This window comes from Pristiophorus japonicus, chromosome 4 (assembly GCF_044704955.1).
Source record: "Pristiophorus japonicus isolate sPriJap1 chromosome 4, sPriJap1.hap1, whole genome shotgun sequence".
In the NCBI taxonomy this organism is placed as follows: Eukaryota; Metazoa; Chordata; class Chondrichthyes; family Pristiophoridae; genus Pristiophorus; species Pristiophorus japonicus.
In genome coordinates, this window is record NC_091980.1 from 83,961,246 (window position 1) to 84,033,334 (window position 72,089).

At 44.3% G+C, this 72,089-nt stretch overlaps 1 long non-coding RNA gene across 2 annotated transcripts; it reads left to right on the plus strand.

The window, feature by feature from the left end:
• The first annotated feature begins 10,510 nt into the window (after positions 1-10,510).
• Positions 10,511-47,063, plus strand: LOC139262105 (uncharacterized). Of its 2 annotated transcripts, none has more exons than XR_011592898.1 (4): positions 10,511-10,964; positions 40,533-40,677; positions 41,651-41,874; positions 45,216-47,063. It is a non-coding gene; the product is annotated as an uncharacterized lncRNA (long non-coding RNA). The 2 variants fall into 2 exon arrangements; XR_011592899.1 differs by lacking the exon at positions 10,511-10,964 and adding an exon at positions 12,350-12,394.
• Positions 47,064-72,089: the final 25,026 nt, after the last annotated feature.

The window sequence follows — 72,089 nt, forward strand, 5'->3', positions numbered from 1 at the left end:
AATATAATAATAATTGAATTTTGAAAGATAACACTGCCTCTGAGAGAAAAAGATAACTAAGAAGGGTAGGACAGGAACAGAGGAATAAAACTGGTCGATGGTGAGAGGGACTCTGGCCTCTTGTTACACACCCTTGGAGGGGGAGAGTAAGAGTAGATAGAGGTTTAAGTGTGTGGGTTAGGTTTATGGTTAGTTTACACCAGTGGAATACAGAGCAGGGGTTGAAAGGGTAATTCAAAAGAAAAGAGGTAGGTATTTCCAAATTGGAGACAAATATGAGCAGTTTTGTGCTGTGAATCGGCATCAGGAATTGGGTGATGGCGATCCATTCTCATTGTACTTGGACCCTTCAGCAGAGAAGACATTTTTGTTTCATAACATTGGGATAGATATTAACTCAGCTTCCAAAAGCTGAACGGACACTCAGTCAGCCTATGCCCCACCCAGCTGCATGCTTCTGTTTTTATTACAAACATCTTACAATAAAGACGTGTCCTTTTTAGACGCTACCAGATGTCTTTTTCTGGGCTTATATCTTTGAAAGTAGCAATAATCCTAGTTTTATTTTTAAAAGAAAGAATCTGACCTGGCTTGTATAAACAGAAATTCCAGTTTTGCAAAGGTCAAACAAAATAACTATTTTGCTTAAAAAACATATTTTGCTTTGATTAAATGCTCCATGTCATAGTACTGCCTTAGAAAAATAAGGTGAATTTCTAGGCTGGAGTTTAAATGATGTTCAAACCTGCTAAGTATTTGTCAGAGTCACCATAATAAGCTGTCTGTCCCCTTTAAACATGCCTGCTTTTTTCTTCAGGAGATATGAAAGTATATTTTGATGCAGAATCATTTACAGTTTTTCCACAGAAGCTTCAAGGGATATTATTCCAGTTGCAGTTCTCTACAAAGCATCCTAACATTCTCACTGGATAAATTGGTTCAGATGCCAGTTTTATTTTGCTTTCAATGCTTAGGATGCAGATACAAAACACGTAGATCAATTATGCCCATTCCAGCTGACATTCCTTGCACCAGATAATCAGATACTAGAACTGAATGAATTGTCAAAGTGAATAATGGGCAGAATCGACTTATCTAACAGGACCATCTCATTCACTGTTCTATGAAATTCAGCAACAGCCCCAGCATGAGGAGTCACATCAAAATAAGTGGAACTTTTGATGGGAATACAGTAGTAAATGTATTTACAAAATTCAGAGATCTAGAGCAATATTCAGGAAAATCTATAAAGATTACGCAACAAAAACATGGTGCTTCATACATAATTTAACTATAATTTTGCAGTACAATTTCTGCTTCATGGAGCAAGGAGACACTGTGAATTTTATTCATTATATTAATAGGGTGCTAAATCAGTTTCAGATCCACATGGAAAGAAATACAAATTTGCATTTACATAGTGCCTTTCTTGTCCTGCTGGTATCTCAAAGTGTTTCAGAACCAATCAATTGTAGTCACTGCCATTTTCTAGGCAAACAGAAATATATATAAACTTAGTATATTGATTAAACTCAAATGGCGATTTTATTGCAAGTTCTATTCCACTTGACCTGATATTTAACATTTCTAACAGTGCGAGTTGAATCCTTGCACAGAGGTATAGAGCCCCACGCATTAGATACATCATCTTCTGTTACTGGCTTGCATTTAACCGACTGGTGTCACTAATAAGCATACTTGTACTTGTGTGAATCAGCAACCCCTCTCCAAATCTCTCTATCCACATCAGTTTTGTTGAAGTGAGAATGTGTATCAGTGACTTCAATTTAATTACCAATCAACTTATGGAATGTAAATAGTAATAGTCCAATGCAGCTCCAAGCTAGAAAATTGTAGCGTTAATCAGTGACAATAACATGAAAAATAACATACAATATGCTACCCAAGAGAGTCAGATGGAAACAATTGGTGACAGTTTGCAGGTGACTGAAGACAAGTGCAAGGTTATATCAATAAACAATTATTTTATTAAAATACATGGTTTAAGAAGATTGCTTAAATATCCCTTTCCCTCCAAGCCAAGCGTAAAAGCCTATTCGATTTTGAGAAATAAGATGGCTTATCCAGCGTTCAGAATGTTGGAAAAGGAAACATAAACAGCTGAAAAACACTGAGCAGGTCGAGCAGTATCTGTGGAGAAACCAATATTCAATTCTGAGTATCGGTAAGGATGATGGTGTCTCTGGGGAGTGCAGCCAGAGCCAATTCCAAGGCACCACGGGTGGCTCAGCTGCACAGGGGGGAGGGACAAAGAACAAAAAAGCCCTAGTGATAGGGGATTCTATAGTTAGGGAAACAGACAGACGTTTCTGCGGCCGTAGACGTGACTCCCGAATGGTTTTGTGCCTCCCTGGTGCCAGGGTCAAGGATGTCACAGAGTGAACGCAGGGCATCCTGGGGGGGAAGGGTAAACAGCTCGAGGTCGTGGTCCATATCGGAACCAATGACATAGGTAAAATGAGGGATGAGGTCCTACAGGAAGAATTTAGGGAGCCTGGAAGAAAATTAAAGGATAGGACCTCAAAGGTAGTAATCTCCGGGTTACTACTGGTGCCAAGTGCTAATGAGTAGAAGGATAGAGAGGATGAACACGTGGCTGGAAAATTGGTGTAGGAGGGAGGGCTTGAGGCATTGGGACCGCTTCTGGGGGAGATGGGACCTGTACAAATGGGATAGGTTGCACCTCAACAGCGCCGGGACCAATATCCTCGCGGGGAGTTTTGCTAGTGCTGTTGGGGAGAGTTTAAACTAACTTGGCAGGGGGATGGGAACCTGAGAACAAATTCAAAAGGGAAGGAAGTAAAGCAGAAGTTGTTTAGCAAGAATCTAGAAAGTGAATCTGTAAGACAGAAGAAAAAGGGCTTAGTATGTAGTAAGTAAGGAGGTCTTCCTGTGCTGAATGGTATATACTTTAATGCAAGGAGTATAGCGAATAAGGCGGATGAGCTAAGAGCACAGGTAGACTCTTTGGAGTATGACATTATAGCCATTACAGAAACATGGCTGAAAGAGGGGCAGGTTTGGCAGATCAATATTCCTGGTTATAGGATTTTTAGACAAGATAGAAAGGGGGGTAAAAAAGGGGAGGGGGGTTGTCGCAGTACTGATTAAAGAAACTATTACAGCGGTGAGGAGGAATGATATGTTAGAGGGATCATCAACTGAGGCCAAGTGGGTCGAATTGAAAAATAAAAAAGGGGCGATCACACTGCTGGGAGTGTATTATAGACCCCCAAACAGTGGGAGGGAGATAGAGGAGCAAATATGTAGGCAAACTGCTGTGAAGTCTAAAAAACATAGGGTAGTAATAGTAGGGGATTTTAACTCTCCAAATATTGATTGGGACAAATTTAGTGTGAAGCGTATAGAGGGTGCGGAATTCTTGAAATGCATTCAAGACAACTTTTTTAGTCAATATGTAGCAAGCCCAACATGAGAAGGGGCGGTCTTGGACTTAGATTTGGGGAATGAAGCTGGGCAGGTTAAAGGGGTATTAGTGGGGGAGCATTTGGGTGCCAATGACCATAATTCAGTCAGATTCAAGTTGGTTATCGATAAGGACAAGAATAAGCCTGGAATAAAAGTTCCAATTTGGAAAAAAGCTAATTTTGCTAAGTTAAGGAATAATTTGGCCATAGTGGACTGGAAACATCTACTTGTGGGTAAATCAGTGTTGGAACAGTGAGAGGCATTCAAGGAGGAGAACCGAAAGGTTCAGGCCAACCATGTACCCTTAAAGAAAAAGGCTGGGAAAAATAATTCTCGAACCCCCTGGATATCTAGGGACTTACAGGGGAGGATTAAGAAAAAAAGGGACGCTTATGTCACATATCAACGGTTAAATACTTTAGAATCTTTAGAGGAATATAGAAAGTTAAGTGGCAAAATTAAAAAGGATATTAGGAAGGCTAAGAGAGAGCACAAGAAATTCTTGGCCAGTAAAATTAAGGAAACCCTAAGATGTTCTGTAAATATATTAAGAGTAAGCGGGTAACTAAGGAACGGGTAGGGCCTATTAGAGACCATGAGGATAATCTTTGTGTGGAGGCGGAAGATGTTGGTAGGGTTCTTAACGAATACTTTGCATCTGTTTTCACAAAGGAAAGAGGTAATGCAGATACTGCTATAGAGGAGGAGTGTGATATTCTGGATGAAATAAATATAGTGAGAGAGGAAGTATTAAGGGGTTTAGCACCTTTGAAAGTAGATAAGTCCCCAAGCCCGGATGGAATGCAAATGAAATGAGCAAAGTAAAAGAGGAATTATCAGAAGCCTTGACCATCATTTTCCAGTCCTCTTTGGATCTGGGCATGGTGCCGGAGGATTGGAGGACTGCTAATGTAGTACCCTTGTTTAAGAAGGGTAAAAGGGATAGGCCGAGTAAGTACAGGCCTGTCAGCCTAACCTCAGTGGTGGAAAATTATTGGAAATGATCCTGAAAGACAGGATAAATCTGCATTTGGATAGGCAAGGATTAATAATGGACAGTCAGTATGGATTTGTTAAGGGAAGATCGTGTTTGACAAATCTGATTGAATTTTTTGAGGAGGTAACCAAGAGGGTTGATGAGGGTAGTGCATACGATGTAGTATATATGGACTTTAGCAAGACTTTTAATAAAGTCCCGCATGGTAGACTGGTCATGAAGGTTAAACTCCATGGGATCCAGGGCAAAGTGGCAAGTTGGATCCAAAATTGGCTTGGAGGTAGGAAGCAAAGGGTAATGATTGATGGATGTTTTTGTGACAGGAAGGATGTTTCCAGTGGGGTTCTGCAGGGCTCAGTACTGGGTCCCTTGCTTATTGTGGTATATATCAACGATTTAGATTTGAATATACGGAGTATGATTAAGAAGTTTGCAGATGACACTAAAATTGGCTGTGTGGTTGATAATGAAGAGGAAAGTCATGGGCTGCAGGAGGATATCAATCTACTGGTCAGGTGGGCAGAGCAGTGGCAAATGGAATTTAATTCAGAGAAGTGTGAGATGAGGCACTTTGGGAGGGCTAATAAGGAAAAGATATACAGTAGTATATTAAGCAGTAGGCCATTAATAGTGTAGATGAACAAAGGGACCTTGGAGTGCTTGTCCACAGATCCCTGAAAGTAGCAGGCCAGGTGGATAAGGTGGTTAAGAAGGCATAGAGAATACTTGCCTTTATTGGCCAATGCATAGAATATAAAAGCAGGGATGTTATGCTTAAATTGTATAATGCTTTGGTTAGGCCACAGCTGGTCGCCATATTATAGGAAGGACGTGATTGCACTAGACAGGAGATTTACTAGGATGCTGCCTGGAATGGAGAATCTTAGTTATGAGGGCAGATTGATGGGTTTGTTCTCATTGGAACAGAGGAGGTTGAGAGGAGACCTCTTCAAGATGTACAAAATATTGAGGGGCCTGGACATAATGAATAGTAAGGGTCTATTTCCATTGGTGAAGGGGGGTATTACGAGGGAGCATATTTTAAGGTGGTTGGTGGAAGGTTTAGAGGGGATTTGAGGGGGGGATTCTTTATGCAGAGGGTTGTGGGGATCTGGAACTCGTTGCCTGGAAGTGTGGTGGATGCAGAAACCCTCACCACTTTTAAGAGATGGTTGGATGGGCACTTAAAGTGCCGTAACCTGCAGGGTTATGGACCTAGAGCTGGTAAATGGGATTAGACTAGATGACCTTTTGTTGGTCGGCGCAGATACAATGGTAAGTACGGCAGGGAATACAATACGGCCAGGGTGATCTCCTGGACTAGTTTCGATCGCCTGGATGGGTCGGAGAGGAATTTTCCCAGATTTTTTCTCCCTAATTTGGCCTGTGTTTTTACCTCTCCCAGAAGATCACATGGCTCCGGTTGGGGTGGAGTGTAGATGTTTTTAGTATAAGGGGTGTTGTAGTGGTGTAGGGCGGACTGGTTGGGCTGGGTGCTCTTTGATTTTCCGTCATTGTTCATGGGCTTGTATGTCAACTTTAGGGCTGCTGACAAAGGGTCGTCCAGCTCTTTGTCAGCCGGCGCAGACATGATGGGCCGAAATGGCCTCCTTCTGCACTGGAAATTTCTACGGGCTAGACTTTCCACTAGGGGGCCCCAAAAAATGGGCGATGTTCCAGCGATGTGGGACGTTTTGGCCTTGATAATTGCCGGCACATTGCCCTTTTTTTTTTGAGATTTTCCACTCGGCCTTACCCTGGTGATGTCAAATGGACGAAGTGTTTTTTCAGTGATCCCACAATCGCCCACCGAAAACAGAAGTCAAAGAAGAAAAAAAGCTTCCCTAGCAACGCTATTCTGCGCATGTGTGGGATTTTTTTTTGTGGTTGATTTTCTTTGCCAGGTTTTGCGAGGTCAGGGGTCATCACACATGCTCAGAAGCACAGGGAGGGTCAGAGAGTGAGAGAGAGGGAGAGAGGAAGGAAGAGAGGAGGTTTTTGTGGTTGGTTATAGTGCATTGAGAATTTGGATTGAAAATAATTAATCTTAAATAACGTAGCCTTTTTTTTTACTGAAAATACTTATAATTATTTTTGTTGTTACAATATTGAAATATATTTTTATTGTTGCAATATTAAAATATTGAAATATATACCTAAAATCAAAATAGAGGGAGATAGCGAGAGGAAAAGTGCTAAACCCTTTAGCGAGGAGGCCAACGAGGCCCTCATCAATATTGTCAGTGGCAGGTGGGAGGACTTGACACGGGGTGGGCATGGGAAACCTCCACCCCGTGCATATAGGAGAATCTGGGCCGAGATTGCCGATGTGGTCACATCGGCATCCAATGAAGTGTGCACACTAGACCACTGCCGTAAAAGATGGAACAGCCTGCTGGCAGCAGCCAGAGTAAATTACATTTTATATTTTAAATTATACATATGTAATATTCAAATGATGTATGGAAATTTTAATTTGAATCTTCAATGTCATTTCGTTATGGTATAAATTAATTAAATTATGAATTAATTTATGCATCCTAACACTAAGTTGAATCTTATATTATGAAATATTATTCATATGCAATACAATACTAATTTTTAATCGAATATTTAAATCTGTCAGTCTTAAATGTTTATTACCAAGTCCATTAGCTTATGTCATGCCATGTTATCTTATAATTTACAGAAAAAGATATCTATCGACTGCTCCGAGCAGAGGAGGACGGGCGGCGGCTCTGCTACGGTGCAGACTCTAACTGAATACAAGGAGCTTGCAGTCGCCTTGGTGGGGCCTGACAGCCATTCAGTCACGACCCGTAGTGTGGCCGAACCCACCCTTGAATCTCATGAGTAATGAGAACTCTGCAATGTGTCAAACATTACTAAATACATACTAAAAATATCTTAGTTATGCATGTAATGTTATGCAATTACAATGCAATATGATATATAATTTTGATGTACTCTTGATTTACGAATGAGGTCATGTTAGCCCTAGTGAACCCTTGTGCATGTGGGGTATTGAAAAGTATTCTTATATTCTGGATTATTGAAAAATTGTTTACTAATAATGATTGTTTACGTTAATGTCCTTATAAGGATGAAGAGGAGGAATTGCTGCCAACTGTGGAGCAAGAGGAGGAGGAGGACAAATTTGTTTTTGTCGGGTGGGAACAACCTGCGGCCATCTCTATTGAGATGGATGATGCACCGGGACCAAGCAATGTGCAGGTGGTGACCCCAAGGCACAGAACATTGCAAACACCGACCCCACGGAGGTCCGGTCAGCGGGATGAGCAATCGCCTACAATGGAGGGCCAGACGGAGAACTTGATATCCCTGTGCAGGGAGATGGTTGCAATCGGTCGCGACCTTATCCAGGGTTTCGCGGGTTTCTCTGCAAACTGGAGCCAGTTCTCTGCGAACTGGAGCCAGTTTCCAGCAACCTGGATTGAGTTCAGCACAAACTTCTCCAACTGGTCTGTGCAAGCACAGACAGCACGGGAGACGTTGAGACATTCATCAGCAGACCGCCGCAACCAATGCCCTTCTGCATGCGTTGCTGGCTGGACACGGTGCTGCACCTCAAGGTGTCATGTCAGCTCGCAGCGAGACCCTGAGCACGTAAGTGAGTACGGAGGACACAGTTAAACATAGAAACATAGAAAATAGGTGCAGGAGTAGGCCATTCGGCCCTTCTAGCCTGCAACGCCATTCAATGAGTTCATGGCTGAACATGCAACTTCAGTACCTCATTCCTGCTTTCTCGCCATACCCCTTGATCCCCCTAGTAGTAAGGAGTTCATCTAACTCATTTTTGAATATATTTAGTGAATTGGCCTCAACAACTTTCTGTGGTAGAGAATTCCACAGGTTCACCACTCTCTGGGTGAAGAAGTTTCTCCTCATCTCGGTCCTAAATGGCTTACCCCTTATCCTTAGACTATGACCCCTGGTTCTGGACTCCCCAACATTGGGAACATTCTTCCTGCATCTAACCTGTCTAAACCCACCAGAATTTTAAACGTTTCTATGAGGTCCCCTCTCATTCTTCTGAACTCCAATGAATACAAGCCCAGTTGATCCAGTCTTTCTTGATAGGTCAGTCCTGCCATCCCGGGAATCAGTCTGGTGAACCTTCGCTGCACTCCCTCAATAGCAAGAATGTCCTTCCTCAAGTTAGGAGACCAATACTGTACACAATACTCCAGGTGTGGCCTCACCAAGGCCCTGTACAACTGTAGCAACACCTCCCTGCCCCTGTACTCAAATCCCCTCGCTATGAAGGCCAACATGCCATTTGCTTTCTTAACCGCCTGCTGTACCTGCATGCCAACCTTTAATGACTGATGTACCATGACACCCAGGTCTCGTTGCACCTCCCCTTTTCCTAATCTGTCACCATTCAGATAATAATCTGTCTCTCTGTTTTTACCACCAAAGTGGATAACCTCACATTTATCCACATTATACTTCATCTGCCATGCATTTGCCTACTCACCTAACCTATCCAAGTCGCTCTGCAGCCTTATAGCATCCTCCTCGCAGCTCACACTGCCACCTAACTTAGTGTCATCCGCAAATTTGGAGATACTACATTTAATCCCCTCGTCTAAATCATTAATGTACAGTGTAAACAGCTGGGGCCCCAGCACAGAACCTTGCGGTACCCCACTAGTCACCGCCTGCCATTCTGAAAAGTACCCGTTTACTCCTACTCTTTGCTTCCTGTCTGACAACCAGTTCTCAATTCATGTCAGCACACTACCCCCAATCCCATGTGCTTTAACTTTGCACATTAATCTCTTGTGTGGGACCTTGTCGAAAGTCTTCTGAAAGTCCAAATATACCACATCAACTGGTTCTCCCTTGTCCACTCTACTGGAAACATCCTCAAAAAATTCCAGATTTGTCAAGCATGATTTCCCTTTCACAAATCCATGCTGACTTGGACCTATCATGTCACCTCTTTCCAAATGCGCTGCTATGACATCTTTAATAATTGATTCCATCATCTTACCCACTACTGATGTCAGGCTGACCGGTCTATAATTCCCTGTTTTCTCTCTCCCTCCTTTTTAAAAAAGTGGGGTTACATTGGCTACCCTCCACTCGATAGGAACTGATCCAGAGTCAATGGAATGTTGGAAAATGACTGTCAATGCATCCGCTATTTCCAAGGCCACCTCCTTAAGTACTCTGGGATGCAGTCCATCAGGCCCTGGAGATTTATCGGCCTTCAATCCCATCAATTTCCCCAACACAATTTCCCGACTAATAAGGATTTCCCTCAGTTACTCCTCCTTACTAGACCCTCTGACCCCTCTTATATCCGAAAGGTTGTTTGTGTCCTCCTTAGTGAATACCGAACCAAAGTACTTGTTCCTCCTGACTCGGAAGTGGAGCCTCAGGCTTCTGCTTCCACTCCGTCACCTCCACCATGGCAGGAAATCTTGCCGTCCCACACAGCACAACGCCTTCGTGTCGGTCTGCATAGACCAAAACGGGTGGGTGGGGTAAGAACACAGGGTGGGACAGGACCTGGAGGGAAAAGTAGCCGCAGGTAGAAAGGGGGGAGTGTTTTTCATAGTTGAACTGTTTTTTTTTAAATTGTTAACGTTTTGGGGATTTGAGGGAAGGGTTGGTAGGGGCGGGAGGCAGGGGGTTGGCGTTGGGGGTGGAGGGAGGGTGTTGTTAAATAGTATATTAAAAATTCATCTGTTGTCTTTGTTAACAAAAAAAAAATTTAATTCAACAAATTTTGTGCCTTCTCTCTTAGTTACATTAGTTAACACATTTACAGCTGTTCATCCTTATTTGTTTATTTTTTTATTAAAGCAGTACTTTACTTAAACTTTACTTAAAGTAAGCATTAATTCCGATGATAGGCCCATGCAGGCAAGACAACAAGGAAACCCCACACAAATGAAACTTTTGATTAACCCAAAATGTAAATGAATATTTGAATATCCACAATGATAGTTCATGCAAAGCGTTCATTAATGAGCTGCTGACGCAACAGTTTAGCGGCCGTGTAACTGCCACTGGCTGCTGGTCTTCGGGAGGGGGGTGGTGGTTCCGATGCCAGATCGGCAGGCTGATTGCGCTCCCCTATGTCCTCGCCTGCATCCTTTTCCGCCTCTTCCTCCTCTTCATCCTCGCCGGCTGGGTCTTCTATCTCCTCTCCTTCTGGAGGTGGACCTGCAGCATGATCTGGCATTACTTGTCCTCTCCTTATAGCTAGGTTACGCAGCATGCAACACACCACAATAAACTTTGCGACCTGGTCAGGGTGGTACTGCAGGCTGCCTCCAGAATGATCCAGGCATCTGAAGCGCTGCTTTAGGACTCCAATTGTCTTTTCAACGATGTTGCGAGTCGATATGTGACTTTTATTATACCGTTTCTTTGCTTCAGTGATGGGATTACGCAGAGGAGTCATCAGCCAACTGGCAAGGCCATATCCCTTATCCCCCAGCATCCAACCATGATCTTCTGGCTGATTGACAAACAGGTCAGGGATAGCACTTTCACGTAAGATGTGCACATCATGGATACTGCCAGGAAATGTAGCATTCACCGTCATAATTGTTTGATTGTGGTCGACAACAAGCTGCACATTTAGTTTTCTGTTACGAAAGACCTCTGCGTTCTTTAAGGGTGCTTTCAGGGCAATACGCGTGCAGTCTATTGTTTTCTGCACCTTGGGGAAGTCTGCTTGTCTTGAGAAACCCAAAGCCCTCTCAGTCTGTGCCTCCCTGGTCATTGGGAAGCTTATGAAGACCATCCTGCGAGCATAAAGGGCTTCAGTCACCTGTCAAATGCAGCAGTGTGTAGTGTGCTGAGAGATATGGCAGATGTCGCCAACTGAAGTCTGAAAAGATCCCGATGCGTAGAAGGCTAGCACAGCAGTAACCTTCACCTCAACGGACAGTGCAGTTCTGAAGGTGCTGGAAGGCTGCAAATCACCCTTGGCGAGTTGACATATCTCATTGATGACCTCCTTCTGGATTCGCAGCCTTCTAAGACAAGCATTTTCAGACAAGTTCAGGTAAGATTGCTTTTCCAATACCTTCGTTGGCTATACGGTCTCCTCCTCTGTCTTCGTCTCCGTCTACGCATTTCTCTGCCACCTCTTTGTTTGATCCTTTCAGTAACCAGTGTGTGAGCAGTTGCAATCATAGGCAGGGAAAGCATCATATCATTATCAATAATTACTTTCACTAATTTCAATAATCTCTCGACTCTATACTCTCTAATCACTGTACTCTGCACTCTCTGTACTCTCTACGCTGTATAACAGTCAGTTTGATAGGCCCCAACAATATCAGTAAATAATTTCACTATCTAAAAGCTATTTACAAAATAATTTCAATATATAAAACCTATTTACCAAAAATAACTTGATAATACCTCTTTATATTCCCTGTCCCAATATTCTGAGTACAATTATCTTTAAATTAACTCTCTAAATAACTTACAACTAATCCTCAACCCTTCCTCCGAACTTCAAAATGGTGTCCGTAGTGCCCATTTCCTTCTCTTAAGCCCAGTAAAAGTAACTATTTCTCAGCACTGTTTTGGGCCTTCCATCGGCCCAGCGAAGTGCATGCTAGGTGCCAAAACTTGTGTGGGCTATCATTTGGGCGATCATCTCGGCAATCAAAGTGGAAACTTAGGCACCTGTTTTTCCGGCGACGTTTTGGGCCTAGTTTCCACTTTTTAGTCAAAATGGGCGATAGAGGTCCATTTTGGGCGATAGATGGACCATAGATGGGCGATGTGATTTGGAAAGTCTAGCCCTATGTTTCTATGGTCATTGACCTGAAATGTTAACTCTGTTTCTCTCTCCACAGATGCTGCCTGACCTATCAAGTATTTCCAGCATTTTCTGTTTTTATTTCAGATTTCCAGCATTTGTAGTATTTTGCTTTTATTCAGCGGGTAGGTTTTTCTAAGTTTATTTTATTCCATCATCATCAGCATCATATCGATCCACTGTTTTACCAGAGGTTGTATAACTTCCACTCCATTCTGAAAAGCTTTTTATTTTTATAATAGCCTTTGAGCACAGTCTACTCAATAGCCATTCAGTATAAAAATATGTAGCAATCAGGTATGATTAATTATTGGGGCTCAGGTTTAATATCTGCTGTCTAATGCATCTTTAAGTTCTTTTGCTGCAAATCAAGATGTGGTACTTCCTTGCACACTTCAGGTTATGAGTCCTGCAGCCAGTTAACTAGACAACAACAAAAACAACTTGTATTTCTTTAGCACATTTAACATAGTGAAACGTTCCAAGGCACTTCACAGGAGTATTACGCAGTAAAAATTTGACACCGAGCCGCATAAGTAGAAATTAGTGCAGCTTGGTCATAGAGGTATGTTTTAAGGAGCGTCTTGAAGGAGGAAGGAGGCTAGAGAGGCGGAGAGGTTTCGGCAGGGAGTTCCAGAGCTTGGGGCCTAGGCAACAGAAGGCACGGCCACCAATGGTTGAGCGATTATAATCAAGGATGCTCAGTAGAGCAGAACTAGGAGTGCAGACAGCTCTGGGGATTGTGGGGCTGGAGATTACAGAGATAGGGAGGGGCAAGGCCATGGAGGAATTTGAAAATAAGGATGAGAATTTTGAAATCAAGGCGTTGTTTAAACGGAAGCCAATGTAGGTCAGCGAGCACAGGGGTGATGGGTGAGTGGGACTTGGTGCTAGTTGCGACATGGACAGTCGAGTTTTGGATCACTTCGAGTTTATGTAGGGTAGAATGTGGGAGGCCAGCCAGGAGTGCATTGGAATAGTCAAGTCTACAGGTAACAAAGGCATGGATGAGGGCTTCAGCAGCGGATGAGCTGAGGCAAGGGTGGAGACGGGTGATGTTACAGAGGTGTAAATAGGTGGTCTTAGTTATGCTGCGAATATAAGAACAGAAGAACATAAGAAATAAGAACATAAGAACATAGGCCATACGGCTCCTTGAGCCTGCTCTGCCATTTAATGCGATCATGGCTGATCTGATCATGGATTCAAGACCACTTCCCTGCCCGCTCTCCATAACCCCTTATTCCCTTATCATTTACGAAACTGTCTATTTCTGTCTTAAATTTATTCTATGTCCCAGCTTCCACAGCTCTCTGAGGCAACAAATTCCACAGATCCACAACCCTCTGAGAGAAGAAATTTCTCCTCATCTCAGGTTTAAATGGGCAACCCCTTATTCTAAGAGTATGCCCTCTAGTTCTAGTCTCACCTATCGGTGGAATCATCCTCTCTGCATCCACCTTGTCAAGCCCCCTCATAATCTTATACGTTTCGATAAGATCACCTCTCATTATTCTAAATTCCAATGAATAGAGGCCCAACCTACTCAACCTTTCCTCATAAGTCAAACCCCTCATCTCTGGAATCAACCTTGTGATCCTTCTCTATACTACCTCCAAAGCAAGTATATCCTTTCGTAAATATGGAAATCAAAACTTCACACAGTATTCCAGATGTGACCTCACCAATACCCTGTACAACTGTAGCAAGACTTCCCTGCTTTTATACTCTGTCCCCTTTGCAATAAAGGCCAAGATTCCATTGGCCTTCCTGATCACTTGCTGTACCTGCATACTAACCTTTTGTGTTTCATGCACAAGTACCCCCAGGTCCCGCTGTACTGCAGCCCTTTGCAATCTTTCTCCATTTAAATAATAACTTGCTCTTTGATTATTTTCTGACAAAGTGCATGACCTCACACTTTCCAACATTATACTTCATCTGCCAAATTTTTGCCCACTCACTTAGCCTGTCTATGTCCTTTTGCAGATTTTTTATGTCCTCCTCACACATTGCTTTTCCTCCCATCTTTGTATTGTCAGCAAACTCGGCTACACTACACTTGGTCCCTTCCTCCAAGTTGTTAATATAGATTGTAAATAGTTGGGGTCCCAGCACTGATCCCTGCAGCATTTATCCCGACTCTGTCTTCTGTTCATTAACTGAAGCTCATTTATCCTGATTCTGTTTTCTGTTAGTTAGCCAATCCTCTACCTATGCTAATATATTACCCCCAACCCCGTGAACTTTTATCTTGTGCAGTGACCTTTTATGTGGCACCTTGTCAAATGCCTTCTGGAAGTCCAAATACACCACATCCACTGGTTCATCTTTATCTACCCTGTTCATTATATCCTCAAAGAATTCTAGCAAATTTGTCAAACATGACTTCCCCTTCATAAATCCATGCTGACTCTGCCTGATCGAATTTTACTTTTCCAAATGTCCTGCTACTGCTTTTTTAATAATGGATTCCAACATCTTCCCAACCACAGATGTTAGGCTAACTGGTCTATAGTTTCCTGCTTTTAGTCTGTCTCCTTTGTTAAATAGGGGTATTACATTTGCAGTTTTTCAATCTGTTGGGACCTCCCCAGAATCCAGGGAATTTTGGTAAATTACAACCAATGCATCCATAATCGCTGCCGCTACTTCTCTTAAGACCCTAGGATGCAAGCCATCAGGTCATGGGGATTTATCTGCCTGTAGTCCCATTATCTTATTTAGTACCACCTCCTTAGTGATTGTGACTGTGTTAAGTTTCTCTCCCCCTATAGCCCCTAGACTATCCACTGTTGGAATATTGTTCGTGTCCTCTACCGTAAAGACTGATAAAAAATATTTGTTCAGAGTTTCTACCATCTCCATGTTCCCTATTACTAATTCCCTGGTCTCGTCCTCTAAGTTACCAATATTTACTCTTGCCACTCTTTTCCTATAGAAACTCTTGCTATGTGGTCGAAAGCTCATTTCAGGGTCAAATATGACACCAAGGTTGCGAACAGTCTGGTTCAGCTTCAGACAAGAATTGGCGAGAGGGATGGAGTCAGTGGCTAGAGAACTGAGTTTGTGGCAGGGACCAAAAACAATGGCTTCGGTCTTCCCAATATTCAATTGGAGAAAATTTCAGCTCATCCAGGACTGGATGTCGGACAATTTAGAGACCGTGAAGGGGTCGAGTGAAGTGGTAGTGAGGTAGAGCTGTAATCAGCATACATGTGGAAACTGACACTTTGTTTCCAGATGATGTCATCAAGGGGCAACATGTAGATGAGAAATAGTAGGGGGCCAAGGATAGATCGTTGGGGGACACCAGAGGTAACGATGCGGGAGTGGGAAGAGAAGCCATTGCAGGTGATTCTCTGGCTACGATTCAATCGATAAGAATGGAACCAGGTGGGTGCAGTCCCACCCAGCTGGACGACGGTGGAGAGGCATTGGAGAAGGATAGAGTGGTCAACCGTGTCAAAGGCTGCTGACAAGTCAAGAAGGACAGGGAGGGATAGTATGCCTTTGGCACAGTCACAAAAGATGTCATTTGTGACTTTGATCAGAGCCGTTTAGGGACTGTGGCCGGCAGTGAAGCCAGATTGGATGGATTCAAACATGGAATTGCGGGAAAGATGGACACAGATTTGGGAAGCGACAACACTAATATATAGCTCCATTTAGTGGACCACTAGATGACAGGTCACCTGAAAAGTTCCTGTGTTAAGAGCCATCTTGTAAAACTGTGTGTTGTGCTGTCGTAAAGAACATACCACATTTGGCGATGAAGGATAGGATTCCTGGATTCCATAGCTGAAATTTTTGTTGGTGGATCATTACAGAGAGGCTAGAGAGGTCCTTTATGTTGCAGAACAACTAAGAATCCAAGGTAAATTACAAGAACATTTGGCTGAACTGCCAGAGTCCAAATGGCCATGCCTATGGGAATAATAGGGTGCTTGGGTGCATTTCAACGTGACCGAGAGACTTTCGGAGCGTATATGGAGCGGCTAGAATTATTTTTCACCGCAAATAGTATCATCGAAGTCCCTGATGATAAAAACAGTAATTGGGTGGTATTAGAAAGAAAACGGGCTATTTTCCTGATTGAAGCAGGCCCTGACGTGTGATACGTTCATAATAAAGGATGAAACTGATTACTGTGTACAATAAGCAAGTGTGACCTTAGCTCCTTTAATAAGACTCCAGAATGCAGGTAATTCGTGGGTGGCCTGCTTATATACCGTGCTCCCAAGGGATGCTGGGATCCCTTGGGACTCCAACAGGTAAGCCCTCTGGTGGTACTGTAATACAGGTTACAAGGGGTTAAATAAAAAACATCACTCCCCCATGAAGTCAATGGTGCACTTATTTACAAGGTGAGACGATCTGGGGCTTTTCGTTCCTTTGTCAATCGTTTCGGCACAAATGCAGGTGTGGGTGAGTTGTTTAGTTCTTCACTGGGCTGCTGGGCAGCAGGCCCTGCCAGGCTGCTGGGGATGGTGAGTTCGGCTTCGTGGTCAACCATGATGTTGGTTGCCACTTGTGTGTGTGTTGGAGGGTCAAAGTTGGTGGTGCCTTCTTCGGGTTGCTCGTAGCTGTTGGTGAACTGCAATTTGATTTGGTCCAAATGTTTTCTGCATGTTAGTCCATTGGCCAATTTGACCTGAAACACTCTACTGCCCTCTTTAGCTATGACCGTGCCAGCGAGTCATTTGGGACCATGTCCATAATTGAGTACAAACACAGGATCATTGACCTCAATATCACATGACAAATTTGCGCGGTCATGGTACACACTTTGTTGATGCCGCTTGCCCTCCACGTGATCATGGAGATCAGGGTGGACAAGAGAGAGCCTTGTTTTGAGCACCCTTTTCATGAGCAGCTCGGCTGGGGGAACCCCGGTGAGCGAGTGGGGTCTGGTCCGGTAGCTAAGCAGCACTTGGGATAGTCAGGTCTGCAGGGAGCCTTCCGACATGCGTTTCAAGCTTTGCTTGATGGTCTGAACTGCCCGTTCTGCCTGGCCATTGGATGCGTGTTTGTACGGGGCAGATCTGACGTGCTTGATCCCATTGTGGGTCATGAATTCCTTGAATTCAGCACTGGTGAAACACGGCCCATTGTCACTGACTAGGACATCAGGCAGGCCATGCATGGCAAACATGGTTTGTAGGCTTTCAATAGTGGCCGTGGACGTGCTTACAGACATTATTGCACATTCAATCCATTTTGAGTAAGCGTCCACGACAACCAAAAACATTTTGCCTAGAAATGGGCCCGCATAATCCACGTGGATCCTCGACCACGGTTTGGAGGGCCACAGCCACAAATTTAGTGGTGCCTCTCTGGGTGCATTGCTCAGCTGACGCACGCATGACTCTAAATCTGAACCGATGCCGGGCCACCACACATGGGATCTGGCAATGGCTTTCATCATTACAATGTCTGAGTGGGTGCTGTGCAGTTCACAAATGAACATATCTCTGCCTTTCTTGGGCAAGACCACGTGATTGCCCCACAACAGACAGCCCGCCTGCAAGGACATTTTGTCTTTGCGCTTGTGGAATGGCTTAATTGCCTCCCCCATCTCCGCTGGGACACTGGACTAGCTCCCATGGAGGACACAGTTTTTTACCAAGGACAGTAAAGGATCCTGGCTGGTCCAGGTTCTGATCTGGCGGACCATAACGGGGGACTTTTCATTTTCGAATGCATCCATTACCATGAGCAAGTCCGCTGGCTGTGCCATTACCACCCCGGTGGTGGGCAATGGCAGCCGACTGAGAGCATCTGCGCAGTTCTCTGTGCCCGGTCTGTGGCGGATTACATAGTTGTATGCCAACAGCGTGAGCGCCCATCTTTGGATGCGGGCAGAGGCATTGGTGTTAATCCCTTTGCTCTCAGAGAACAGCGATATGAGCGGCTTGTGGTTAGTTTCAAGCTCAAATTTGAGGCAAAATAAGTACTGGTGCATTTTGTTTACCTCATAAATGCACGCTAGAGCCTCTTTTTCAATCATGCTGTAGGCCCTTTCGGCCTTGGACAAACTCCTGGACGCATAAGCGACCGGTTGCAAAATCCCCGATTCGTTAGCCTGTTGTAACACACACCTGACCCCATATGACGACGCATCGCAAGCCAGCACTAATCGTTTACAAGGGTTATACAGGATAAGCAGTTTGTTTGAACACAACAGATTTCTGGCTTTCTTAAAGGCAGCCTCTTGTGAATTCCCCCATACCCAGTCGTCTCCCTTGTGCAGTAGCGCATATAGAGGTTCTAGCAGGGTGCTTAACCCAGGTAGGAATGACCACAGCTCCGTCACATTCTGTGGTCTCGGCGCATTCTTGATGGCCTCCGTCTTGGCGTTGGTGGGTCTGATGCCGCCTGCTGTGATTCTTCTTCCCAAGAACTCGACCTCCTGCACCAGGAAAACACACTTCGAGCGTTTCAACCTGAGCCCCACGTGATCCAACCGACTAAGAACGTCTTCCAGATTCTTCAAGTGCTCAATGATATCCCGACCTGTAACCAGTATGCTGTCCTGGAAAATCACGGTGCGAGGAACCAACTTTAGCAGGCTCTCCATATTCCGTTGGAAGATTGCCGCAGCCGACCGAATCCCGAACGGTCATCTGTAAAAGATGAACAGACCTTTGTGCGTGTTGATGCAGGTGAGGCCTTTCGAAGACTCCTCCAGCTCTTGCGTCATGTAGGCCGAGGTCAGGTCCAGCTTGGTGAACACCTTCCCTCCAGCCAGGGTCGCAAATAGGTTGAGGTTGTCTGCCTTGGATAGCGGGTACTGGTCCTGTCGCGAAAAACGGTTAATCGTTATTTTATAGTTCCCACAAATTCTGACCATGCCGTCCTGTTTAAGTATCGGGACAATCAGACTAGCCAACTCGTTGAATTCCACCAGTGCGATGATGCCTTCTCGCTGGAGCCTGTTCAGCTCAATTTCCACTTTCTCACGCATCATATACGGTACTGCCCGTGCCTTGTGGTGGATGGGTTGCGTACCGGGAACCAAATGGATCTGCACTTTCGCCCCCAAGAAGCTTCCAATGCCTGGCTCGAACAACGATGGAAACCTGCTCAGAACCTGGGCACATGAGGCGTCGTCGACGGACGAAAGCGCTCAGATGTCGTCCCAGTTCCAGGGAATTTTTTCCAGCTAGCTTCTGTCAAAAAATGTAGGGCCATCCCCTGGCACAATCCATAGCGGGAGTTCGTGTACTGCTCCATCATAGGAGACTTTGACTTCTGCACTGCCAATTGCAGAGATTAGTTCCTTGGTGTAAGTCCTTAGTTTGGTGTGAATGGGGATGAGCTTGGGCCTGTGTGCCTTTTTGCCCCACAGCCTGTCGAAGGCCTTTTTACTCATTATGGACTGACTTGCCCCCGTGTCCAGTTCCATAGATACTGGAATTCCGTTCAGTTCAACTTTCAACATTATTGGTGGACATTTCGTGGTGAATGTGTGTACCCTGTACACTTCTGCCTCCTCGGTACGAGACTCCAATTCATTCTGATCCACAGTGAATCGATCTTCGTCTGCAACATGCTGGATTGCATGTTTTGCAGTGTTTGCAGCTCGCCTGCACATTCGCTGGAGGCGTCCCATTGTTCTGCAACCATTGCACGCATAGTGCTTGAAGTGGCATTGATGGGGCCAATGATCACCTCCACAGCGCCAACAAGGCGTTAACTGCCTCACATTAATAGCGGACTCTGGGTCATCTGAGGTCGGGTAGCAGCAGCCAACGTGTACGTTCTGTCATGTATATTCCTGCTCGAAAACAACGTTACTTTGTGCACAGTACTGGCCGAAACTTCTTTACTCTGCGAAATCTGTTTGGTGTTGTTGCTGGTGGACATAACTACCTGGGCTATCGTTATGGCTTTACTTAGATTTCGAGTTTCAACAGTCAACAATTTGCGAAGGATTACCTCATGGCCAATGCCCAGTACAAAAAAGTCTCTAAGCAATTGTTTTAGGAATCCCTTAAATTTGCAATGTCCTGCGAAGCGCCTTAGTTTGGTGACATAGCTCGCCACTTCCTGGCCCTCCAACCGTTGACACATGTAGAACTGATATTTCACCATCAAAACACTTTCCTTAGGATTTAGGTGCTCCCGGACCAGCCTACACAATTCTTCATAGGATTTAGCTGTCGGTTTTGCCGGAACTAAGAGATTCTTCATGAGGCCATAGGTTGTTGCTCCACAGACAGTTCGGAGGATCGCCCTTCGTTTGGCAGCGATCTCATCCCCTTCCAGCTCATTGGCCACAAAGTATTGGTCGAGTCTCTCCATGAAGGCCTCCCAATTGTCCCCTTCTGAGAACTTCTCCAGAATACTAACTCTTCTTTGCATTTTCACGCGGTTGTTCGTTACCTCGTCGCCAATTGATACGTTCATAAAAAAGGATGAAACTGAGTACTGTGTACAATGAGCAAGTGTGACCTTAGCTCCTTTAATAATACTCCAGAGTGCAGGTACCTCGTGGGTGGCCTGCTTATATACTGTGTTCCCAAGGGATGTTGGGATCCATTGGGACTTCAACAAGTAGGTCCTCTGGTGGTAGTGTAACACAGGTTACAAGGGGTTAAATACATAACAATGTGTATGAAACCCTGAAAAATGTGCTTGTTCCCGTCAAACCAAAGGACACATCACTTACGGAGATTCTAAGCAAACTAGAACAGCACGACAGTCTTGAGCCCCTGGAAATTGCTGAAAGTTACAGTTTTGGAATACGAAATCAATTACCTGACAAGAGTATCAGTGAGCACATTGTAGCATTAAAAAAGCTATCCATTCACAGTCATAGTGGAAACTTTCAGGACCAAGCATTGCGTGATCACTTTGTTTGAAGGGATGAAAATTGAAGCAGTCAGAAAAAAGTTGCTGACAACTCCGAACTTGACTTTTGATTGAGCTTGTCAGACAGCTATGCCAATGGATATATCCGACCCATATTCCCGAGAATTTCGAGCCATTTCCAGTCATCAGACAACCGAGGTGAATCGCCTGCATGTTAAAAGTAAAAGGTAGTTGGGCCCCAAGGTCTCAGCAACTAGCTAAGATAACAGAGCATTGAAGTAATGGTAGCAGTGTCTGTGACAACACATTGTTCAAAGTTGTCCATATGTGACGGCAGACTGTTTCTTCTGCAGGAAATCTGGGCATCTTGCGAAGACATGCCAACTGAAAAGTAAAACAACTTTCAAGGTAGAAATCCCCAGACATAGCATGGAAGAAAAGTAACAGGACGAAGAGATACACGTCATCAGGAGCACGAGGGTATTTAACAGTGATTTAAAAAGTATCATCATCTAAGCAGACGTTGCAGGAACCAAGATACCCATGGAAATCGACCCAGGTGCATCCCGGAATCGCTATATCTCGACAAATTGCGTGAGTTCCCATTGGAGAAATCCAAGGTAGAGCTGCGAGGCTAATCAGGAGAGCAATTTCCTGTGGTTTCATAACACCGTACCGGTGAAATACAAGGATCAATTTCAGAGCTTGCCTCTCTTAGTAGTGACAGGAGACACTCTTGTCTTACTAGATAGAAATTGATTGGGATCACTGAAGTTGGATTGGAATGAGATTTTTTGTGTTGAAACGAGATTTGCATCAAAAGATGATGTCATCAAGAAGTATCCAAAGGTGTTCTGTGAAACAGGCAGTCCGACCCAAGGCTTCAAGGTGAGTGTCAGGGTACAGAAGGATGCGAGACCACTTTACTGTAAGCCACATCCTGTTCCATATGCACTCAAGCAGAGAATTGACCAAGAACTCAAAAGACTAAAGGTTGAGAACATTCTCTCTAAGATAGATCTATGTAATTGGGCTACAACCATTGTTGTTGTATCTAAGTCAGATGATAAGGTAAGGTTGTGTGGTGATTATAAAGTAACCGTAAACCTGGTTCTAGAGGGTAATGTCCCCAATACATTGCCAAATGTAGAAGATTTGTTCACAATGCTGACAGGTGGTCAGATCTTCTTAAAGTTAGATCTCACAAATGCCTAATTACAACTTGAACTAGATGAGACGTCCAAGTCATGCTTGACTATAAATACTCAACTAGGCCTATATCAATTTAATAGGCTATCATTTGGAGTATCTTCCGCCCCTGCCATATCCCAAAGGATGATGAACCAGATTCTGCAAGGCATTGAAGGGATAGTATATTATTTAGATGACATACTCATTTCAGCACCAAACAGGCAAATCCATAATAACATATTGAATTAAGTCCTCAAATGGCTGCAGAAGCAGTACGAGTGACTGCTTGCAAGTGTGAGTTATTTCAAAGCTCAGTGGAGTACGTAGGGTACAGAGTAGACAAAGATGGTTAATGCACCCACTCCAAAGAATGTTACTGAACTTCGATCATTTTTGTGTCTTTTGAACTATTATGGGAAGTTCCTACCAAATTTGGCTAGAGTGGTACATCCACTGAAAGAACTGTTGAAAAAACAGGTTCAGACGAAATGGTCAAAAGAATGTGACGCAGCATTCAAGGAGTGTAAATCCAGTTGATAGAGAATACCTTGTTAGATCACTATGACATATCTAAGGAGATCAAGCTAGCATGTGACACCTCTCCGTATGGAGTTGGGGCAGTGATCTCTCATGTAATATGTGGTAGGGAGGAGAGACCAATTGCTTTTGCTTCACGCACTCTCAGTGCCAGTGAGCGTAATTATGCGCAAATCGAAAGGGAATCTTTGGCATTAATTTTTGTGGTGAAGATGTTCCACAAATACTTGTATGGTCATAAGTTTATCATCGTTATGGATCATAAGCCCCTGATAGCAATCCTCCATCCAAAGTCCCCAGTTCCAACATTAGCTGCAGCCCGAATACAAAGATGGGCTTTGATTTTGTCAGCATATACGTATGACTTTGAGTACAGATGATCAGCTGATCACAGTGATGCTGATGCTATGTCTAGATTGCCAGCCTATCACACGTTACACCTGATAGGGGAAATTAATGCAATAGTAAGGAAGGACATTAGCTTGGATGATGTGGAATCTGTATGGGTAGAGCTGCGGAATACCAAAGGGCAGTAAATGCTAGTGGGAGTTGTGTACAGACCACCAAACAGCAATAGTGAGGTTCGGGACAGCATCAAACAAGAAATTATGGATGTGTGCAATAAAGGTACAGCAGTAATAATGGGTGACTTTAATCTACATATAGATTGGGCTAGCCAAACTGGTAGCAATACGGAGGAGGAGGATTTCCTGGAGTGTATTAGCGATGGTTTTCTGGACCAATATGTCGAGGAACTAACTAGAGGGCTGGCCAACCTAGACTGGGTGATGTGTAATTAACAATCTTGTTGTGTGAGACCCCTTGGGAAAGAGTGACCATAATATGGTAGAATTCTTGATTAAGATGGAGAGTGACACAGTTAATTCAGAGACTAGAGTCCTGATCTTAAGGAAAGGTAACTTCGATAGAATGAGACGTGAATTGGCTAGAATAGACTGGCGAATGATACTTAAAGGGTTGACGGTGGACAGGCAATGGCAAACATTTAAAGATCACATGGATGAACTTCAACAATTGTACATCCCTGTCTGGAGTAAAAACAAAATGGGGAAGGTGGCTCAGCCGTGGCTAACAAGGGAAATTAAGGATAGTGTTAAATCCAAGGAAGAGGCATATAAATTGGCCAGAAATTGCAGCAAACCTGAGGACTGGGAGAAATTTAGAATTTAGCAGGGGAGGACAAAAGGTTTAATTAGGAGGAGGAAAATAGAGTATGAGAGGAAGCTTGCTTGGAACATAAAAACTGACTGCAAAAGCTTCTATGGATATGTGAAGAGAAAAAGATTAGTGAAGACAAATGTAGGTCCCTTGCAGTCAGAATCAGGTGAATTTATAATGGGGAACGAATAAATAGCAGACCAATTGAACAAATACTTCGGTTCTGTCTTCACAAAGGAAGACACATATCACCTTCCGGAAATAATAGGGGACTGTGGGTCGAGCGAGAAGGAGGAACTGAAGGAAATCCTTATTAGCCATGAAATTATGTTAGGGAAATTGATGGAATAGAAGGCCGATAAATCCCCAGGGCCTGATAGTCTGCATCCCAGAGTACTTCAGGAAGTGGCCCTAGAAATAATGGATGCACTGGTGATCATTTTCCAACAGTCTATCGACTCTGGATCAGTTCCTATGGACTGGAGGGTAGCTAATGTAACACCACTTTTTTAAAAAGGAGGGAGAGAGTAAACAGGGAATTATAGACCAGTTAGCCTGACATCAGTAGTGGGGAAAATGTTGGAATCAATTATTAAAGAAGAAATAGCAGCGCATTTGGAAAGCAGTGACAGAATCGGTCCAAGTCAGCATGGATGTATGAAAGGGAAATCATGCTTGACAAATCTTCTAGAATTTTTTGAGGATATAACTAGTAGAATGGACAAGGGAGAACCAGTGGATGTGGTGTATTTGGACTTTCAAAACGCTTTTGACAAAGTCCCACACAAGCGATAAGTGTGCAAAATGAAAGCACATGGTATTGGGGGTAACATATTGACGTGGATAGAGAACTTGTTCGCAGACAGGAAGCAGAGAGTAGGGATAAATGGGTCCTTCTCAGAATGGCAGGCAGTGACTAGTGGGGTGCCACAGGGATCAGTGCTGGGACCCCAGCTATTTACAACATACATCAATGATTTAGATTAAGGAATTGAGTGTAATATCTCCAAGTTTGCAGATGACACTAAGCTGGGTGGCAGTGTGAGCTGTGAGGAGGATGCTAAGAGGCTGCAGGGTGACTTGGACAGGTTAGGTGAGTGGGCAAATGCATGGCAGATGCAGTATAATGTGGATAAATGTGAGGTTATCCATTTTGGGGGCAAAAACGCGAAGGCAGAATATTACCTGAATGGCGGCAGATTAGGAAAAGGGGAGATGCAACGAGACCTGGGTGTCATGGTTCATCAGTGTGATGATTATTTTGTTATAATTACTTCTTCATTAAGGAGTGAGAAGTGTAATATAGTTCCACCTAGTGGACCACTATGATAATGCAGCCTTTGCTGTTTACAACAAGAAAAAAAGGAACGGAGCCTTCTTGTAGTCTGTGTGTGTGTTGCAATGTCATAGAGAACATTCCACAGAGGTAGGGTTGGGGTGGGGGGTGGTGGGGTGGTGGATGGGGCATGTAGGTGGAGAGCGATATGAGGATGTGGTCAGAGATGGCTTTATCTGCGATTGACATGATGGGAGTAGCAAGACCACAAGAGATGGCAAGGTCGAGGGGCTGGCCGTGAATATGTGTTGGGCTGTTTGCGTGGAGGATTGAGATTAAGGGAAGACAGAAGGCTAGTGAACTCAGAGAACAAGTTAGATGTGCACACCTCGAAAAACTTACTACACTTTCTGGCTCAAAATTGCGATTAATATTCTCATTCGAAGTGCAGTGACGGTTGCTGGAGGCTTTGGCTCTCTTTTGTATTTTAAGATTAATGAGGGGGTTACATTGCCAGAACAACATACCATGAAAACACATAAAGTGCTAATTTATGTCACTCCAACTGCTTTGATTTGAACTAACAGTTTTTCTAGATACTGATGTTTTGGTGGATAGTCAGAGACAGTAACTATGCCTAACATCTATTTTTTCAATATTAAAGACTATTCAATGATTCAAAAGTAGAATCAGACTTTTCCAGATGAAGCCATCTTTCATGAAGGGAGGATTGAAGGATTAAAATGGATCGACCCAGAATTACCTATATCTAATCCAGGACACTCTTCATCATTAAAATATGGGAACTGTCATTGCAATATAAACAACAATAAAAAAAATGAGGAATATATTTAGCTTTGGGAGAAAGTAGTGTAGATATAACTACAAACACCAACAGGTTTTTCTTTTCTTATTGTTGCCTGTCTGACTTTAGCTTATAGCCTGAAATTAGTAAAATGAGAGCAGAATGAACTGCTTGATTATGACTGTGAAGGCTTTGCAAAAAGGATAAGTTAAGAAACTTGTGCAGTTTTGTGCATACTCCATTTTTATAGAAGGCTGGAAATTGTGAAGTTACATCATTTAAAAAAATTAAATTGAGAGCCTCTGGCAGGATCGTGCTTTGTCCAGGAAAGTGGATATCATCTTCTGCAGGGAAAATTAAAGAGGTGTGCTCAAATAAATGTAAGTGCCCATATATGTGGGAAAATTTTCTTATTACCTAGGCTATATGACACAGAAACAAGCCATTTGGCACAACCAGTTCATGCCGGCATTTATGCTCCACTCGAGCCTCCTTAATTAAATAGGAAATTTGGAAAGCAAAGAGAGAGCATGAAAACATTTTGCAAAGTAAAATCAAGGAAAACCCAACGATGGTTTATAAATACATTAAGTGCAAGAGGATAACTAAAGAAAGAGCAGAGCCTATAGAGACCATAAAGGTAATCTGTGTGTAGAGGCTGAAGACGTGGGTATGGTTCTTAATGAATACTTTGTGTCTGTTTTCACAAAAGAGTGGGGTGATGCAGACATTGCAATCAGGGAGGAGCAGAGTGAAATATTAGATGAAATAAACATAGTGAGAGAGAAAGTATTAAGGTGCTTAGCAGCTTTGAAAGTGGATCAATCCCCAGGCCCGGATGAAATGTATCCCAGGCTGTTAAGAGAAGCAAAAGAGGAAATAGCAGAGGCTCTGACCATCATTTTCTCAATCCTCTCTGGCTTCAGGTGTGGTGCTGGAGGACTGGAGAATGCTAACATTGTACCTTTGTTTAAAAAGGGAGAAAGGGATAGACCGAGTAATTACAGGTCAGTCAGCCTAACCTCAGTGATGGGAAAATTATTGGAAAAAGTCCTGAGGGACAAGATAAATCTTCAAGGACAGTCAGCAAAGATGTGTTAAGGGAAGGTCGTGCCTGACTAACTTGATTGAATTTTTTGAGGAAGTAACAAGGAGGGTTGATGAGAGTAATGCATTTGATGTAGTGTATATGGATTTTAGCAAGGCTTTTGATAAGGTCCCACATGGCGCTCAGAAACCGGCGCAGTCCTAGCCTGCAAGACCATCAGCAGACCGGGGCCGTTAGAGGGAGCAGCGTGTAACGGTATACCACTGCGGGGAGCAGCGCGTGATGCTGCAGGAGAGCGACGGCTGATTGCAGTGCGGGCAGGCACAGCAGGAATGGTGAGGTCGGGGCGAAGGAGCGGCAACGATTCGTAGAGGGATGTGATCGGAGCCCAGGAGAGGCGAGGGTCCAGGGGAAGCACAGGCCAGCCCACACTGCGATATGTGTGCGCATAGGTCCATGCAGCAGAGCTGGTCTCCAGCTGTCCTGGTTAATCCTTGCCACTGGACCAAGACCTAGCTCTGTCAAGCCCGTGTGGTGGCTGGTGTGCAACGGCCACCACACGTTTAAAAAAATCCAAAAACGGGCATCTTCCATCCTTCGAGATGTAGTTCGGGACCTGGAATATTAGGTCCTTCATTGAAACACCTGTGAACTCATCCTTTTTCAGTGTGGAAGCAAGTCATCCTCGTTTCGAGGGACCGCCTATGATGACGACATGGGCAGACTGGTAAAAGGGTGAGAGAGAGTAATTGTAAAAGTAAAAAAGTAAAAGCCCATGGGATCCAGGGCAAAATGGCAAGTTGGATCCAAAATTGGCTCAGAGGCAGGAAGCAAAGGGTAATGGATGTTTTTATGACTGGAAGGCTGTGTTTCCAGTGGGATTCTGCAGGGCTCAGTATTAAGTCCCTTGCTTTTTGAGGTATATATCAATGATTTAGATTTGAATGTAGGGGGTATGATTAAGAAGTTTGCAGATGATACTAAAATTGGCTGTGTGGTTGATAAGGAAGAAGAAAGCTGTAGACTACAGGAAGATATCAATGAACTAGTTAGGCAAATGGAATTCAATCCAGAGAAGTGTGAGAGAATGCATTTGGGAAGGCCTAACAAGGCAAGGGAATACACATTTATTGGTAGGACACTGAGCAGTGTAGAGGAACAAAGGGACCTTGGAGTGCATGTCCACAGATCCCTGAAGATAGCAGGCCACTGAGATAAGGTGGTTAAGAAGGCATACGGAATACTTACCTTTATTAGCTGAGGCATAGAATACAAGAGCAAGGATGTTATGCTTGATCTATATAAAACACTAGTTAGGCCACAGCTAGAGTACTGCGTGCAGTTCTGGTCACCACATTACAGGAAAGATGTGATTGCACTGGAGAGGGTACAGAGGAGATTTAGGAGGATGTTGCCGGAACTGGAGAATTTTATCTATAAGGCCAGATTGGATAGGCTGGGGTTGGTTTCTTTGGAACAGAGGAGGCTGAGGGGAGACCTGATTGAGGTGTATAAAATTATGAGGTGCCCAGATAGAGTGGATAGGAAAGACCTATTTCCCTTAGCAAAGGGGTCAACAACCAGGGGACATAGTTTTAAAGTAATTGGTAGGAGGTATTGAGGGGATTTGAGGGGGACTTTTTTCGGGTGATGGGGGTCTGGAACTCACTGCCTGAAAGGGTGGTAGAGGCAGATACCCTCACCACATTTAAAAAGTACTTGGATGTGCATTTGAAGAGCCATAACTTATAGGGCTACGGACCAAGAGCTGGAAAGTGGGATTAGGCTGGATAGCTCTTTGTTGGCCAGCATGAATATCATGGGCTGACATGGCCTCCTTCCGTGCTGTAAATTTCTAAGATTCTATGATTCTATGATCTGTTTTCATTATAGTTGTCCCCAGTAGCACATTATACCATCAAATATTAAAATAATGATTGATCCATGAATGATACATTGTGGAAAAACAACCTGAATATATGTGCTCTGGATCTAGTTTGGGGTTAAAACTACTCTTTGCCCAAACCACGCCCCCACAAATATCCGTGTTCTGTAACGGTTCTAAATCAGTGTAAATGGTCTATCTAAACGCAGACTGACCTGCTCCATAAATCTATCCCTACTTTCAGTGGCTTACGTATGCAATCGGGTCATTGACATTGGTGTGGAAATTCGGTCTTCTGCCACCCCTCTTAGCTCCCCGGAGGGGCGGCAATGGCGGCAGAAAGCAGCTGTGCCCAGGCGGCCATCTTCCGGAGCCCCGGCGGGATATTCAGTGCTGGTATCGATGGGGGGGCCGGAGCTGTACCGCCCGGGAGAGGCGAGCTGTTGTGCAACAGCCTTAGTTGTGACACCGGCTCGATTTTTGGCAGTCACCTGACCCTTCATGCTCTGCAGCGCGCCCTGGTGGGAATATTCCAAACTGTAGTGGCCACAGTGAGGTAAGTAATGCTGCCCTCAGGTAAGTGTGATTGTTTTTTTAAGAAAAAAAAATGTGATTTTATTTTATGATGGCATGAGCTATGTATTGGGAATGTTTTTAGTGGTTTTTTTCAGCTTTTTTTTACCCCCCAGGCCTCTGTTGTGGTGCTCCGAGACCGGCTCGTTAGCTCGGGATTTTCCCTTGCTCAGCTGGCTTAGCGCCCTAAAAGAGGCAAGCAATACCTCCCTTAGTGCCCCTCTCCAAACTCCAGACCCAGCAGATGAATTTTGCAGCGGCAAATGCAAACCATTTACCGATGCAAAATTTACCGCATTTAATTTAGTGTAAAACCTGTGGCGATCCCTTCCTGTTCCATTACTTTTAAGATTTCAAAGACCCTATGTAATCTTGCTTTGTTTCCAGACTTTATTTGACACTTTTAAGGGTTTATTACTTACAGTTATCTATTTGCATTTGTTCACTATCCCTTTATAGGAACATAGAAACAGGAGTAGGCCATTCAGGCCCTCAAACCTCTTCTGTCATTCAATTTGACCATGGCTGATCTGTACCTCAATTCAATTTACCCACTTTTGCTCTTGCCCTTCACCCTTGATACCCTTACCTAACTCAAATCTATCAATTTCAGACTTGAACATTTCAATTGACTCAGCATCCACAGCTTTTTGGAGGAGAGAGTTCCAGATTTCCACGACCCTGAGGCTGAACCATTGATGTCATATTTGACCCTGAACTGAGCTTTCGACCACATATCTGCAGCATAACTAAGATCGCCTATTTCCACCTTCGTAACATCACCCATCTCCGCCTTTGCCTCAGTCCACTGCTGAAGCCTTCATCCATGCCTTTGTTACCTCTAGACTTGACTATTCCAATGCACTTCTGGCTGGCCTTCCACATTCCACCCTACGTAAGCTAGAGGTGATCCAAAACTTGGCAGCTGTGTCCTAACTTGCACCAAGTCCCGTTCACCCTTCACCCCTGTGCTCGCTGACCTACATTGATTTCCGGTTAAACAACGCCTCGATTTCAAAATTCTCATCCTTATTTTAAAATCCCTCCATGGCCTCGCCCCTCCCTATCTCTGTAATCTCCTCCAGCCCCACAACCCCCCGAGATGTCTGCGGTCCTCTAATTCTGCCCTCTTGAGCATCCATGATTATAATTGCTCAACCATTGGTGGTTGTCATGTATTCAACTGTCATTGTAACCCATGTATAAGCTGACCAAAGTTGTATACCTTGAGAACACTGACCACAGGGGGCGAACTTGTGGGAGACAATAAAGGTAACTGGCCACAGAGTGATCTTTTCTCAAGTATGGGCCTAGTGTGCATTTATACTGTATAGTAAGGACATATTATTGGCGATGAGAAACTGGGGTTTAAACCACGCGAGCATGGCCACTAGCAGCACAGAAGAGAGGTACAATGTTGACTCCCTAGTCATTTGCCGCATTTGAGCCAAGATTTTTGCCATAAATCATTCTGGTCTCTTCCTCCCCTGAGATAATTGTCTGGGCTATCAGAGCTGCCACTTCCAAGGTCAAGTCTTTGGTCTCAATCAGTTTCCTGATACAGTTTCCTAATACAGTCTCGCAGCATCTCCGCTCTGCATGCATCTGGGAACTTACATAGGCTCGCCAGTCGCCTGAGATCTGCCACAAAGTCTGGAACGCTTTGCCCTTCTTGCCGCCGGTGCATGTAAAACCGGTGTCTCACCATGCGCATGCTGCTCGCCGGTTTAAGGTGTTCCTCGATCAACTTACTGAGCTCTTCAAACGTCATGTCCTCCGGCTTCTCTGGCGCTAGAAGGTCCTTCATCAGGGAATACATTCTGGATCCACAAAACGTCAGGAGATGAGCCGTGCGTTTGTCGGTCGAATCCTGTCCCATGATTCATGCCATCGCAATGGACAATGCGGCCAGTAATGGGGCCATCAATACCTGTTAATGGTGCTCTTAACGACAGTTACAGAGACAGTCAGAGACGACCAACTAGTAATATACCTTTTATTTCCAACAACGGGGCCTCCAGCTCATGCTGGAGGTGTGGAGGCAAACAGCCAGCCAGAGCTTGCAGGTATCAGCAATATACCTGCAGAATCTGCAACGTCAGCGGTCACTTGGCGCGTATGTGCAGGAAGCCTGCAGCCATGTTGATGTACGAGGAGGACGAGCCCGATGTAAGCCCTACGAGGCCAAATTAATACTGGGGGAAATCGCTGGAAGCTGAAGTTCAGTGAGTTTATGTGGAGCACATATACAGTTCATATACCAGGACGCCATTGATAATGATGAAAGTGCTCCTTAATTTCATCCCAGTATTAATGGAGCTAGATACGGAGGCCAGCCAATCCCTGATGAGTATCAAACAGTTTGAAAGGTTGTGGGTGTCCAAGGCCAGGAAGCCAAAATTATTGCCGATTTACACACAGCTACGGAAAGGAGATCATTCCGGTGCTAGGCAGCACCACGGTAGTTGTGACCCACAAAGATTCGGAGAACAGGTTGCCACTCTGGACTGTCCCAGGGGACGGTCCCACACTACTGGGGAGGAGTTGGCTTGCTGTCATGAACTGGAAATGGGGCGATGTCAATGCAATTTTTTCTGTGGAGCGAGTATCAGGCTCACAGGTCCTGGACAAATTTGACTCATTATTTCAACCCGGCATCGGCACTGTCATGAGGACCAACGTAGTGATTCACATAAACCCGGACGCCAGGCCAGTACACCACAAGGCCAGAGCGGTGCCGTACGTGATACGGGAAAAGATAGAATGCAAATTGGACCGCCTGCTGAGGGAAGGCATCATCTCGCCAGTCAAATTCAGTGACTGGGCGAGCCCGATCGTGCTGGTGCTCAAGGCGGATGGGTCGGTCAGGATATGTGGCGATTACAAGGCCACCATCAATCGGGTGTCACTCCAAGACCAGTACTCGCTACCGAGAGTGGAGATGCTCTTTGCGACGCTAACCAGTGGCAAACTTTTTTCAAAATTGGACCTGACCTCAGGTTACATGACCCAGGAGCTGACGAGTGAGTCGAAGAAGCTGACCACCATCACTATACACAAGGGGTTGTTTGAGTATAATAGATGTCCGTTCGGGATTCGTTCGGCCGCTACGATCTTTCAGCGAAATATGGAAAGCCTCCTCAAGTCGACTCCAAGGACGGTGGTTTATCAAGACGACATCTTCATCACAGGTCGTGTTACTGAAGGATACCTCCACAACCTGGAGGAGGTGCTATGCAGACTGGACCGGGTAGGGCTGTGACTGAAAAAGGCGAAGTGCGTCTTCTTAGCTCCAGAGGTAGAATTCCTGGGGAGGAGGGTAGCAGCAGACGGGATCAGACCTACTGCATCCAAAACGGAAGCAATCCAGAGAGCACCCAGACCCCATAACACAACTGAGCTGCATTTGTTCCTGGGGCTCCTGAACTATTTTGTCAACTTTCTTCCCAAATTGAGCACGCTGTTAGAGCTGCTACACGTGCTTCTACGCAAAGGTCGTGATTGGGTCTGGGGGGACAGCCAGGGAAGGGCTTTAGATAGAGCACGCAATTTGTTATGCTCCAACAAACTGTTAACGTTATATGACCTGTGTAAGAAACTAGTTTTAATGTGTGATGCGTCGTCCTATGGGGTCGGGTGTGTGTTGCAGCATGTCAATGCCAATGGTCAGTTACAGCCGGTAGCTTATGCCTCCAGAAGTCTGTCCCGGGCAGAAAGGGGCTACGGGATGGTAGAAAAAGAAGCGCTAGCATGTGTATATGCAGTAAAAAAAATGCACCAGTACCTGTTTGGCAGGAAATTTGAGCTGGAGACAGATGACAAACCCCTAACGTCCATTTTGGCCGACACAAGGCCATAAATGCGAATGCATCGGCCCGCATACAGAGGTGGGCACTTACGTTAGCTGCCTATAACTACACAATTCAGCACAGACCGGGCACTGAAAACTGTGCCGATGCATTCAGCAGGCTACCACTAGCCACCACTGAGGGGGCAGCTGAGCATGATGCTGAGATGGTCATGGCTGTTGAAGCTTTCGAAAGCGAACGCTCACCTGTGACAGCCCATCAGATTAAAGTCTGGACAAATAAAGACCCGCTATTGTCTTTAGTTAAGAAATGTGTCCTGAATGGGGACTGGGCAGCCACGTATGGAGCATGCCCTGAGGAATTTAAACCATTTCATAGGCGCAAGGATGAACTCTCGATTCAGGCCAATTGCCTACTGTGGGGAAACCGAGTCGTCATGCCCCAGATGGGCAGAGAGGTGTTTATCAGAGAACTCCACAATGAGCACCCGGGCATTGTCATGATGAAGGCAATTGCCAGGTCACACGTTTGGTGGCCAGGGAAAGATGCAGACCTGGAACTTTGTGTTCGCAGGTGCAACACATGTGCTCAGTTGGGCAACGCACCCAGGGAAGCCCCCCTTAGCCCCTGGTCCTAGCCCGTCAAACCATGGCCACGCATCCATGTGGACTACGCAGGTCCTTTCATGGGAAAAATATTTTTTGTTGTAGTAGATGCCTACTCCAAATGGATTGAGTGTGCCATTTTAAATTCAAGCACATCCTCTGCCATGGTAGAAAGTCTACGGGCAATGTTCGCTGCCCATGGTCTACCGGACATCTTGGTCAGCGACAATGGACCGTGCTTCACAAGCACTGAATTCCAGGACTTCATGGCAGGCAATGGAATCAACCATGTCAGAACGACACCGTTCAAGCCGGCCTCAAACGGCCAGGCAGAACGAGCAGTGCAGATAATCAAACAGGGGATGCTCAGAATCCAAGGGGGTTCCCTACAAAGCCGCTTATCGCGCCTCCTGTAGGCCAATAGATCCAGACCACACTCGCTCACAGGGGTTCCACCCACAGAGCTGCTATTGAAAAGGACACTCAACCAGGTTATCCCTTATACACTCTACTATGAAAGAAATTGTTGAGAGCAGGCGTCAGTCACAATGTGACTACCATGACAGGAATGTGAGGGCGCGATGTATTGATGTCAATGACCCTGTTTTTGTCCTTAATTACGCTGCAGGGTCCAAATGGCTTGCAAGCACTGTGATTGCCAAAGAGGGGAATAGGATTTTGGTAGTTAAACTTACCAATGGACAAATCTGCCGCAAACAGGTGGATCAAATTAAAAGGAGGTTCAGCAATCCATAGAAGAAGCAGAGGAAGAACACGGTGTAGAGTTCACTCCACCACAGGTGACTGAACACCGAAACTAAGTGGAGGAGAGCCCAGTCACTGTGAGCAATCCAGACAGGCCTGAGGCACTGCAAACAGCAGACACTCAGGCCAGCACCCAACAACCGGAGCCCCAACTTAGGCGCTCTACAAGGGAGCGTAAACCACAGAGAGACTTAACCTGTGATCCCAATAAGACTTTGGGGGTGAGATGATGTCATGTATTCAACTGTCATTGTAACCCATATATAAGCTGACCTAAGTTGTATACCTTGAGAACAATGACCTCAGGGGTCGAACTTGTGGGAGGCACTCCTAACCTGGACTTTCCGGGATAAAAGGGGAAGCTCCACCCACCGTCTGTCTCTTGAGGTCTTGGTAATAAACGTAACTGGTCACAGAGTGATCTTTTCTCAAGTATGGGTATCGTGTGCATTTATACTGTACAGTAAGGACATATTAATGGTCATGCCTTCTGTTGCCTAGGCCCCAAGCTCTGGAACTCCCTGCCTAAACCTCTCTGCCTCTCTAGCTCTCTTTCCTCCTTCAAGACGCTCCTTAAAACATATCTCTTTGACCAAGCTTTTGGTAACCTGCGGTAATTTCTACTTATGCAGTTCGGTGTCAAATTTTTTTAAATCTCAATATTCCTGTGACGTGCTTTGGGACATTTCACTACATTAAAGATGCTATATAAATAAAGGTTGTTGTTGTTTACGTAAAAAAGTGCTTCCTGATTTCTCTCCTAAATGGTATCTCTAATTTTTCGCCACCTTTCCTTCATTGCAGCATTCCCTCAGCGCTGACCTGAATTGTATTTTGCTTTTCTCTGTATATAACTAGTGGAGATATAACATCATGAATAAGTTGTCTGATTTTTTTGTTAAACCTTTTTATATTTTGAGCATGGCCAGTTGCTACATTTGTATATTTATATGCACAGCTGCAAGTAGTAATGGGCCTTGAAGCCTTGATGTCATTTAATTAACATACAAATGGAAAAAATAATGGTTATTTCTACTCAGTATACAAAAAGGTCGAAAACATTTTTGGAAATTAGTTTTATTTATAAAGGCATTTTTTTCCGGCAATACTGGAGAACTGTTGAAACAAATTACAAAAATGTGGCAGAATGCAACTTGGTAATAGCAATGAGGTTTTGATTTCATACAACTCAATTTCCAGGACAGAGAAGTAGAACAATGGGCCTGAGAGTAGTGCCTTGCCTATTGTCACTCGGGTAGATGTGGAATAGACTGAGAGTAACATGCATGAATATTCATTGGCCTGCAAATTGCAGTCGCTAGCTTGACGCCTGTGTATGCCTCTGAACCGAAAGAAAAGTACCAACGTCCCTGGTGTCTCCAGAGCTTCGGACAGTTTGAGGTGTACGTGTGCGTAAAGGCCTACACATCCCAGGGGTGCATGCAGTTCACAAGCATTCCTGGGATCACATGAGCCAGGCCAACCAATAAAAAAAGTGGATACCTATGATGCTTAGGGGGATTCCATTTACGCACAGAATCCCCATAAGCATATGAGAAATCACCTAATAAAATGTCACACCATTTAACTAAAAATAAATGGTCATAGGTTCAAAATTAATTAAAAGACCCTTTAAATGAACATTTAAAATAAAATAATGTTTTGAAAAATAAATGTAAACATTTTGGGACCAAGTTTCGGCCTGAGTTGCTCCTGATTTTTTGGAGCAACTGGTTTAGAATGGAGTATCTTAGAAATTTGAATTCTCGGCATTTAGTTTGCTCCAGTTCTAGTCAGTTAGAACAGTTTCACTTTGGAACAGAATTTTCTTTCAAAAGGGGGCGTGTCCAGCCACTTACGCCTGTTTTCAAAGTTTAGGCAGTGAAAAATTACTCCAAACTAACTTAGAATGGAGTAAGTGAAGATTTTTGTACGTTCGAAAAAACCTTGTCTACACTTTAGAAAATCAGGCGTAGGTTACAAATTAGGCGTAGGGAATGGGGGGGGGGGGGCTAGGGTTTAAAGGGAAGTTTACAAACATTAAACACTTCAGTTTTACAAATAAAAAGCCATCATCAATAATAAATGACAAATACATCAATAAATCAACCAATAAATCAATCAAAAAAATTAATAAAAAATTTTAAAAAAATTTAAAATCAATAAATAAAACATTTTCTACTTACCAACTGCAGCACCGGGAGTCCTCCAACAGCGTGCTGGGACGGCCCCCACAGTGTGTCTCTGTCAGTGTCTCTCACTCTCTGTCTGTCAGTGTCTGTGTTTCTGACAGCGAGGGGAGGGGGAGAAAGGGGGTGGGAGGGGGAGGGGAGAAGGGGGTGGGGGGAGGTGGAGGGGGGTGGGTGGGGGAGAAGGGGCCCCTCCCACAGTTTTGGGCGTCTGGAGCTACTGCACATGTGCGCCCACTGTAGCGTGCATGTGCAGAGGTCCCGGCACTGTTTTCAGCCCAGGGACCTGGCTCCGCCCCCTACAGCTCGTGCTGTGCTGCGGCCAGCTCCAGAGGGCGTGCAGGGAGCCGGAGAATAGGTAAGTTTTTTTTAGGTGCACTTTGTGGCGTGAAAAATGGGCGTCCAGGTCCGGGCTGCACCGTTTTAGGTGCGGCCCAAAACTTGGGCCCTATAAAACGGGACAAAATTTACCTAAACTAAATGTATGTGTATGATTAAATCATTTTTTAAATGTTATTGTAACATTTGTTTTAACCCTTACGCTGTTAAAAGAAGACCTTACGCCTGTGTTACCTGGCATAAGAGTTTCATGGGCATTCGCTGAGCAGTAGCAATAGCCCAACTCTCAGCTCAAGTGAATTTGTAGCAGATGCGGTGGATCTCCCCAAGCGAAACTTCACAGATCGCAAGTTCTGGGCCGTTCTGAAGGCATCTAACACACCATCAAATCTGGGCCATTATAGTAAATATGGCTTGTTGAAAAAGAAAAAACTTGCATTTATAAAGTGCCTTTCACATACTCAGGATGGCCCAAAGCACTTTACAGCCAGTGAAGTACTTTGAAATGTAGCCATTGTTGTATTTAGGGAAAGAACATCAAATACAGCTTACATTTAAATAGTGCCTTTCACATAGTAAACAATCCACAATTACTTAAAAATCAATGGTGGGAGAAGGATTAGGGTTGGTAACCAAAGGCATGTTTACAGAGGTAGATTTTAGGGAGGCTTTTGAAGCAGAGAAGGGAGGAAGCAAGGCAATGGGGTTCAAGTAGAGTATTTCAGAATATGAGGCTCAGGTAACCAAAGGCTCTGCAGAAGGGGATGTAAAGCTGGTCAGTCAGAAGGAGTGTAGTGGCAAACAAGGGTGGAGGAGGTTGCAGAAGTCAGGATGAGCAAGGCTATCAAGAGATGTGTAAATGAGAACAGGGAGTTTGAATTCAAAGCATTGGGAAATGAAAGAATTGATGGAAGGTGTAGAGGACAGGGATGCAGAAATGATTGTAGGATAGGAAACAGACTATGGAACTTTGGACAGGTTGCAATTTACAGAGGATTTCAGTACAGATGAAGTATAAGGAGCATATGCTGGTGTTTTTTTCAAGATGTACAATTCAGTTCATAACATTTCCATTTGTTGCATTCTCTGTAGAAATAAATCCAGATGCTGGCTCGCTGGATCTTATTGTACGTGCCCGATAGTGAAAATAAGTTAAAATTTGGACACACGAATCCCATTTCATTAAAGCCCACAATGGCTATGGATGTCAATCACTATAAGTAAAAACATCCTTAAGTTTTTAGCTTATTGGATTCAAAACATTGTTGGGCAAGTGTGCGGATCTTACCATAAAATAATAAGGTTATTTGCAAAGATTAAAATCGAAGAATGATTTTTTGTCTTCCAGTCCTTTTAGTGATTCGTTCCACATTCCCTTTTGAATTATCCTGTCAGACAAACTTATTGGAGAGTAAATATTAGATTTCATCACACCCAGTTTATATCTGCAATCTCAACCCACTCTAAATATTGTAAGATTTCTAAATCTCTGGCATTAAATTGACAGCAAGACCGATTATTTTAAAACAATTTGGAATAGTTTATTAAACACACACACATGCACATCTATCAGAGAAACAGCAGTCGTCAACTATCCTACAGATTGACTTAGTTACAACAGATATAATGATGTTACAATAGTGATTTATAAAAAGATATAAAAAGGTATACTTCACTTCCCTCTGGCAAAGCACATGGTCTGCTTCTTGGTCTACGAAAAGAGAGAGCTAGCAATCTTTTGCTCGGGTTATTATACCCCTTGTCCATTGTTTCTCAGAAAGCCTCAGGATTGGGTCTTGGTTTCCAGGGCCATTCCTAATTGGCTTCTCCTCGTACATGTGTCTGTCTAGAGGCCTGGTGCTATTCCTTGATTAGGTTAATGGCTTTTCAATTAACACCTTTTCTAGTTTGGTGAGTTTCAAAGCCATGCTGCCTTTGTTTCTTGGGCTCTGCCCAGCCAGGAAACACATGGGCTTGGGGAAGGGATCCATTTTGTCTCTTTCAAAACTGCAGCCTTTCCATATAATTTACGCTTTTAACATTTATATATATACAAAATCAATTTTATCATTACTAAACACTTTTATTCTTAAAATATTCACGGTTTTTGCCAACAGCTTTCGCCCCCCAGCATATCTGTATTGTTAGCTCAAACACTTATCAAAAAGCACTGATTCTTTAAAAAAAATCACCGAATAATTTAAAATTAAGAGAATTGTCTAACCTAATTGATGTTTCACCTTTAACATCATGATGGCTTCCAAAATGGAAATAAAATGGCTGCCAATGATGCTCATGAGATTGCTTACATATAATGCAGATATATTTTAAAATATATTTTATTTAATTCTAGAGGTTAAATAAGGGACTGGAGTTGAGTAAAAGAGCAAAGATAAAAGAGAAAAGAGAAGCTATTTCTTCCCTTTAGCATTGTTGGCAGCTGTGCCTCAGTTAATGACCCAACCCTGTGACTGAGGGACCTTTGCGAAGATGATTGGTTTTTGCAAGTGGGGACTAGGGGAAAGAAAAAATAAATAAATTACTTCGGTGATTAACTTGATGATTTTTAGCATTTTTAGGAACACCTACAGTTTGATTGCATCAATAAACCAAAGAAAAAACCTGAAGGAAATCAGAAGAGAACGTGTTGAGTGTTGATGCATTTTCTTAAATATAATAAGATTATGAAGTGAAGATTGCTGATTGATTTGGTAAACATGACCAATCCACAATACACTTAAAAAGATGTAAAACATAAAATAACTGTCATACAGATTTACACACCCATTTCTGCAAATTGCAGATTAGACTTCATACTAGACTTTAACCGTTACTTCTTTGAGCTATATTTTCTTTGAATATATAAAGCGTTCCCTTCCTAATTCTAGTTGCATCTCAAATGAGAACCCACATAATGTTAATGATTTAAATTGGAATTTAGCTTTGTATATATTGTGGAGTACTTAAAACTAGTTCTGTGCTAAAAGGTGAGCCAGAGTTTGGGAAGATTAAGTGAAGTCAGTTAACCACTGCTTGGGTTTGTTAAAAAAAAATCCATTGTTGCTGCTACCATCTTATGGATGTAATATGTTTTCTTCTCTGCACTGGTTGAATTGGATTTTTAAATGATGGGCAGCTTCTCTTTTCAATATGATTGAAATCTGCACTGTAAGCTGAGACAATTTGAAAGTAAAGTGTCCACACATTTTCCATTGGATTACAAACAGTGTTTGATTTGCTTTCAGTTGGCCTGGAAAAGCTGCACGAAATTAAGGTCAATTTGAACCAAAATGGTTAGAGGCATGTTTACTGCGTATTTGAGACAGACAGCTACGTCATTGAAAAAATTGATAGGAAAAGAGAAGAACCAATAAATGTCAGCAAGGAAAGGTAAATATAAATCATCAGATACAAGAGAAGTACAAGCAAAAGAGAAGCGAGAAAACACCGGGTCAGAACGCCATGCTGTCTTTTCGGTGCATCCTTGTGGTAGAACTGACACCATTCATCATCATCATCATCATCATCATAGGCAGTCCCTCGAATCGAGGATGACTTGCTTCCACGATAAAAAGTTCACAGGTGTTTCAATGAAGGACCTAATATTCCAGGTCCTGAACTAAATCTTGAAGGGTGAAAGATGCCTGTGTGTAGATTTTTGTAACGTGTGCAAGATTCCAAAATTCGTGGAACCCCCCCCCCCCAGTGTTTGGACTCACTAAAAAGGAAATTCGATTTGGGACTATTAAACAGAAAGTTTGGGATCCTAAAATGCCCATGGAAGAAATCTATGCGTTTTAACCAAGTTTGTGATTTTTAAAAGGTGCATGTTGGGTCTGTGAGAAAAGGGCTGTAAGAAAAGGGGTGGGTTCAATCTCTGAAAAGCTGTTTTGGATATTGGAGCTAAACAAGCTGTCTGGGGATATTGGAGCTAATCAAATTGTCTGGGGAAAGGTTTACCCTCAAAACCTGCCCCCTAGAAGACATTTACATTTCAACAATCAATCCAAGGAAGTACAGTTTCAATCCAGCACAAAACCTATCCAACACATGCATAATGCTTATCACCTTTCCGGCCTGTATAGAAAGCTCGGACCCAGGCAGACAACTCGACAACAGAAACCAACTTTAACAATTGCGACTCGAAACCAAAGGATAATTTCAACAATTGACAAGAGCTCATCAGCTCAGAAAAGTTTATCAACGGCAGATTAAAAACACTTAATCAAGTTTCAGTTAGCTGGGCAGCAAAACTTAAACAAAAGAAATGTTAGATTTGGTGCAAAGATTAAGGAGTATAAACTAAGGGCCTATCATACCAGAAAGACAGATAAGAGGAAACTCTCTATTCTGACCATCACAGGAAGAACTTTTCTGACCAAGCACTTCGGAACAACAAGATTGAGAGCACACGGTGAGAAACCACAGGAAGAAACATCGCGATATCGGAGAAAAGAACTCGCCCCAACTGGCTTCACTACGCAGCAGAGGTCTTCTACCATGTCCGGGGTACGGCAAGGCAAACCGGCTATAACCAAAGAACCCCGAAACCGCGAAACAGCCCTAGCTGTCAAAGGAAAGGATCTGGTGAGCATTAATCCCTGGTGCCCTCGAGTTTGACCTAGTTAGAGAGTGAGTGGGAGGTGGGAGGTATTTCTGTTGTGTTTATTACCTGTAATAAAGTGTTCCCCATTGTTTAGAACCTTTTTGTAAGATTTTACAGTTTTATTGGAGTGTATTTGTGTTATTTGCTTTCTTGAATAAAATCCATACCTTCTTTGTACAAAACAGTTGCCTGCTGCACTTTATCACACCCTGATTAATAAATCCATGCTCGAGAACCAGGGAGTGGGAGCGACTCGCAACCGCTCTGGTCAGGAAGGTAAGCTGATAGAACCACCACCCCCTACAGAATGGCGAGTCAGACAGGAGCTTGGTCAAAAGGTTGTGATGCAGTAGACACTGTTCTTGAGGAAAGAAGCAAAATGGAAGAGAGGATTTCCTTTTACATATTCAAGAAAGTCAATATAACAAAGAAATGGGTACTGAACCTATTGCGTGCTGAACGTCCTGTGGACGCTGCAGCCAAATGGACTGAGAGTAAGGACCATAAGCGCTCTGTGGAAAAATCAATATGGTTAGTCTGCCTACACCGACAGGTCCAGCAATTGAACAAGAAAGTCGATTCGCTGGAGGCAGAGCTCAGGGAGTCCGAGGAACACTCGAGTGCCAGAGCTATCATGGGGGAAAGATTATTCGAGGAGTAAGGCAAGCAAAAGCAATGGAAACTACAGTTAGTAGAAACACATAGAAACTGCCAGGATTACCTTCAGTACCAGGTCACCGAAGCAAAGGGTCAAGAACTGGTGTTGCAGGAAGAAAATGCCCGCCTCACCAGGATAATTAAAGAGCAGGAGGAGAAGTTAAGTGATGTACAAGCGCTTATAAGGTAGCAAGCAGCAGAGGGTTCGAGACTGGAGACCACGGTCCCTGCCAAAAGCAAATTTATAGTCTGAACCTTGCTCTTTCCAAGGCCAAAGGCATGTTCTGCCTAATAAACCCGAATACGGCTCGGGCAGACCTGGAAGAGCAGGGGGAAGCTGTTCGACCAGTATCTTTGGCCCCGGGGCTTAGCCCGGTCTGGTAGCAGGAGGGGCAAATGGAAAGGGACATTCACCCAGTACCTGTGGCGCCGGGGCTTAGCCCGGTCAGGCAGTAGGAGGGGCGAACAGTTTGCGGGACAGGCGGGGATGGTGCACCACCACCTGTGGCATCAGGTTGTGACTTGGCTTGGCAGCAGGGAAAGGTGGGAGCGACACGAGTATGACAAGGGCTGGGACCAGGGTCGATGTGCCTGGTACGGCAGCAGAAGTACAGTGCGCCCACTCTCGATGGGGCAGCAGGGCTCCTCGAAAGTAACTTCGTGGTCCCCTACAGCACCCAGCAGCTTAGAACCATGGTAGCCCACCTGGACAAGCTCACCCATAACGGGGACACCCTCGGTCTACTTCATGGAGGTGGAACAGGCGGGGGGATAAATGGTTGCGACGACTCCGAAATGGCAAAAATGCTCCTATTCTCCCTATACAGTAGCGTATACCAGTCTCTCTCTGCAGGAAGCAAGAGAGGGCAGAGTACATACGCTACTGTCAAGGAAGAAGTCTTGGAAGTTATGGGCCTAAATGACGGGAGTCCCTTCTCCCGAATGGAGAAGACGATACAATAGGCAGGGGAAACCCATCTACAAGAGTGCCTGCAGTGGGACCCTCAACCGGGATCACTTGACCCAGGATGAGAGGGCCCACTGGTTCTGGAGCGTGGTGGCAAACAGTTTGCCACGGGTGAAGGCCAAAGCCGAGCTGTGGTTCGATCCGAAGGATCCCAATGCCACCGAGGAGTCAGTGATTAGGCAAATAACCCTGGCTTTTAGGAGCGGCCGAGGGACGGAGGAGAACCCACCCAAGGGGACGGTACTTGAGTTAAGGCCCCACCAAGCAAAGCGGGAATGGCACCAGGAAGGGGGTATCTCCCGACATCAAGCGTAACTGCTTTGGGTGCGGGAAAAGTGGGCATTGGAGAAAGGATTGTAGGAACCCTTTGTAGCTAAGGAACCCCCAGCTCCTGCCCAAAAGGCTGGACCCGGACCCAGAGCGCAGAACTCGCCCTCTTCCTTCAAGGAGTTGTGGCCGCGCTCCGGTCCGTATTGGGCGGCCCAGGGAAGGTAGCTACGGCCATCAGGAGGGAAACCCCATCCATCCCGCCAAATCCTGACCCATGACTCGAACCGGCACCGCCTGTGTATCTGTGTCCCCTAGAATATGATGCACACAAGAGACTGTGCGTTAAGATGGAGGTGGAGAAGGTGACAGGGACCTATCTGCTAGATACTGGAGCTTCAAGCACCATTGTATATACAGATAACCCAACCGCCTCACTTCTATCTAACGGGGTCCTGTACAGTCTAGTGGGTCTCACAGGGAATGAACAGGCTGGGTCATTCTCCATCCCGCTACCATTGGGGGCAGTGAACCATCCTCAGGACAGGGATCCTCAGCCAGCAGCCTCCGACTGTGGAAGGCCCACAGGGGGCATTGCAGACTCACAGAGCATGCAGATGGGGGAGGTGAATTGTATTACTGGGGGGGCTACCCCACCAATTGTTTGGGACTCGGATGCACCCCCAGTAGCCGGAGCACTAAGAAGGACTTCCAGTACACCACGGCCAAAGAACCTGTGGTCACCAGCACCCCAGTTTCAGTGGTTCAGCCCCGGGAGGGTAGCAGCCCATAAAAGAATGTCCAAGGTCAAGGATCATTCTAGGGATAGGGTTCCCAGCCTGCAGCCTTCAACGGTGTGGGACTCACAGGAGAGTTAGCGGCGGGCCAAGAGAACGACAAGGGTCCCCAGCCTGCTGCACGAAACCCACAGGGCAGGACATAGACTCAGCAGCTATACAGCAAGGGGAGGTAGTGGTCGACCAGCCACCAAATGAGGGTCCCCAGCTGGCAGCCTCCGGCTGTGCGGAACCCACAGAAGAAGTAGCAGACTCACCGGCAGCTACACAGAAGGGGGTAGTGTGCTGTATACAGGAGGGGCCATTCCCCCGATCATCTGGGACTCAGGGAAACCCCCAGTCACATTAAGAAGAACTCTCCGGGTCCCCTGCGGTACAGACCACCTTACACCCAGGCGTACAAGCTGCCCAAAGACCGGAAAAGGCAGAGGTTGAACAGGAATTAGCCTGGGCAGTGGATGTACATAGCATCTCTGATGATTTAAGTGTGTTTTATGATTTTTGGTCGTTTAAGTTTTAGTATTTTAGATGGAATTTTTTAAAGTTTAAGTTGGATTGTAGAACTGGATCACTTTTGCCAAGACAGAGAAGTGTTTTTCTTGAGTGCAAGGCTATCTATTTTGTATCCCTACAGGGAAGGAACCAAATGATGAGAGGGGCCTAGCTCCTGCTCGCCCTAATGGGGGTGAGTACGGGTCACAGAGGTGACATCGAGGAAACCTTACAGAAGTACACTTACCTGTATGGTGCCCGAAGGAAACGGAGCAGCCAAACCAGGCCCTACTCAGGGAAATGTTCAAGAAATTTTACGAGTTAGATTTCGGCAACGTAGACAAAGCAGATATATACGCTGGGAACACTATGAGCATGGGGAGACAAAGGAGGGGAACCTTGAACGACATTTTCACTGCATATAATACAGGATCCTCTGTGATAAATAGCATGGATGATATAGAACTGCAAACGCAAATAAATGGTCTAAAAAACCAACTACAGAAGATCCTAAGGGAAGAAAACACAGTGGTAGGCTCAGAGCTACACGAGGACCAGGCTATGACGGTCCATTTAAAAGAAATTATTGCTGAGCTGGAAAGACACGCAAAAACAGTAAATGCACTAATACGGGAGGATAGGAATACCTCGGACCAGGCTGCAAGGAATGAGGTGTGTGTGCTGTATGGGGCATGGTTGCTGGGCGAGGGCCGCAGCAACCTGGAGGATTTAAAGCAAGGTTTAGTCCCCTCTTGGATCAGCAACAAGCAACTTGCAGCCCTCCACCTGTATAGCAATTCATTGAGTCTGTGTCAGCTCCGTCGAGCTTCTGAAGCCTACCCTGTACCAGTAGATTGTGGGCAGTCCAACCATACCATCATGGGAATAGTAGTGAGGATGCTGGTCATGGGTGGGACAGCCTGACCCGTACTGGTATACAAGGTGGAGAACATTGGGGTCATTCAAGGGGGTGCACATGTTCGTTCACAGCGGTCCCACCTTATGTCATAAAGTGGGAGCACACTATGACAGGTACTGACCTCTCCAGATGCCGGAGCCGGGGTGCACACATAATACTGTGTCCCCAGCAATTGAACGCCTATTCCAGACCACAGTGTGGATTTAAAGCTGCAGGCGCGCAACCTATCAACTGTACCATGGAGGTAATGGCACAGGACCATGTTCCTCCACAGGTAACATACATAGGGGGTGGGACATATTGTGTCACCACCAGTGCACCCCACTACCAGCATGGACAGCACATCTAGTGTCCGGTAAGTGACAGCAGTTTCTGTTTTATACCCGAGGTAGAAGTTCAAGTGGCCCAGGAATGGATTATCCCCATTCCTGAACCCTCCACTGTTCACCTCACTGTAAGTGACAACATAACAAACCTGCAAGACTATGTCACACATTTTGGTTACGAAATCCCCCTCTACCCAAACATCTTACCACCCTACTGCAGAAATATCACAGAAACATTTCTATACTCTAGAACAAAAAACAGTTGAGATAGGGGGTGAGATTTTGGAGATTACAGTTCCACCCTGGTGGGATATTTTCAGAAATATAGAGGTCCCTGCTGGGATCAGAATAGCTTTCCACGTTTTGGTTGTCTGCCAGCTCGCGATTATTCTGTATCTATGGTGTGCTACCTGCAGGGTGAGAGGCAAAGGTCGTTGGTCCCGGCACCAGCGGGTGCTGGACGAGCCCTAGCTGAACTTAAGGGTTGTATCAGGAAGGAAAACACAAAATATAATAGGACACTGCAGAAAATTCGCAGTCACCCGGTGAGGTCCGGTTTAGATTCCACCTGCTGTAAAACGCAGAGGTCAAGTGTTAAAAAGATTTTACTATGTGTGTTTTACTGTGTATTTTTGTGAAACTGGAGTAATGGAGGGGGGTTGGACCCCCTCTATGCTGTAATGTAACTTATGACTGAATTTATCTGTAAACAGTAACATATTTCAAAGGGGAATGTGTGTTTGAGTTTAGCTAGTTAAATTACAGGGGAAGGTTGGCTCTCGGGAATCAGGAATTTTGTTCATTTAGGATGACACACTGTGGCGAGGAGTGGCAAATGGGGGACTGCAAGATTCCAAAATTCGTGGAAACCCCCCCCCCCCAGTGTTTGGAATTGAAAAGGAAATTCGATTTGGGACTATCAAACAGAAAGTTTGGGATCCTAAAATGCCCATGGAAGAAATCTACGAGTTTTAACCGTTTGTAATTTTTAAAAGGTGTATGTTGGGTCTGTGAGAAAAGGACTGCAAGAAAAGGGGTGGGTTCAATCTCTGAAAAGCCGGTTTGGATATTGGAGCTAAACAAGCTGTCTGGGGATATTGGAGCTAATCAAATTGTCTGGGGAACGGTTTACCCTCAAAACCTGCCCCCTAGAAGACATTTACATTTCAACAATCAATCCAAGGAAGTACAGTTTCAATCCAGCACAAAACCTATCCAACACATGCATAATGCTAATCACCTTTCCGGCCTGCATAGAAAGCTCGGACCCAGGCAGACAACTCGACACCAGAAACTAACTTTAACAATTGCGACTCGAAACCAAATGATAATTTCAACAATTGATAAGAGCTCGTCAGCTCAGAAAAGTCTATCAACGGCAAATTAAAAACACTTAATCAAGTTTCAGTTAGCTGGGCAGCAAAACTTAAACAAAAGAAACGTTAGATTTGGCACAAAGGTTAAGGAGCCTCTCAGAGTATAAACTGAGGGATTATCGTACCAGAAAGACAAAGAAGAGGAAACTCTCTATTCTGACCATCACAGGAAGAACTTTTCTGACCAAGCACTTCGGAACAACAAGATTGAGAGCACACAGCGAGAAACCACAGGAAGAAACATCGCAATATCGGAGAAAAGAACTCGCCCCAACTGGTTTCACTACGCAGCAGAGGTCTTCTACCATGTCCGGGGTACGGCAAGGCAAACCGGCTATAACCAAAGAACCCCGAAACCGCGAAACAGCCCTAGCTATCTAAGGAAAGGATCTGGGAGCTTTAAAACCTGGTGTCTTAAAATTTGACCTAGTAAGAGAGTGATTGGGAGGTGGGAGGTATTTCTGTTGTGTTTATTACCTGTAATAAAGTATTCCCCATTGTTTAGAACCTTTTTGTAAGATTTTACAGTTTTATTAGAGTGTATTTGTGTTATTTGCTTTCTTGAATAAAATCCATACCTTCTTTGTACAAAACAGTTGTCTGCTGCACTTTATCACACCCTGATTAATAAATCCAGGCTTAGAACCAGGGAGCGGGAGTGACTTGCAACCGCTCTGGTCAGGAAGGCAAACTGACAGACCCACCACCCCCTACACGTGTGGTGGCCGTTGCACACCAGTCACTATACGGGCTTGACAAAGCTTAGTTTTGGTCCAGTGGCAAGGATTAACCAAGACGAATGGAGACCAGTTCTGCTGCATGGACCTAGTGTGCACACATATCGCAGTATGGGCTGGCCTGTGCTGCCCCTGGGCCCTCGTCTCTCCTGGGCCCCGATCACATCGCTCCACGATCACTCGCCACTCCTGTGCCCCAACCTCGCCACTCCTGCTGTACCTGCTCATGCTCCAATCATCTGTCTGGAGATCTGTCTGGCAGTCTGCACAGCCCCTGACCTGCGAACACCATTGGAGCAGGCCGGGGAGCGGAAGGAGCAGCATGGCGGCCTGGCCCAGCAGTCTGCGCGGCTCCCGGCCTGCGAGCACCATCGGAACAGGCCGGGGAGCAGAAGGAGCAGTGTGGTGGCATACCACTCCAGGTAGCAGGTGCTGGTGCAGGAGAGCGACGGCAGCGAAGAGGGACATCACCAAGATCCAGGTCGGTGATTGGAGCATGACACCATTACAGGGGCATTGTGAACACAGAGCTCAAGTTACACTGCCAGCTTAGAGTAAGGAATGAAAGAGCATTTAACACATGGATAGAGTTTATTATTTACCCATGACTGTGAACCCAATTTAGAAAAGATGGCAGGAAACCAGCTGTTTTCAATCAGTAGAAATTTAAAAACAGCTTTTCTGAAATACTGAAATTTAAAAAAAATTGAAAGTAACTTTGCTAAAAAACAACTTTTGCACCAGCGTGAGTTATATTACCACAACTGCAAAGTAAGACTATCTCTTGGAGGTAATTTCATGTATTTGAATACTCCCCAACCTGCTCCAGCAGCTTCTCACAAAGAGCGTAAAAAACTTTGGAGCAACTAAAGACCTCTTCGACCAACAAGCCCACTGTTTCCAGATTGTGTACACAACCTCCTCCATCAGTGACATAACATAATAAGAATTAGGAACAGGAGTAGGCCATCTAGCCCCTCGAGCCTGCTCCGCCATTCAACAAGATCATGGCTGATCTGGCCGTAGACTCAGCTCCACTTACCCACCCGCTCCCCGTAACCCTTAATTCCCTTATTGATTAAAAATCTGTGATTTGAATACATTCAATGCCTCAACTTCTTCCTTGGGCAGAGAATTTCACAGATTCACAACTCTCTGGGAGAAGAAATTCCTCCTCAACTCGGTTTTAAATTGGCTCCCCAGTATTTTGAGGCTGTTCCCTCTAGTTCTAGTCTCCCCGACCAGTGGAAACAACCTCTCTGCCTCTATCTTGTCTATCCCTTTCATTATTTTAAATGTTTCTATAAGATCACCCCTCATCTTTCTGAACTCCAACGAGTAAAGACCCAGTCTACTCAATCTATCATCATAAAGTAACCCCCTCATCTCCGGAATCAGCTTAGTGAATCATCTCTGTACCCCTTCCAAAGCTAGTATATCCTTCCTTAAGTAAGGTGACCAAAACTGCACGCAGTACTCCAGGTGTGGCCTCACCAATACCTGTACAGTTGCAGCAGGACCTCCCTGCTTTTGTACTCCATCCCTCTCGCAATGAAGGCCAACATTCCATTTGCCTTCCTGATTACCTGCTGCACCTGCAAACTAACTTTTTGGGATTCATGCACAAGGACCCCCAGGTCCCTCTGCACCGCAGCATGTTGTAATTTCTCCCCATTCAAATAATATTCCCTTTTACTGTTTTTTTTCCAAGGTGGATGACCTCACATTTTCCGACATTGTATTCCATCTGCCAAACCTTAGCCCATTCGCTTAACCTATCTAAATCTCTTTGCAACCTCTCTGTGTCCTCTACAAAACTCGCTTTCCCACTAATCTTTGTGTCGTCTGCAAATGTTGTTACACTACACTCTGTCCCCTCTTCACCATTCTATTAATTCAATCATTAAAGCAATAGTTCTGCAAAATTTCTCCTCTGACTTAGACCTCCTTAAATGGAGTTGACTTCTTCAGAAATTCATAATATCTGTCTTCATAACTGCCTGCATTAGTCAAACTAGGCCAGATTGCTTTGCACAAATGACATTTCCACAATTCAGCCGCAAATAAACAGTTATGTTCCCTGGAGCTTTTGACTTCTGTGGTCTTTATTTATCTGTAGAATCATCGGTCCCATTTCTAATAATTATCCTGCTCTTTATTGAAGAAATGAATAAACACAGCATTGGATGCCTTTGTCAGAAATCAATCCTGTCCTTGGTGGAAATTTCAGCATAGCATGGGTACCAAAGCTGCAGTATAACAAGAGTGACAAGGAATCTGCACAGTGTCCTCCCGATCTCCCAACATAACTTTGGCGGAAATCCTATAGAAATGTTCTAACTGGCCATTTATGCTGTTATGTATTTAACCCCTTGTACCACCAGAGGGCCTACCTGTTGGAGTCCCAAGGGATCCCAGCATCCCTTGGGAGCACAGTATATAAGCAGGCCACCCATGAAGTACCTGCACTCTGGAGTCTTATTAAAGGAGCTAAGGTCACACTTGCTCATTGTACACAGTACTCAGTTTCATCCTTTATTGCAAATGTATTATATGCCATTTGTCCAAGGGTTCTGTTTCAGTTATGGTCACAGATTGGAAGAGTCCCCATGCCCCCATGCCCCACCCCAGAAAATCCAGGAGAGTAGTAGACCATGTAAGGCCTCCTCTATGCGCTTGGCGCAACAAAATTGAGCGTGATTTGGGCCACACCTAGTGCACAGTGAAAGTATACCCCACCCCCATGTATCTTCTCTGTGATTCTTTGTATAATTTTACCTCCAGTCCAGGTCATGTGACATAATTACTAGTTTGTAGTAAATGTAAAGTGTGTCAAATTGGCTGGGAAAGCTGGACCATGATTCATCAAGGCCACGCTGGGGCTACGGAAAGATGAAATTAAGCCCTAATTTTAATCTTTTATGCTGGGGGTGTTGGAATAAAATTGGAGCTTATGTTTATTGTTTATAGAGCGTTAATACAATTGGTGCAGACCCCTGTGCCATCCGTGCAAGATCTAATTCAAATGGCTGGTAACATGTTTAAAAGTTTAAGAGAATTACTGTGCATTTAGCAACAAAACATTGCATTACTACCATATTGCAAACAGCTCATTTTTGAGAAGCCAATCTGCCAGATGTGGAAAACATTCTTATGATGTATTTTAAGGCATAATGATAATTTCCTTGTACATATTTAATGTGTCCAGCTATTGCTCCTTTCTGGAGCTGTGAATGCCGATGTTTGCAACCTATAGAGGATTGAAAGGGATTCTTCGTGCAGTAGCTCAAAAAGGTTTTGAAGATTAAGCAGAATTACACTAATGAATTAGGATATAGTTCAGAAAATATTATTACCCTTGAGCAATTCCTTTACCAAACACTTAAATTATTGTGGAAAGGAAATAATTACCTTTTGGAATAATTTTCGTACTTGTCAGAGTTCTACTCAAATATTAAATCATTTACTTTGTGAATGGATGTTTTTTGTAACAGTCCATTGCGCTGCCATTAATTCCAGGATAGCCTCAAAGCTAGTTTGTTTGCACAGATGGAAAGAAAGCATATCATTACAAATGTCATTGAATGATGTGCTTGCTGGTGTTGATTTAACATGAAAACTGACTGAGGTTATTACATTTGTTGTTTAGATTCACTCATGCTGAAATATGTTGTTGCTTTTGGACATTTGTTAAGCTATTCAACAACAACTTGTATTTATACAACACTTTTAATGAAGTAAAACATCCCAAGGCACTTCACAGGACTTTGTCAAAATTTGATACCGTGCCACATAAGAAGATATTAGAGACAGATGACCAAAAGCTTAGTCAATGAGGCAAGTTTTAAGGAGCACATTAAAGAAGGAGAGAGAGGTAACAAGGTGAAGAAGTTTAGGGAGGAAATTCCAGAGCTTATGGCCTTGACAGCTGAAGGTACGGCCACCAATGGTGGAATAATTACAATCGGGGATGCTCAAGAGGCCAGAATTAATGGCGCGCAGAGCTCTTAGAGGGTTGAACAGTTACACCTGCCCCCAAAATTACGAGTTTGCATGTATTATATGGATTACTCAATTCAGTTCTGACAAAACAAACTAAGTGCTATATTTCCCTCTGCTGGTTTTTGCGATAAAATTAGATGTGAGTAATGAGTGGCGGTATGTTGCTAGAAAGTGCTAGACTCTCCAGCCAGGCAACGGCACTTTGTAAAGATATATTAGGCCGCATTTTGCGGTTCGTGGTTTTCATTATACTTACACTTTTACACTGTGATTTGTAGTAATTAGAGAGCTGAAACAGAACGGCGCCCTCTACAGGGGAACTGAGACCTGTGTGAACAAGGCAAGCAAATGTGTCTCCTCAACCAATCAGATTGAAGAATTGTTACTGAGCAGTGCAGAGTCTGATCCAGGAAGCATCAATTAGAATAGTTAATTCAATACAAAGTCATGTACAGAAAGCAAAATAAAGAGAGGGAAAGAAATATTGGATTAAGAGAGAGAGATAAAAGAGACAGAAAGAAAATATTTGAAAAAATTTACATTTAAAAATTTTTGAAATCTTCAACAATAACTAAAATCTCAAAGAATGAGAGTCCACAATGGTAAAAGTTAATTTTAGTGCCAGAGAGATTATTTGGCAGTAATTAAGACATCATGCCATTAAAAATGTACTTGCACTGAAATGGACAAGCCCTAACTTTCTCTGGTGATCTTAGTGAATATCTGGCACGTAAGTACCACAACTTCACGCCGTTCCATGTATTTCAATGCCGAGTCTCTTGGCGAGATACTGGTATAGCAAAGCTTCCGGAGGAATGGGACAACTGGGAAAGCAACTACCTGATTTTCACATTTATATGCACATGTGCGGTCACCAGAAGTTGCTGTCCAATTTACGCTTTAATAAATGAGCACTGTTCATCTCACTGTTACCCTGATCGCAAAATCCGGGCCATTACAACTTACTGGCCTTTGAATATCTAACCATTCATATATAAAAAAGCAACTGCACCATCATGGATGGAATCCCTACTAACGGAAAAAATGGAAGAACATCTGGAAACTAAAAATATAATAATAAATAGCCAACAATGATTTCAAAAGGGAAATTCTTGCTTGACCAACCTAATTTAATTTTTTGAAGAGATAACAGAGAGAGTAGACAAGGGTAATGCAGTAGATATAATTTATCATAGGAACAATGGGCCGAATGGCCTCATTCTGTGCTGTATGATACTATAATACAAAAACTGAATAGGTTGTTGAAGCAATCACCCAGTCCACGAGTAATATTTTGAAAGTACTGTTCATAGGTTTACATAGGATATACAGCACAGAAACAAGCCATTCGGCTGAACCAGTCCAGACCCAAATTTATGCTCCACTCGACCTTCCTCATCCACATCTATCAGCGTAATCCTCTATTCCCTCCACTCTCATATGCTTATTTAGCCTCCCCATAAATGCATCTATATTTTCACTTCAATCACTCCCTGTGGTAACAAGTTCCACATTCTCACCACTATTTGGGTAAATATGTTTCTTCTGAATTCCCTGTTGGATTTCTTAGTGATTATCTTATATTGATGGCCTCTAGTTTCACTCTTCCCCACCAGTGGAAACATTCTCTCTGTATCCACTCTATCAAAATCTTTCATAATTTTTTCAAGAGGAAAGAGACCCAGCTTGTTCATTCTTTCCTGATATGTATACGCTCACATTTCTGGTATCATCCTTGTAAATCTTACCTGCACCCTGTCCAGTGCCTCTATATCCTTTTTATAATATGGTGACCAGAACTGTACTCAGTGCTCTAAGTGTGTTCTAATTAAGGTTTAGCATAACTTTCCTACTTTGAAATTCTATACCTCTACAAATAAACCCTTGTGCATGGTTTGCTTTTTTATGGCCTTGTGTTGCAACTTTTAGTGATTTGTGTATTTGTAGTCCAAGATCTCTTTGTTCCTTTACCCGACCTAAACTCGCTCCCTCCAAGTAATAAGAGATCTTTCTATTCTTCCTCCCAAAATGTAATACTCACATTTATCTGTGTTGAACTTCATTTGCCAATCATATGCCCATTGTACAAGTTTATTAATGTCCTCCTGTAATTTGTTGGAGTGCTCCTCAGCAGTGACTATCTCCCCAGTTTGGTATCATCCACAAATTTACCAATTGTTTTTTTGATTCCATCGTCTAAATCGTTAATATAAATTGTGAACAACAGTGGTCCCAGCACTGATCCTTGTGGAACACCACTACCCACCTTTTACCACTGTGAATAGCTCCCTTTTACTCCTACTTTCTACTTTGTGTCTTGAAGCCAGCTAGCTATCCATTCTGCTACTTGTCCCCTGACTCCACATTCTCTGACCTTTTTCATCAGTCTATTACGGGGTACCTTATCGAAGGCCTTTTGAAAATCCAGATAAACTACATCTACTGTATTACCGTTGTTTACTCTCTCTGTTACCTCTTCAAAAAATTCAATGTTTGGTCAAGCAACACTTTCCTTTTTGAGATCAATGCTGACTATTTATTACTATATTTTGGTTTCTAGGTGTTTTTCTATTTTCTCCTTTAGTAAGATTCCATTATTTTTCCTACCACCGATGTTAAGCTGACTGGTCTATAATTCCCTGTACATGTTCTATCCCCTTTCTTAAATCATCATCATAGGCAGTCCCTCGTAATCGAGAAAGAATTGTTTCCACTCTAAAAGTGAGTCTTAGGTGACTGAACAGCCCAATATGGGAATTACAGTCTCTGTCGCAGGTGGGACAAACAGTCGTTGAAGGAAAGGGTGGGTGAGGAGCCTGGTTTGCTGCATGCTCTTTCTGCTGTCTGCCTTTGATTTCTGCATGCTCTCGGCCACGAGACTCGAGGTGCTCAGCGCCCTCCCGAATGCTATTCCTCCAGTTAGGGCGGTCTTGGGCCAGGGATTCCCAGGTGCCAGTGGGGATGTTGCACTTTATCAAGGAGGCTTTGAGGGTGTTCTTGAAACATTTCCTCTGCCTACTTGGGGCTCGCTTGATGTGTAGGAGTTCCGAGTAGAGTGCTTGCTTAGGGAGTCTCCTGTCGGGCATGCAGAGGATGTGGCTCACCCAACAGAGCTGGTCGAGTGTGGTCAGTGCTTCGATGCTGGGGATGTGGGCCTGAGCAAGAACACTGATGTTGGTGCATCTATCCTCCCAGTAGATTTGCAGGATCTTGCAGAGGCAGTGCTAGTATTACTTCTCCAGCGCTTTGAGGTGTCTGCTGTTTATAGTCCATGTCTCTGAGCCATAGAGGAGGATGGGTATCAGTACTGCCCTGTAGACCATGAGCTTAGTGCCAGATTTGAGGACCTGGTCTTCAAACACTCTTTTCCTCAGGTGACCGAAGGCTGTGCTGGCACACTGAAGGTGGGGTTGGAGCTCGTCATCGAAGTCTTCCCTTGCTGATAGTAGGCTCCCAAGGAATGGAAAATGCTCCATATTGTCCAAGGCCGTGCCATGGATTTTGATGACCGGGTGGCAGTGCCATGTGGTGTGTTAAGGTTGGTGGAGGACCTTTGTCATATGGATGTTTAGTATAAGGCCCATGCTTTTGTATGCCTCGGTGAAGGTGTTGACGATGGCTTGGAGTTCGGTTCTCTGAGCTTGCGCAGACACAAGCGCATCCGCTTACTGTAGTTCGATAACAGAGAATGGGATGAACTTGAATCTTGCCTGAAGGTGATGAAGGTTGAACAGGTTCCCATTGGTTCTATAGTTTAGTTCCACTCCAGCTTGTTGAGAGTGAGATGGAGCATTGCAGCAAGGAAGATCGAGAAGAGTGTTGGTGCGATGACACAGCCCTGCTTGACCCCGTTCCAGACGTGGATTGGGTCTGTGGTGGATCCATTGGTCGGGATCATGGCGTGCACGTCATCGTGGAGTAGGCGGAGGATGGCGACAAACTTTTGGGGGCAATCGAAACGGAGGAGGACGCTCCATAGTCCCTCACGGTTCACAGTGTCAAAGGCATTTGTGAGGTCAAAGAAAGCCATGTACAAGGGTTGGTACTGTTCCCTGCATTTCTCTTGTAGTTTTCGCGCAGTGAAGATCATGTCCATTGTACCCCTTAGTGGATGGAATCTGCATTGTGACTCTGGGAGTCTTCTTAAATATATATTCTTATATTCTTAAATATAGGTATACGTTAGCTATCCACCAGTCCTCTGGCACGATACCTTTTTCTAATGAATTATTAAATATGTGTAGTAATGCCTCTGCTATCTCTTCCCTCGTTTCTTTAAAAATGCATGGATCCAGTCCATCCGGACCAGAGGTTTTATCTACTTTGAGTTTGATTAGTTTATTTAAGATATCCCCTCTTTTTATTTTAAATGCACTTATCTCATTACTAATCTCATCATCCAATGACATGTCCACCTATTCTATTTCCCTTGTAAATATTGATGCAAAATAATTATTTAATATTTCTGCCATCTCTCTATCATTAGTTGCGGTATTATCCTGTCTATCCCTTAATGGCCTTTTCCCATCCTAACCTCCCTTTTTTATGTGCCTGTAAAATGTTTTACTATATTGTTTCATGTTCCTTGATAATTTAATTTCACAGTTCGTCTTTGCCTTCATATTTGTTTTTTTGACCTCTCCTAATCTCTTCATGTGCTCCCATATCATGCACTCCCTTGCTGGCTATGCACTTAATGGATGCCTCTTCCTTACCCTCAATTGTTCCCTTATGGCTTTATTCATCCATGGACTCACATTAGTGTTTAGGTTGTTCTTTCCTTTTAGCGGAATATATTGTTCTTCCATTCTGTGAATACCATTTTAAATGATTCCTATTGCTATTCTACATCGTTGTTTGCCAATATTGTTGCCCATTTTATTTTCCCAAGTTCTATTCTCAGTCCCACAAAATTAGATTTTCCTCAATCTATTACCCTGGTTTTCATTATATTTATGTCCTTCTCAATTATCATCTTGAAGCATATCATGTTATGGTCACTATTGCCTAGATGTTACCCTACTTTTACTTCTTTCATCTGCTCTGGTTCATTCCCCATTACTAGATCCAATAGCGAATACTCCCTTGTTGGGTGTTTTACTTATTAGGTTGGAAAGGCACTCTGTACACATTGAAGAAACTCCATTCCCTTATCCCTTTTACCTACCTCTTCCATCCAATTAATATTGGGGTAGTTGAAATCCCCCATGATTATTATTCTATGGGGTCCAAATTCAGTTCTGGATGCCGCCGTTACTATGTGTGGGAGGCAGCAAATGGGCGGCAAAGGTTTACCTTCAATGGTAAGCGGCGTCCATGCCCCGTTTCAAATTCAGTCGGTTTTTTGGCAGAGGCGTCAAGAGACAACGCGGCACCGGCTAACGCCACCTATGCGGTGACGTCATCCAGCAGGCAACGCCTCCTTGGTACCTTTATCGTCATATGTAGTTTGGATGTCGGCCTTCCCGGCAGGCATTCTTACAGCCTGGAAAAAGTGGTGAGTAAACAGCGGAACTTGAGCGGAATTGGTCAGAGAGCAAGGTAAGTTTATTTATTTATTAATTTCTTCACACATCTTACTTCTTACTCCCTCTGTGGACGAGAGCAGGGAGGATGAGCAAACTGATCACAGCACTGTGGTACAGGTGGCCATTCAAGTTGGGGGAGCAAAAAGAAATCTAGTAGTGGCAGGAGTATAGTTAGGGGGATAGATACTGTTCTCTGCAACTGAAATTGTGAGTCCCATAGGCTGTGTTCTCTGCCCGGTGCCAGGGTTAAGGACATCTCCTCTGGGCTGGAGAGGAACTTGGAATGGGAGGGGGAAGATCCAGTTGCCATCATCCACATAGGTACCAATGGACAAAGAAAGAGGTTTTACTGAGGTAGTATGTGCAGCTAGGGGCTATATTAAAAAGCAGAACCACAAAGGTAATTGTAGTGTATGGAGAAAGAGTCAGACTGAACACTGTGAGCTCAAAGTAAAGTGTGACCTTAATCTTTTATTGCAGGTCTCCAGAGTGCCTCTCTAACCTGTGAGGCCTTCTTAAATACCTGTGCTCCCAAGGGATTATGACATCCCTTGGTACTCCGGGGAATGAGACCTCTGGTGGCTGTACAGAGATTATACAAGTCCAGATACATAACAACATTCCCCCCCTAAAGTCAATAGTGTAACTATTTACAATGTGAGTCAATCTGGGGCCCTTCTTGCCCTGGTTGATCGTCTCAGTGTGAAAGCTGGTGTTGTTGAGTCATTTGTTGGGCCCTCGCTAGGCTGCTGTGTAGCTGGCCTTGCTGGGCTGCCTGGTGTGTTGGGCCCTGCAGGGCTGCTCTGGATGATGGGTTCTGCTTCATGGTCAACCGTGGTGTCAGTTGCCACTGGTGTGTGTTGGGGGATCAAAAATGGTATGGTCCAAGGTGGGTTGCTCAGGGTAGTCCATGCATCTGAGTTTGATTTGGTCCAAGTATTTCTGGTGAATGAGTCCATTTGAAAGTTTGACCCGAAACACCCTGCTCTCCTCTTTGGCCACAACAGTGCCGGGAAGCCACTTGGGACCTTGCCCATAATTTAATACAAATACAGGATCATTGACTTCAATCTCGCGTGACACATTTGCGCTATCATGGTATGCACTTTGTTGAAGCCGCCTGCTCGCTACCTGTTCATGTAGATCAGGGTGAACTAACGTGAGCCTTGTCTTAAGTGCTCTTTTCATGAGCAGTTCAACAGGTGGGATCCCAGTGAGTGAGTGTGGTCTGGTGCGGTAGCTAAGCAGGACTCAGGATAGGCGAGTCTGCAGTGAGCCTTCAGTTACCCTCTTCAAGCCTTGCTTGATGGTTTGCACTGCTCTCTCTGCCTGACCATTGGACGCTGGTTTAAACGGGGCAGATGTGACATGTTTGATCCCGTTACGGGTCATAAATTCTTTGAACTCAGCACTGGTAAAACATGGCCCGTTGTCGCTCACCAGGACATCGGGTAAGCCATGTGTGGCAAACATGGCCCACGGGCTTTCAGTGGTGGCAGCGGATGTGCTAGCCGATATTATCTCACATTCAACCTACTCGGAATTCGCGTCTACAACCATAAGGAACATTTTACCCAAGAGCGGGTCTGCATAGTTGACGTGTACTCTAGACCACGGTTTGGAGGGCCAAGACCATAAACTTAGCGGCGCCTCCCTGGGTACATTGCTTAACTGCGAGCATGTTATTACATTTGTGAACACAGGACTCTAAGTCCGCATCGATGCCGGGCCACCACACATAGGATCTTGCTATTGCTTTCAAAAATTACGATGCCTGGGTGGGTACTGTGGAGGTCATTGATGAAGGTGACTCTGCCCTTCTTGGGGACCACTACTCGATTGCCCCACAGAAGACAGTCCGCCTGTATGCCGCTGGAACGGCTTTATCTCTTCCAGCATTTCCACTGGGACACTGGACCAGCTCCCGTGAAGCACACAGCTTTTGACTAGAGATAATAAGGGGTCCTGGCTTATCCAGGTTTTGATCTGCCGGGCAGTGACAGGTGATTGCTCACTCTTAAATGCTTCCATAACCATGGCTAGATCTGCGGGCTGCGCCATTTCCACCCCCGTGGTGGGCAATGGCAGCCTACTGAGAGCATCGGCGCAGTTTTCTGTGCCTGGCCTGTGGCGGATGGTGTAGTTGTATATGGACAACGTGAGCACCCACCTCTGGAAGCAGGCCGATGCTTTGGTATTTATCCCTTTGCTCTCGGAAAACAGGGATATAAGTGGCTTATGGTCAGTTTCCAATTCAAATTTTAGCCCAAACAGGTATTGATGCATTTTCTTTACCCCATAGACACACGCTAACGCTTCTTTTTCAATCATGCTGCAGGCTCTCTCGGCCTTAGACAGACTCCTGGATGCATAAGCAACCAGTTGCAGTTTCCAGAAATCATTTGCTTGGTGCAATACACACCCGACGCCATATGACGACGTATCACATGCTAGTACCAAACGCTTACATGGATCATACAACACAGGCAATTTGTTTGAGCATAACAATTTTCTCGCTTTTACAAAGGCATTTTCTTGCCTTTTGCCACAAACCCATTCGCCCCATTTTCATAGTAAGCCATATAGTGGTTCTAGCAGGGTGCTGAGACCCGGTAAGAAGTTACCAAAGTAGTTCAAGAGTCCCAGGAACAACCGCAGCTCCGTCACGTTCTGTGGCCTCGGTGCGTTCTCGATTGCCTCCGTCTTCGCGTTGGTGGGCCTGATGCCGTCTGCCGCAATCCTCCTTCCCAAGAACTCCACTTCAGGCACCAGGAAAACGCACTTCGAGCCTTTTAACCTGAGCCCCACATGGTTGAGCCGACTAAGAACCTCCTCCAGGTTCTGCAGATGCTCGACTGTGTTCTGACCTGTGACCAAGATGTCATCCTGGAAGACCACGGTGTGCGGGACCGACTTCAGTAAACTTTCCATGTTTCTCTGGAATATCGCCGCCACTGACCGGATTCCAAAAGGGCATCTGTTATAAACAAAAAGACCTTTATGCGTGTTGATGCAGGTGAGGGCCTTCGATGATTTCTCCAGTTCATACATCATGTAGGCTGAGGTCAGATCGAGCTTCGTGAACGTCTTTCCTCCCACCAGCGTTGCAAAGAGGTCGTCGGCTTTTGCAAGTGGGTATTGGTCCTGCACGGAGAAACAATTGATAGTTACTTTGTAATCGCCACAGATTCTGACAATGCCGTCTCCCTTGATGTAGTGTATGCAGGCACCTTTAGTAATGACGCCACGAGGCAGGGTATGGTGCTTAAACGCTGCAGACTTGCAGTCCTTCATTACAGCTCCTGAGTGCCGACAACAAGCTGTGTGTTCCTTTTTATACTGGGTTGCCTGCCGTGTGCAGGCAACCCCTGGGTCTCCAGCAACAGCACCCTCTAGTGTACCGGTAAGGTGTGTACAGTACAAAGGTACATTCAATGTTGCATACAGTGTTACAGACAGCACATAGTAAACAGGCATGCATACACAACACTTGAGGACTGGGACAATAGGACGGGCCCAGTCGCTGAACTCAATCGGTGAGATGATGCCCTCTCTTTGTAGCCGGTCGAGCTCGATTTCTACCCTTTCTCTCATCATGTACAGTACTGCTCTCGCCTTGTGATGGATGGTTCGCACCCCCGGAATTAGGTGGATCTGCACTTTTGCTCCTTGGAATTTCCCAATACTCGGTTCGAACAGCGAAGGAAATTTGTTTAAGACCTGTGCACACAAAGTGTCGTCAGCGGGCGATAGCGCTCGGATGTCGTCCCAGTTCCAGCGTATCTTTCCCAGCCAGCTCCTGCCGAGCAGCGTGGGACCATTGCCCAGTACCACCCAGAGTGGTAGTTTGTGCACCGCTCCATCGTAGGAGACCTTTACGGTAGCACTGACGATTACAGGAATCAGTTCTTTCGTGTAAGTTCTTAGTTTTGTGCGAATTGGAGTTAGGACTGGCCTTGAGGCCTTATTGCACTGCAACCTTTCGAAAGTCTTTTTGCCCATGATGGACTGGCTCGCACCCGTGTCCAGCCTCATTGACACCGGGAGTCCATTTAGTTCAACATTCAGCATTATCGGGGGACAATTCGTGGTGAATGTGTGCACCCCATGTACCTCTACCTTCTCTATCAGAGGTTCTGTTTCGTCGTGATCCTTCGTGGATCTGTCCTCCTCTGCAACATGGTGGTTTGCAGGTTTAGCAAGCCTAGCAGCTCGTCTGCACACTCGTTGGAGGTGTTCCATTGTTTCACAGCCCTTGCAAATGTACCCTTTGAATCGGCATGTATGGAAACGATGATCACCCCCGCAGTGCCAATAAGGTGTCAATGGTCTTGCATTCATCACCCTTGATGATGGACTCTGAGACATCTGCGGACGTGTAGCTGCAGGTATGTGTGACCTGCCCTGTCCGTTACGATTCAAAAACAACATCACTTTGTTCACAGTACTTGTAGCAGCACTTGTGTGCTGAGAGATTTGCTTAGTATTGTCACTGGTGCCAATGAATGCCTGGGCTATTGCTATGGCCTTACTCAAGGTTGGGGTCTCTACAGTCAAAAGTTTGCGAAGTATGGTTTTGTGGCCAATGCCAAGTACGAAAAAGTCTCTGAGCATGTGCTCCAAATGTCCTTCAAATTCGCAATGTCCTGCAAGGCGTCTTAGCTCGGCAACATAACTTGCCACTTCCTGGCCTTCAGATCTTTTGTAGGCGTAGAACCGGTACCTCGCCATCAGAACGCTTTTCTTCGGGTTCAAATGCTCTCTGACCAGTGTGCACAAATCGTCATACGATTTCTCCGTGGGTTTCGCTGGAGTGAGCAGATTCTTCATGAGGCCATACGTTGGTGCCCCACAGACGGTGAGGAGGATCGCCCTTTGTTTGGCAGTGCTCTCTTCCCCATCTAGCTCGTTGGCCACGAAGTATTGGCCGAGTCACTCCACAAAAATTTCCCAATCATCTCCCTCCAAGAATTTCTCCAGGATGCTCACTGTTCTCTGCATCTTTGGGTTCGCTATCTGTATGTTGTCGCCAGTTTTAGTGTATGGAGAAAGAGTCTACTGAACACTGTGAGCTCAAAGTAAAGTGTGACCGTAGTCTTTTATTGCAGGTCTCCAGAGTGCCTCTCCAACCTGTGAAGCACACTTAAATACCTGTGCCCCCAAGGGATTATGAGATCGCTTGGGACTCTGGGGAATGAGCCCTCTGGTGGCTGTACAGTGTATATACAAGTCCAGATACATAACTGTAATAATATCTGGATTACTACCTGAGCCATGAGCAAATTTGCATAGGGTAAGTAAGATCAGAAAGACAAACGCATGGCTCAAAGATTGGTGTGGGAGAAATGGATTTTGATTCATGGGGCGCTGGCACCAGTACTGGGATAAAAAGGAGCTGATGCTTTGGAACGGGCTTCACTTGAACCAGGCAGGGACCAGTGTCCTGGCAAATTGAATAACTAGAACTGTAGATAGGGCCTTAAACTAAATAGTGGGGCGGGGGGGGAGGATCATGTGAGTGAAAATTTGAAAGGTCAAAAAGAAAGGAAAAGGCAATAGTGTAGGATAACACTGTGGGAAATGATAGCCAGAGTGTAACAGGAAGGGACAGAGCTTACAAACATAAGTGCATCAGAAAGTGGGCTCAGAGTAGGGACAAATGGTAAAAAGACAAAATTAAAAGCTCTAATCTGAACACACGCAGCATTCGTACTCGTACCAAGATAGATGAGTTGACGGCACAAATATAAATAAATAGGTATGATCTGATAGCAACTTCAGAGACGTGGTTGCAAGATGACCAAGGTTGTGAACTGAATATTCAGGGGTATTTGCCATTTTGGAAGGATAGGCAGAAAGGAAAAGGAGATGGATTAACTCCCTTAATAAAGGATGAGATCAGTGCAGTAGTGAGAAATTATACTGGCTCAGAAGATTAAGATGTAGAATCAGTTTGGGTGGAGATAAGAAATAATAAGCAAAAGAAGTCACTGGTGGGAGTAGTCTCTCGGTCCCCTAACAGTAGCTACACTGTAGCACAGATATAAATCACGAAATTTAAGAAAGGTACGACAATAATCATGGGTGATTTTAATCTTAATATTGATTGGACAAATCAAGTTGGCAAAGTTAGCCTTGAGGAAGAGTTCACAGAGTGTATTTGCGATGGTTTCTTAGAAGAATATGTTGTGGAACCAACCAGGGAACAGACTATTTTAGATCTGGTAATGTGTAATGAGGCTGGATTAATTAATGATCACATAGTAAAGGATCCTCTTGGAAGGAGTGATCATAGCATGGTAGAATTTCAAATTCAGTTTGAGGCTGAGAAAGCTAGGTCTCAAACTAGTGTCCTAAACTTAAATAAAGCCAATTACAAAGATATGAAAGCACAGTTGGCTGAAGTGGACTGGGAAAATAGATTAACGAGTAAGATGGTAGATGAGCAGTGGCAAAAATTTAAGGAGATATTTCATAACTCTCAGCAAAGATATATTCTAGTGAGAAAGAAAGATTCTCAGAGAAGGGTGAACCATCCGTGGCTAATTAAGGAAGTAAAGGATGGTATCAAATTGAAAACAAAGCATACAATGTTACAAAGAATAGTGGAAGAGGATTGGGAATTTTTTAGAAACCAGCAAGGACGACTAAAAAAATAATAAAAAGAGAGAAAAAGAAGATAATTTATGAGAGTAACTAGCAAGAAATTAAAAACAGACAGACAGTAAGAGTTTCTACAGATATATAAAAAGAAAAAGGGTGGCTAAAGTAAACGTTGGTCCCTAAAAGGATGAGACTGGGGAATTAATAATGGGAAACAGGGAAATGGCAGAGACTTTGAACAAATATTTTGTATCAGTCTTCATGGTAGAAGACACTAATAGCATCCCAATAATTGTTAATCAAGGGGCTATTGGGAGGGAGAACTTAAAGCAATCACTATCACTAGAGAAAAAGTACTCGACAAACTAATGGGACTAAAGGTGGACAAGTCCCCTGGACCTGATGGCCTGCATCCTTGGGTCTTAAAAGAAGTGACTGCAGAGATAGTGGATGCATTGGTTGCAATCTACCAAAATTCCCTGGATTCTGGAGAGGTTCCAGCAGACAAGAAAACCACAAATGTAACGCCCCTATTTAAGAAAGGAGGTAGACAGAAAACAGGAAACTATAGATTAGTTAGCCTAACATCTGTCATTGGGAAAATTCTGGAGACCATTATTAAAGAAGTAATATCAGGGGATTTAGAAAATTATAATACAGCCAAGCAGAGTCAGCATGGTTTTATGAAAGGAAAATCATGTTTGACAAATTTGCTGGAGTTCTTTGAGGATGTAATGAGCAGCGTAGATAAAAATGAATCAGTAGACGTTGTGTATTTGGATATCCAGAAGGCATTCGATAAGGTGCCACGTAAAAGGTTACTGCACAAGATAAGAGCTCACGGGGTTGGAGGTAATATATTGGCATAGATAGAGGATTAGCTAACTAACAGAAAACAGAGGGTCAGGACCAATGGGTCATTTTCAGGTTGGCAAAATGTAACTAGTGGGGTGCCACAGGGATCAGTCCTGGGGCCTCAACTATTTACAATCTATATTAATGACTTGGATAAAGGGATCGAGTATAATGTAGCCAAATTTGCTGATGATACAAAGATAGGTAGGAAAGCAAGTTGTGAGGAAGGCGCAAAGAATTTGCAGAGGGATATAGATGGGATAAATGAGTGGGCAAAAATTTAGCAGATGTAGTATAATGTGGGAAACTGTGAGGTTATCCAGTTTGGTAGGAAAAATAAAAAAGCAAATTATTATTTAAATGGAGAGAGATTACAAAATGCTGAGATACAGAGGGATCTGTGGGCCCTTGTACATAAAACACAAAAAGTTAGCATGCAGGTACTGCAACTAATTAGGAAGGCAAATGGAATGTTGGTCTTTATTGCAAGGGGGATGGAATATAGTAGTAGGGATATCCTGCTGTAACCGTACAGGGCTTTGGTGAGGCCGCATCTGGAGTACTGTGTACATCTTTGGTCTCCTTATTTAAGGAAGGATAAACTTGCTTTGGAGACAGTTCAGAGAAGGTTCACAAGGTTGATTCCTGAGATGAAGAAGTTGTCACATGAAGAATGGTTAAGCAGGTTGGGCCTATAGTCATTGGAGTTTAGAAAAATGAAAGGTGATCTTATTGAAATGTATAAGATTCTGAGGGGACTTGATGGAGTAGATATAGAGAAGATGTTTCCTCTCATGGGGGAATCTAACACTAGGGGGCATAGTTTCAGCATAAGGGGTGGCCCATTTAAAATGGAAATGAGGAGGAATTTCTTCTCTCAAGGGGTCATGAATCTTTGGAATTCTCTACCCCAGAGAGCTGTGGAGGCTGGGTCATTGAATATATTTAAGGTGGCGATAGACAGATTTTTGAATGATAAGGGAGTCAATGGTTATGGGGAACGGGCAGGGAAGTGGAGTTGAGGCCAAGATCAGATCAACCATGATCTTATTGAATGGCGGAGCAAGCTCAAGCGGCCAAATGGCCTACTCCTGCTCCTATTCCTTATGTTCTTATGTTCATTTTTTTATTTGTTGTAACAGTGGGGAAGTTTGTGTGTGGGTTACAGAAGTTTGAGGTTGTTTTTTTTCTTCCCTTTTCTTTCGTTTTTCAGCTAGCATGGCAAAAGCCAGCCGATGCGAAATTCAGTAGGCCTCCTGAGCTCCCGCCCAAGGTTGAGTGTCCCACTCTTTGGGCGTAAAAACTAAATTTGGCAATTGGAACCTGCACCTAATGCTTGGCGGTAAAATCAGCACTCAGGTGGTGACACCACCTCAGAAACGGTGATACCGAATTTCGACCCCAATGTTTTTTAATCATTTCCCTAATTTGTCTGCACACTTCTTCCTCCACCACCCTTCCACTATTAGGTGGTCTGTAGACTACACCCATTAGTGTGATTGATCCTTTATTATCTTTTATCTCTATCTATATGGATTCTATTTTTGTCTTGCTGATAGTTGCGTCCCTTTTTTTTACTGCCATTATGTTATCCCTAATAAGTACAGCAACTCCACCTCCCCTTTTTCTCTCTCTATCTTTTCTAAATATTTTATACCCTGCATTGTTTAATGCCGAGTCCTGATTTTTCTATAGTCATGTCTCAGTAATCCCTACTATGTCTGGTTCCTCACAACACATAATTGCCTCCAGCTCCCTTGTTTTATTACTGACACTGTGTGCATTGCTGTACAGACAGTTTTACTCATTTTAATATGATTTCCTATCACTTTATGTTCAACCCTCTTTTTAGACTCCTGTTCTATAACTCTATTTATTCCCTTGCCATCAATGTTTTCCCTTATTTTATTCTTTCCACTGCTCTTTTTTCCTGTTTTGTTTATATTTAGGTTGGTTTCATGTCTTGTAAATCCCTTCCCCCATCTTACTAGTTTAAAGCCTTTAACATTTGCCTGGTTATCCTTTCTGCTAGGACATGGATACTATCCTGGTTCAGGTGGAACCCATCCCATTGGTACAGCTCCTTCCTGTCCCAGAACTGGTGCCAGTGTCCCATGAAAAGGAACCCCTCTTTCCCACACCAGCCCTTTAGCCACATGTTAATTCTCCTGATCTGTTTGCTTCTATGCCAATTTAGCTCAGGCAATAATCCAGAGATTATTACCCTCTAGATCCTTCTTTTTAATTTAGAGACTAACTCCTGATAATCTGTTTCAGCAGGACCTCCTCTCTGGTCCTACCTATGTCGTTTGATCCAACATGGACCACGACAGCTGGATTTACCTCCTGTTCATAATGCCTAACTCAGTCAGCTTGCTAATATTAGTTTGCAAAGTTAGTAATTCACACAAGTAAAATCACTAGTGCATCTTCCTTAACTGGACTTGAACTAACTGAAATAATCTGTGCCCCTCTGCTGGCTTCAGCAGCCTTTCTACATTTGTCACACATGTGTTCCTCTGGGAGCAGCAATGGAACAGTCATTCTTGTCTCCATAAATGACTCATCCACCAGATCTGCTGCATGGTCTCTGAAGCTATAACTATGTTACAGGAAGCAGTGAAGAAGTACAGAAGAATGCCAAGTCCTTGGGTGAGAGGAAAGTTGGAACTGAGATAGGTTCTCGCATTGATGTTAGCCTGGCAGCTAGGATAGTAATTTTAGCCATCTGGAATTAGTTCAAACATGGCCAGATTTCATGGCATGGCCAATTGTTTGTCCAACTAGTGTCAATTTATATGAACAGATATAGGATACCAGTAAAATATAGAATATAGTTAGTTATTTTTTCAGCAAGTTTTACGTTTCTCAAATGATTATGGGCTAGAACCTCTACTTTTATGCTTATCGCCCAAAAATGGGCACTATTTCCGGCGTGCACGTTGAAAACAGGGTTTCAGATTGCCGGCTTCTCGCCCATTCTCAAAACACCTAGTTTACATTTTTGAAAATGGGCGTTACTGCGAGCAATATAAAATGGGCAGTAGCGTAAAATTTTTTGACATTCTGTCATAAACTGTGGCCATCCTTAGCAACATAGAAACATAGAAACATAGAAAATAGGTGCAGGAGTAGGCCATTCGGCCCTTTGAGCCTGCACCGCCATTCAATGAGTTCATGACTGAACATGCAACTTTAGTACCCCATTCCTGCTTACCCCTTGATCCCCCGAGTAGAAAGGACTACAACTAACTCCTTTTTGAATATATTTAGTGAATTGGCCTCAACAACTTTCTGTGGTAGAGAATTTCACAGGTTCACCACTCTCTGGGTGAAGAAGTTTCTCCTCATCTCGGTCCTAAATGGCTTACCCCTTAGCCTTAGGCTGTGACCCCTGGTTCTGGACTTCCCCAACATTGGGAACATTCTTCCTGCATCTAACCTGTCTAAACCCGTCAGAATTTTAAATGTTTCTATGAGATCCCCTCTCATTCTTCTGAACTCCAGTGAATACAAGCCCAGTTGATCCAGTCTTTCTTGATGTGTCAGTCCCGCCATCTCGGGAATCAGTCTGGTGAACCTTTGCTGCACTCCCTCAATAGCAAGAATGTCCTTCCTCAAGTTAGGAGACCAAAACTGTACACAATACTCCAGGTGTGGCCTCACCAAGGCCCTGTACAACTTTAGCAACACCTCCCTGCCCCTGTACTCAAATCCCCTCTCTATGAAGGCCAACATGCCATTTGCTTTCTTAAATGCCTGCTGTACCTGCATGCCAACCTTCAATGACTGATGTACCATGACACCCAGGTCTCGTTGCACCTCCCCTTTTCCTAATCTGTCACCATTCAGATAATAGTCTGTCTCTGTTTTTACCACCAAAGTGGATAACTTCACATTTATCCACATTATACTTCATCTGCCATGCATTTGCCCACTCACCTAACCTATCCAAGTCACTCTGCAGCCTCATAGCATCCTCCTCGCAGCTCACACTGCCACCCAACTTAGTGTCATCCGCAAATTTGGAGATACTACATTCAATACCCTCGTCTAAAGCATTAATGTACAATGTAAACAGCTGGGGCCCCAGCACAGAACCTTGCGGTACCCCACTAGTCACTGCCTGCCATTCTGAAAAGTACCCATTTACTCCGACACTTTGCTTCCTGTCTGCCAACCAGTTCTCAATCCACGTCAGCACACTACCTCCAATCTCATGTACTTTAACTTTGCACATTAATCTCTTGTGTGGGACCTTGTCGAAAGCCTTCTGAAAGTCCAAATACACCACATCAACTGGTTCTCCCTTGTCCACTCTACTGGAAACATCCTCAAAAAATTCCAGAAGATCTGTCAAGCATGATTTCCCTTTCACAATGACTTGGACCTATCATGTCACCTCTTTCCAAATGCGCTGCTATGACATCCTTAATAATTGATTCCATCATTTTACCCACTACCGATATCAGGCTGACCGGTCTATAATTCCCTGTTTTCTCTCTCCCTCCTTTTTTAAAAAATGGGGTTACATTGGCTACCCTCCACTCCATAGGAACTGATCCAGAGTCTATAGATTGTTGGAAAATGACTGTCAAAGCATCTGCTATTTCCAAGGCCACCTCCTTAAGTACTCTGAGATGCAGACCATCAGGTCCTGGGGATTTATTGGCCTTCAATCCCATCAATTTCCCCAACACAATTTCCCGACTAATAAGGATTTCCCTGAGTTCCTCCTTCTTACTAGACCCTCTGACCCCTTTTATATCCGATAGATTGTTTGTGTCCTCCTTAGTGAATACCGAACCAAAGTACTTATTCAATTGGTCTGCCATTTCTTTGTTCCCTGTTATGACTTCCCCTGATTCTGACTGCAGGGGACCTACATTTGTCTTTACTAACCTTTTTCTCTTTACATACCTATAGAAGATTTTGCAGTCCGTTTTAATGTTCCCTGCAAGCTTCCTCTCGTACTCTATTTTCCCTGCCCTAATCAAACCCTTTGTCCTCCGCTGATGAGTTCTAAATTTCTCCCAGTCCCAGGTTCACTGCTATTTCTGGCCAATTTGTATGCCACTTTCTTGGCTTTAATACTATCCCTGATTTCCCTTGATAGCCACGGTTGAGCCACCTTCCCTTTTTTATTTTTACGCCAGGGATGTACAATTGTTGTAGTTCATCCATGCGGTCTCTAAATATCTGCCATTGCCCATCCACTGTCAACCCCTTAAGTATCACTCGCTAATCTATGCTAGCCAATTCACGCCTTATACCTTCAAAGTTCTTTAAGTTCTGGACCATGGTCTCTGCATTAACTGTTTAATTCTCCATCCGAATGTAGAATTCCACCATATTATGGTCACTCTTCCCCCAAGGGGCCTCGCACAACGAGATTGCTAATTAATCCTCTCTCATTACACAACACCCAGTTGGCCTCCCCCCTAGTTGGTTCCTCGAAATATTGGTCTGGAAAACCATCCCTTACGCACTCCAGGAAATCCTCCTCCACGGTATTGCTTCCAGTTTGGTTAGCCCAATCTATATGCATATTATATGCACCCATGATAACTGCTGCACCTTTATTGCATGCACCCCTAATTTCCTGTTTGATGTCCTCCCCAACATCACTATTATTGTTTGATGGTCTGTACACAACTACCACTAATGTTTTTTGCCCTTTGGTGTTCTGCAGCTCTACCCATATCGATTCCACATCATCCAAGCTAATGTCCTTCCTAACTATTGCATTAATCTCCTCTTTAACCAGCAATGCTACCCCACCTCCTTTTCCTTTTATTCTATCCTTCCTGAATGTTGAATACCCTTGGATGTTGAGTTCCCAGCCCTGATCATCCTAGAGCCATGTCTCTGTAATCCCAATCACATCATATCTGTTAACATCTATTTGCACAGTTAATTCATTCACCTTATTATGGATACTCCTTGCATTAAGACACAAAGCCTTCAGGCTTGTTTTTTTAACACCCTTTGTCCTTTTAGAATTATGATGTAGTGTGGCCCTTTTTGTTTCTTGCCTTTGTTTACTCGGCCTTCCACAATTGCTTTTTAACTTTCTACCATCTGTTTCTGACTCCATATTACTTTGCCCTGTCTCGCTATATAGGTTCCCATCCCCCTGCCATATTAATTTAAACACTCCTGAACTGCATTAGCAAATGTTATCCGTAGGACATCAGTTCCAGTCCTGCCCAAGTTCAGACCGTCCCTTTTGTACAGGTCCCACTTCCCTCAGAACTGGTTCCAATGTCCCAGGAATTTGAATCCCTCCCTCTTGCACCACTGCTCAAGCCATGTATTTATTCTAACTATCCTGCTCCCTCTACTCTGATTAGCACGTGGCACTGGTAGCAATCCAGAGATTACTACCTTTGAGGTCCTACTTTTTAATTTAACTCCTAGCTCCCTAAATTCAGCTTGTAGGACCTCTTCCCGCTTCTTACCTATATCGTTGGTACCTACATATACCACGACAACTGGCTGTTCACCCTCCCTCTCCAGAATGCTCTGCAGCCGCCCTGAGACATCCTTGACCCTTGCACCAGGGAGGCAACATACCATCCTGGAGTCTCGGTTGCAGCCGCAGAAACTCCTACCTAGTCCCCTTACAATAGAGTCCCCTATCACTATAGCTCTCCCACTCTTTTTCCCG